This window comes from Eucyclogobius newberryi, unplaced genomic scaffold (genome assembly GCF_026437365.1).
Source record: "Eucyclogobius newberryi isolate DKJ021-1_F unplaced genomic scaffold, fEucNew1.0.hap1 SCAF_107, whole genome shotgun sequence".
NCBI classification, from domain to species: domain Eukaryota; kingdom Metazoa; phylum Chordata; class Actinopteri; order Gobiiformes; family Gobiidae; genus Eucyclogobius; species Eucyclogobius newberryi.
In genome coordinates this window covers 11201-81756 of record NW_027315732.1, presented here as the reverse complement: position 1 = coordinate 81756, position 70556 = coordinate 11201, and the positions used below count along the sequence as shown (strand labels likewise).

The following is a 70556-nucleotide window of genomic DNA, read 5'->3' as shown; positions in this document are numbered from 1 at the left end:
AGAGCTTTATACCACCCTGAGGTGTGTCTTTAGAACTTTATACCTCTCTGAGGTGTGTCTTTAGTGCTTTATAAACTCTGAGGTGTGTCTTTAGAGCTCTATTACACTCTGAGGTGTGTCTTTAGAGCTTTATACACTCTGAGGTGTGTCTTTAGAGCTTTATGCCACTCTGAGGTGTGTCTTTAGAGCTTTATATACTCTGAGGTGTGTCTTTAGAGCTTTATACCACTCTGAGGTGTATCTTTAGAGCTTTATACACTCTGAGGTGTGTCTTTAGAGCTTTATACACTCTGAGGTGTGTCTTTAGAGCTCTAATACACTCTGAGGTGTGTCTTTAGAGCTTTATACACTCTGAGGTGTGTCTTTAGAGCTTTATACCACTCTGAGGTGTGTCTTTAGAGCTTTATAACACTCTGAGGTGTGTCTTTAGAGCTTTATTACACTCTGAAGTGTGTCTTTATGGCTTTATTCCACACTGAGGTGTGTCTTATAGAGCTTTATTACACTCTGAGGTGTGTCTTTAGAGCTTTATTACTCTCTGAGGTGTGTCTTTAGAGCTTTATATACTCTGAGGTGTGTCTTTAGAGCTTTATACCACTCTGAGGTGTGTCTTTAGAGCTTTATACCACTCTGAGGTGTGTCTTTAGAGCTTTATACCACCCTGAGGTGTGTCTTTAGAGCTTTATAACACTCTGAGGTGTGTCTTTAGAGCTTCATACCACTCTGAGGTGTGTCTTTAGAGCTTTATAACACTCTGAGGTGTGTCTTTAGAGCTTTATTACACTCTGAAGTGTGTCTTTATGGCTTTATTCCACACTGAGGTGTGTCTTTAGAGCTTTATTACACTCTGAGGTGTGTCTTTAGAGCTTTATTACTCTCTGAGGTGTGTCTTTAGAGCTTTATATACTCTGAGGTGTGTCTTTAGAGCTTTATACCACTCTGAGGTGTGTCTTTAGAGCTTTATACCACTCTGAGGTGTGTCTTTAGAGCTTTATACCACCCTGAGGTGTGTCTTTAGAGCTTTATAACTCTCTGAGGTGTGTCTTTAGAGCTTTATATTACTCTTAGGTGTGTCATTAGAGCTTTATGACACTCTTAGGTGTGTCTTTAGAGCTTTATACTCTCTGAGGTGTGTCTTTGGAGCTGTATACACTCTGAGGTGTATCTTTAGAGCTTTATTACTCTCTGAGACGTGTCTTTAGAGCTTTATATACTCTGAGGTGTGTCTTTAGAGCTTTATACCACTCTGAGGTGTGTCTTTAGAGCTTTATACCACCCTGAGATGTGTCTTTAGAGCTTTATACCACTCTGAGGTGTGTCTTTAGAGCTTTATACCACTCTGATGTGTGTCTTTAGAGCTTTATATCACTCTTAGGTGTGTCTTTAGAGCTTTATACCACCCTGAGGTGTGTCTTTAGAGCTTTATACCACTCTGAGGTGTGTCTTTAGAGCTTTATAATACTCTGATGTGTGTCTTTAGAGCTTTATATCACTCTTAGGTGTGTCTTTAGAGCTTTATGACACTCTTAGGTGTGTTTTTAGACCTTTATACTCTCTGAGGTGTGTCTTTGGAGCTGTATACACTCTGAGGTGTGTCTTTAGAGCTTTATTACACTCTGAGGTGTGTATTTAGAGCTTTATACCACTCTGAGGTGTGTCTTTAGAGCTTTATACACACTGAGGTTTGTCTTTAGAGCTTTATACCACTCTGAGGTGTGTCTTTAGAGCTTTATACACTCTGAGGTGTGTCTTTAGAGCTTTATTACACTCAGAGGTGTGTCTTTAGAGCTTTATACCACTCTGAGGTGTGTCTTTAGAGCTTTATACCACTCTGAGGTGTGTCTTTAGAGCTTTATACACTCTGAGGTGTGTCTTTAGAGCTTTATTACACTCGGAGGTGTGTCTTTAGAGCTCTGTTACACTCTGAGGTGTGTCTTTAGAGCTTTATACACTCTGAGGTGTGTCTTTAGAGCTTCATACCACTCTGAGGTGTGTCTTTAGAGCTTTATACACTCTGAGGTGTGTCTTTAGAGCTTTATACACTCTGAAGTGTGTCTTTAGAGCTTTATACACTCTGAGGTGTGTGTTCAGAGCTTTATTACACTCTGAGGTGTGTCTTTAGAGCTTTATACACTCTGAGGTGTGTCTTTAGAGCTTTATTACACTCGGAGGTGTGTCTTTAGAGCTCTGTTACACTCTGAGGTGTGTCTTTAGAGCTTTATACACTCTGAGGTGTGTCTTTAGAGCTTCATACCACTCTGAGGTGTGTCTTTAGAGCTTTATACACTCTGAGGTGTGTCTTTAGAGCTTTATACACTCTGAAGTGTGTCTTTAGAGCTTTATACACTCTGAGGTGTGTGTTCAGAGCTTTATTACACTCTGAGGTGTGTCTTTAGAGCTTTATACACTCTGAGGTGTGTCTTTAGAGCTTCATACCACTCTGAGGTGTGTCTTTAGAGCTTTATACACTCTGAGGTGTGTCTTTAGAGCTTTATATCACTCTTAGGTGTGTCTTTAGAGCTTTATACACTCTGAGGTGTGTCTTTAGAGCTTTATATCACTCTTAGGTGTGTCTTTAGAGCTTTATGACACTCTGAGGTGTGTCTTTAGAGCTTTATACACTCTGAGGTGTGTCTTTAGAGCTTTATGCCACTCTGAGGTGTGTCTTTAGAGCTTTATACCACTCTGAGGTGTATCTTTAGAGCTTTATACACTCTGAGGTGTGTCTTTAGAGCTTTATTACACTCTGAGGTGTGTCTTTAGAGCTCTATTACACTCTGAGGTGTGTCTTTAGAGCTTTATACACTCTGAGGTGTGTCTTTAGAGCTTTATACCACTCTGAGGTGTGTCTTTAGAGCTTTATTACTCTCTGAGGTGTGTCTTTAGAGCTTTATACACTCTGAGGTGTGTCTTTAGAGCTTTATTCCACTCTGAGGTGAGTCTTTAGAGCTTTATACACTCTGAGGTGTGTCTTTAGAGCTTTATACACTCTGAGGTGTGTCTTTAGAGCTTTATACACTCTGAGGTGTGTCTTTAGAGCTTTATTACACTCTGAGGTGTGTCTTTAGAGCTTTATACAATCTGAAGTGTGTCTTTAGAGCTTTATACACTCTGAGGTGTGTGTTTAGAGCTTTATACACTCTGAGGTTTGTCTTTAGAGCTTTATTCCACTCTGAGGTGAGTCTTTAGAGCTTTATACACTCTGAGGTGTGTCTTTAGAGCTTTATACACTCTGAGGTGTGTCTTTAGAGCTTTATTACACTCTGAGGTGTGTCTTTAGAGCTTTATACCACTCTGAGGTGTGTCTTTAGAGCTTTATACACTCTGAGGTTTGTCTTTAGAGCTTTATACACTCTTAGGTGTGTATTTAGAGCTTTAAACCACTCTGAGGTGTGTCTTTAGAGCTTTATACACTCTGAGGTGTGTCTTTAGAGCATTATACACTCTAAGGTGTGTCTTTAGAGCTTTATATACTCTGAGGTGTGTCTTTAGAGCTTTATACACTCTAAGGTGTGTCTTTAGAGCTTTATATACTCTGAGGTGTGTGTTTAGAGCTTTATACACTCTGAGGTGTGTCTTTAGAGCTCTATTACACTCTGAGGTGTGTCTTTAGAGCTTTATACACTCTGAAGTGTGTCTTTAGAGCTTTATACACTCTGAGGTGTGTGTTCAGAGCTTTAGTACACTCTGAGGTGTGTCTTTACAGCTTTATACACTCTGAGGTGTGTCTTTCGAGCTCTAATACACTCTGAGGTGTGTCTTTAGAGCTTTATACACTCTGAGGTGTGTGTTTAGAGCTTTATACACTCTGAGGTGTGTCTTTAGAGCTTTATACCACCCTGAGGTGTGTCTTTAGAACTTTATACCTCTCTGAGGTGTGTCTTTAGTGCTTTATAAACTCTGAGGTGTGTCTTTAGAGCTCTATTACACTCTGAGGTGTGTCTTTAGAGCTTTATACACTCTGAGGTGTGTCTTTAGAGCTTTATGCCACTCTGAGGTGTGTCTTTAGAGCTTTATATACTCTGAGGTGTGTCTTTAGAGCTTTATACCACTCTGAGGTGTATCTTTAGAGCTTTATACACTCTGAGGTGTGTCTTTAGAGCTTTATACACTCTGAGGTGTGTCTTTAGAGCTCTAATACACTCTGAGGTGTGTCTTTAGAGCTTTATACACTCTGAGGTGTGTCTTTAGAGCTTTATACCACTCTGAGGTGTGTCTTTAGAGCTTTATAACACTCTGAGGTGTGTCTTTAGAGCTTTATTACACTCTGAAGTGTGTCTTTATGGCTTTATTCCACACTGAGGTGTGTCTTATAGAGCTTTATTACACTCTGAGGTGTGTCTTTAGAGCTTTATTACTCTCTGAGGTGTGTCTTTAGAGCTTTATATACTCTGAGGTGTGTCTTTAGAGCTTTATACCACTCTGAGGTGTGTCTTTAGAGCTTTATACCACTCTGAGGTGTGTCTTTAGAGCTTTATACCACCCTGAGGTGTGTCTTTAGAGCTTTATAACACTCTGAGGTGTGTCTTTAGAGCTTCATACCACTCTGAGGTGTGTCTTTAGAGCTTTATAACACTCTGAGGTGTGTCTTTAGAGCTTTATTACACTCTGAAGTGTGTCTTTATGGCTTTATTCCACACTGAGGTGTGTCTTTAGAGCTTTATTACACTCTGAGGTGTGTCTTTAGAGCTTTATTACTCTCTGAGGTGTGTCTTTAGAGCTTTATATACTCTGAGGTGTGTCTTTAGAGCTTTATACCACTCTGAGGTGTGTCTTTAGAGCTTTATACCACTCTGAGGTGTGTCTTTAGAGCTTTATACCACCCTGAGGTGTGTCTTTAGAGCTTTATAACTCTCTGAGGTGTGTCTTTAGAGCTTTATATTACTCTTAGGTGTGTCATTAGAGCTTTATGACACTCTTAGGTGTGTCTTTAGAGCTTTATACTCTCTGAGGTGTGTCTTTGGAGCTGTATACACTCTGAGGTGTATCTTTAGAGCTTTATTACTCTCTGAGACGTGTCTTTAGAGCTTTATATACTCTGAGGTGTGTCTTTAGAGCTTTATACCACTCTGAGGTGTGTCTTTAGAGCTTTATACCACCCTGAGATGTGTCTTTAGAGCTTTATACCACTCTGAGGTGTGTCTTTAGAGCTTTATACCACTCTGATGTGTGTCTTTAGAGCTTTATATCACTCTTAGGTGTGTCTTTAGAGCTTTATACCACCCTGAGGTGTGTCTTTAGAGCTTTATACCACTCTGAGGTGTGTCTTTAGAGCTTTATAATACTCTGATGTGTGTCTTTAGAGCTTTATATCACTCTTAGGTGTGTCTTTAGAGCTTTATGACACTCTTAGGTGTGTTTTTAGACCTTTATACTCTCTGAGGTGTGTCTTTGGAGCTGTATACACTCTGAGGTGTGTCTTTAGAGCTTTATTACACTCTGAGGTGTGTATTTAGAGCTTTATACCACTCTGAGGTGTGTCTTTAGAGCTTTATACACACTGAGGTTTGTCTTTAGAGCTTTATACCACTCTGAGGTGTGTCTTTAGAGCTTTATACACTCTGAGGTGTGTCTTTAGAGCTTTATTACACTCAGAGGTGTGTCTTTAGAGCTTTATACCACTCTGAGGTGTGTCTTTAGAGCTTTATACCACTCTGAGGTGTGTCTTTAGAGCTTTATACACTCTGAGGTGTGTCTTTAGAGCTTTATTACACTCGGAGGTGTGTCTTTAGAGCTCTGTTACACTCTGAGGTGTGTCTTTAGAGCTTTATACACTCTGAGGTGTGTCTTTAGAGCTTCATACCACTCTGAGGTGTGTCTTTAGAGCTTTATACACTCTGAGGTGTGTCTTTAGAGCTTTATACACTCTGAAGTGTGTCTTTAGAGCTTTATACACTCTGAGGTGTGTGTTCAGAGCTTTATTACACTCTGAGGTGTGTCTTTAGAGCTTTATACACTCTGAGGTGTGTCTTTAGAGCTTCATACCACTCTGAGGTGTATCTTTAGAGCTTTATACACTCTGAGGTGTGTCTTTAGAGCTTTATTACACTCTGAGGTGTGTCTTTAGAGCTCTATTACACTCTGAGGTGTGTCTTTAGAGCTTTATACACTCTGAGGTGTGTCTTTAGAGCTTTATACCACTCTGAGGTGTGTCTTTAGAGCTTTATTACTCTCTGAGGTGTGTCTTTAGAGCTTTATACACTCTGAGGTGTGTCTTTAGAGCTTTATTCCACTCTGAGGTGAGTCTTTAGAGCTTTATACACTCTGAGGTGTGTCTTTAGAGCTTTATACACTCTGAGGTGTGTCTTTAGAGCTTTATACACTCTGAGGTGTGTCTTTAGAGCTTTATTACACTCTGAGGTGTGTCTTTAGAGCTTTATACAATCTGAAGTGTGTCTTTAGAGCTTTATACACTCTGAGGTGTGTGTTTAGAGCTTTATACACTCTGAGGTTTGTCTTTAGAGCTTTATTCCACTCTGAGGTGAGTCTTTAGAGCTTTATACACTCTGAGGTGTGTCTTTAGAGCTTTATACACTCTGAGGTGTGTCTTTAGAGCTTTATTACACTCTGAGGTGTGTCTTTAGAGCTTTATACCACTCTGAGGTGTGTCTTTAGAGCTTTATACACTCTGAGGTTTGTCTTTAGAGCTTTATACACTCTTAGGTGTGTATTTAGAGCTTTAAACCACTCTGAGGTGTGTCTTTAGAGCTTTATACACTCTGAGGTGTGTCTTTAGAGCATTATACCACTCTGAGGTGTGTCTTTAGAGCTTGATACATCTCTGAGGTGTGTCTTTAGAGCTTTATACACTCTAAGGTGTGTCTTTAGAGCTTTATATACTCTGAGGTGTGTGTTTAGAGCTTTATACACTCTGAGGTGTGTCTTTAGAGCTTTATACACTCTGAGGTGTGTCTTTAGAGCTTTATACCACTCTGAGGTGTGTCTTTAGAGCTTTATACAATCTGAGGTGTGTCTTTATGGCTTTATTCCACTCTGAGGTGTGTCTTTAGAGCTTGATACACTCTGAGGTGTGTCTTTAGAGCTTTATACACTCTAAGGTGTGTCTTTAGAGCTTTATATACTCTGAGGTGTGTGTTTAGAGCTTTATACACTCTGAGGTGTGTCTTTAGAGCTTTATAAACTCTGAGGTGTGTCTTTAGAGCTTTATACACTCTGAGGTGTGTATTTAGAGCTTTATACACTCTGAGGTGTGTGTTTAGAGCTTTATTACACTCTGAGGTGTGTCTTTACAGCTTTATTCCACTCTGAGGTGTGTCTTTAGAGCTTTATACACTCTGAGGTGTGTCTTTAGAGCTTTATATACTCTGAGGTGTGTCTTTAGAGCTTTATACACTCTGAGGTGTGTCTTTAGAGCTTTAGTACACTCTGAGGTGTGTCTTTAGAGCTTCATACACTCTGAGGTGTGTGTTTAGAGCTTTATTACACTCTGAGGTGTGTCTTTAGAGCTTTATATACTCTGAGGTGTGTCTTTAGAGCTCTATTGGACTCTGAGGTGTGTCTTTAGAGCTTTATACACTCTGAGGTGTGTCTTTAGAGCTTTATACCACTCTGAGGTGTGTCTTTAGAGCTTTATACACTCTGAGGTGTGTCTTTAGAGCTGTATACCACTCTGAGGTGTGTCTTTAGAGCTTTATACACTCTGAGGTGTGTCTTTAGAGCTCTATTACACTCTGAGGTGTGTCTTTAGAGCTTTATACCACTCTGAGGTGTGTCTTTAGAGCTCTATTACACTCTGAGGTGTGTCTTTAGAGCTTTATACACTCTGAGGTTTGTCTTTAGAGCTTTATTACACTCTGAGGTGTGTCTTTAGAGCTCTATTACACTCTGAGGTGTGTCTTTAGAGCTTTATACACTCTGAGGTGTGTCTTTAGAGCTTTATAACACTCTGAGGTGTGTCTTTAGAGCTTTATTACACTCTGAGGTGTGTCTTTATGGCTTTATTCCACTCTGAGGTGTGTCTTTAGAGCTTTATATACTCTGAGGTGTGTCTTTAGAGCTTTATACACTCTGAGGTGTGTCTTTAGAGCTTTATACACTCTGAGGTGTGTATTTAGAGCTTTATAACACTCTGAGGTGTGTCTTTAGAGCTTTATACCACTCTGAGGTGTGTATTTAGAGCTTTATATACTCTGAGGTGTGTCTTTAGAGCTGTATACCACTCTGAGGTGTGTCTTTAGAGCTTTATTACACTCTGAGGTGTGTATTTAGAGCTCTATTACACTCTGAGGTGTGTCTTTAGAGCTTTATACACTCTGAGGTGTGTCTTTAGAGCTGTATACCACTCTGAGGTGTGTCTTTAGAGCTTTATACACTCTGAGGTTTGTCTTTAGAGCTTTATACACTCTTAGGTGTGTATTTAGAGCTTTAAACCACTCTGAGGTGTGTCTTTAGAGCTTTATACACTCTGAGGTGTGTCTTTAGAGCATTATACCACTCTGAGGTGTGTCTTTAGAGCTTGATACATCTCTGAGGTGTGTCTTTAGAGCTTTATACACTCTAAGGTGTGTGTTTAGAGCTTTATTACACTCTGAGGTGTGTCTTTATGGCTTTATTCCACTCTGAGGTGTGTCTTTAGAGCTTTATACACTCTGAGGTGTGTCTTTAGAGCTTTATACACTCTGAGGTGTGTATTTAGAGCTTTATACACTCTGAGGTGTGTGTTTAGAGCTTTATTACACTCTGAGGTGTGTCTTTAGAGCTTTATTCCACTCTGAGGTGTGTCTTTAGAGCTTTATACACTCTGAGGTGTGTCTTTAGAGCTTTATATACTCTGAGGTGTGTCTTTAGAGCTTTATACACTCTGAGGTGTGTCTTTAGAGCTTTAGTACACTCTGAGGTGTGTCTTTAGAGCTTCATACACTCTGAGGTGTGTGTTTAGAGCTTTATTACACTCTGAGGTGTGTCTTTAGAGCTTTATATACTCTGAGGTGTGTCTTTAGAGCTCTATTGGACTCTGAGGTGTGTCTTTAGAGCTTTATACACTCTGAGGTGTGTCTTTAGAGCTTTATACCACTCTGAGGTGTGTCTTTAGAGCTTTATACACTCTGAGGTGTGTCTTTAGAGCTGTATACCACTCTGAGGTGTGTCTTTAGAGCTTTATACACTCTGAGGTGTGTCTTTAGAGCTCTATTACACTCTGAGGTGTGTCTTTAGAGCTTTATACCACTCTGAGGTGTGTCTTTAGAGCTCTATTACACTCTGAGGTGTGTCTTTAGAGCTTTATACACTCTGAGGTTTGTCTTTAGAGCTTTATTACACTCTGAGGTGTGTCTTTAGAGCTCTATTACACTCTGAGGTGTGTCTTTAGAGCTTTATACACTCTGAGGTGTGTCTTTAGAGCTTTATAACACTCTGAGGTGTGTCTTTAGAGCTTTATTACACTCTGAGGTGTGTCTTTATGGCTTTATTCCACTCTGAGGTGTGTCTTTAGAGCTTTATATACTCTGAGGTGTGTCTTTAGAGCTTTATACACTCTGAGGTGTGTCTTTAGAGCTTTATACACTCTGAGGTGTGTATTTAGAGCTTTATAACACTCTGAGGTGTGTCTTTAGAGCTTTATACCACTCTGAGGTGTGTATTTAGAGCTTTATATACTCTGAGGTGTGTCTTTAGAGCTGTATACCACTCTGAGGTGTGTCTTTAGAGCTTTATTACACTCTGAGGTGTGTATTTAGAGCTCTATTACACTCTGAGGTGTGTCTTTAGAGCTTTATACACTCTGAGGTGTGTCTTTAGAGCTGTATACCACTCTGAGGTGTGTCTTTAGAGCTTTATACACTCTGAGGTGTGTCTTTATTGATTTATACACTCTGAGGTGTGTCTTTAGAGCTTTATATACTCTGAGGTGTGTCTTTAGAGCTTTATACCACTCTGAGGTGTATCTTTAGAGCTTTATGACACTCTGAGGTGTGTCTTTAGAGCTTTATATACTCTGAGGTGTGACTTTAGAGCTTTACACACTCTGAGGTGTGTCTTATAGAGCTTTATTACACTCTGAGGTGTGTCTTTAGAGCTTTATTACTCTCTGAGGTGTGTCTTTAGAGCTTTATATACTCTGAGGTGTGTCTTTAGAGCTTTATACCACCCTGAGGTGTGTCTTTAGAGCTTTATAACACTCTGAGGTGTGTCTTTAGAGCTTTATATTACTCTTAGGTGTGTCTTTAGAGCTTTATGACACTCTTAGGTGTGTCTTTAGAGCTTTATACTCTCTGAGGTGTGTCTTTGGAGCTGTATACACTCTGAGGTGTGTCTTTAGAGCTTTATATACTCTGAGGTGTGTCTTTAGAGCTTTATACCACTCTGAGGTGTGTCTTTAGAGCTTTATACACTCGGAGGTGTGTATTTAGAGCTTTATAACACTCTGAGGTGTGTCTTTAGAGCTTTATACCACTCTGAGGTCTGTATTTAGAGCTTTATATACTCTGAGGTGTGTCTTTAGAGCTTTATACCACTCTGAGGTGTGTCTTTAGAGCTTTATACACTCTGAGGTGTGTCTTTAGAGCTGTATACCTCTCTGAGGTGTGTCTTTAGAGCTTTATTACACTCTGAGGTGTGTCTTTAGAGCTTTATACACTCTGAGGTGTGTCTTTAGAGCTTTATACACTCTGAGGTGTGTATTTAGAGCTTTATACACTCTGAGGTGTGTCTTTAGAGCTGTATACCACTCTGAGGTGTGTCTTTAGAGCTTTATACACTCTGAGGTGTGTCTTTAGAGCTTTATACACTCTGAGGTGTGTCTTTAGCGCTGTATACCACTCTGAGGTGTGTCTTTAGAGCTTTATAAACTCTGAGGTGTGTCTTTAGAGCTTTATACACTCTGAGGTGTGTCTTTATGGCTTTATACACTCTGAGGTGTGTCTTTAGAGCTTTATATACTCTGAGGTGTGTCTTTAGAGCTTTATACCACTCTGAGGTGTATCTTTAGAGCTTTATACCACTCTGAGGTGTGTATTTAGAGCTTCATGACACTCTGAGGTGTGTCTTTAGAGCTTTATGACACTCTTAGGTGTGTCTTTAGAGCTTTATACTCTCTGAGGTGTGTCTTTAGAGCTTTATTACACTCTGAGGTGTGTCTTTAGAGCTTTATATACTCTGAGGTGTGTCTTTAGAGCTTTATACCACTCTGAGGTGTGTCTTTAGAGCTTTATACCACTCTGAGGTGTGTCTTTAGAGCTTTATACCACCCTAAGGTGTGTCTTTAGAGCGTTATACCACCCTAAGGTGTGTCTTTAGAGCTTTATACACTCTGAGGTGTGTCTTTAGAGCTTTATGACACTCTTAGGTGTGTCTTTAGAGCTTTATACTCTCTGAGGTGTGTCTTTGGAGCTGTATACACTCTGAGGTGTGTCTTTAGAGCTTTATTACACTCTGAGGTGTGTCTTTAGAGCTTTATACCACTCTGAGGTGTGTCTTTAGAGCTTTATAACACTCTGATGTGTGTCTTTAGAGCTTTATACCACTCTGAGGTGTGTCTTTAGAGCTTTATGACACTCTTAGGTGTGTCTTTAGAGCTTTATACTCTCTGAGGTGTGTCTTTGGAGCTGTATACACTCTGAGGTGTGTCTTTAGAGCTTTATACCACTCTGAGGTGTGTCTTTAGAGCTTTATACACACTGAGGTTTGTCTTTAGAGCTTTATACACTCTGAGGTGTGTCTTTAGAGTTTTATACCACTCTGAGGTGTGTCTTTAGAGCTTAATACACTCTGAGGTGTGTCTTTAGAGCTTTATTACACTCGGAGGTGTGTCTTTAGAGCTCTGTTACACTCTGAGGTGTGTCTTTAGAGCTTTATACACTCTGAGGTGTGTCTTTAGAGCTTTATACCACTCTGAGGTGTATCTTTAGAGCTTTATACCACTCTGAGGTGTGTATTTAGAGCTTTATGACACTCTGAGGTGTGTCTTTAGAGCTTTATATACTCTGAGGTGTGTCTTTAGAGCTTTATATACTCTGAGGTGTGTCTTTAGAGCTTTATACAACTCTGAGGTGTGTCTTATAGAGCGTTATTACACTCTGAGGTGTGTCTTTAGAGCTTTATTACTCTCTGAGGTGTGTCTTTAGAGCTTTATATACTCTGAGGTGTGTCTTTAGAGCTTTATACCACTCTGAGGTGTGTCTTTAGAGCTTTATAACACTCTGAGTTGTGTCTTTAGAGCTTTATATTACTCTTAGGTGTGTCTTTAGAGCTTTATGACACTCTTAGGTGTGTCTTTAGAGCTTTATACTCTGAGGTGTGTCTTTGGAGCTGTATACACTCTGAGGTGTGTCTTTAGAGCTTTATTACACTCTGAGGTGTGTCTTTAGAGCTTTATACCACTCTGAGGTGTGTCTTTAGAGCTTTATAACACTCTGAGGTGTGTCTTTGGAGCTTTATACACTCTGAGGTGTGTATTTAGAGCTTTATACCACTCTGAGGTGTGTCTTTAGAGCTTTATACCACTCTGAGGTGTGTCTTTAGAGCTTTATACACTCTGAGGTGTATCTTTAGAGCTTTATACCACTCTGAGGTGTGTATTTAGAGCTTTATGACACTCTGAGGTGTGTCTTTAGAGCTTTATATACTCTGAGGTGTGTCTTTAGAGCTTTATACCACTCTGAGGTGTGTCTTTAGAGCTTTATATACTCTGAGGTGTGTCTTTAGAGCTTTATACCACTCTGAGGTTTGTCTTATAGAGCTTCATTACACTCTGAGGTGTGTCTTTAGAGCTTTATTACTCTCTGAGGTGTGTCTTTAGAGCTTTATATACTCTGAGGTGTGTCTTTAGAGCTTTATACAACTCTGAGGTGTGTCTTTAGAGCTTTATAACACTCTGAGTTGTGTCTTTAGAGCTTTATATTACTCTTAGGTGTGTCTTTAGAGCTTTATACTCTCTGAGGTGTGTCTTTGGAGCTGTATACACTCTGAGGTGTGTCTTTAGAGCTTTATTACACTCTGAGGTGTGTCTTTAGAGCTTTATATACTCTGAGGTGTGTCTTTAGAGCTTTATACCACTCTGAGGTGTGTCTTTAGAGCTTTATACCACTCTGAGGTGTGTCTTATAGAGCTTTATTGCACTCTGAGGTGTGTCTTTAGAGCTTTATTACTCTCTGAGGTGTGTCTTTAGAGCTTTATACCACTCTGAGGTGTGTCTTTAGAGCTTTATAACACTCTGAGGTGTGTCTTTAGAGCTTTATATTACTCTTAGGTGTGTCTTTAGAGCTTTATGACACTCTTAGGTGTGTCTTTAGAGCTTTATACTCTCTGAGGTGTGTCTTTGGAGCTGTATACACTCTGAGGTGTGTCTTTAGAGCTTTATTACACTCTGAGGTGTGTCTTTAGAGCTTTATATACTCTGAGGTGTGTCTTTAGAGCTTTATACCACCCTGAGGTGTGTCTTTAGAGCTTTATACCACTCTGAGGTGTCTTTAGAGCTTTATACACTCTGATGTGTGTCTTTAGAGCTTTATATCACTCTTAGGTGTGTCTTTAGAGCTTTATACTCTCTGAGGTGTGTCTTTGGAGCTGTATACACTCTGAGGTGTGTCTTTAGAGCTTTATTACACTCTGAGGTGTGTCTTTAGAGCTTTATACCACTCTGAGGTGTGTCTTTAGAGCTTTATACCACTCTGAGGTGTGTCTTTACAGCTTTATACACTCTGAGGTTTGTCTTTAGAGCTCTAATACACTCTGAGGTGTGTCTTTAGAGCTTTATACCACTCTGAGGTGTGTCTTTAGAGCTTTATACACTCTGAGGTGTGTCTTTAGAGCTTTATACACTCTGAGGTGTGTCTTTAGAGCTTTATACCACCCTGAGGTGTGTCTTTAGAGCTTTATACCACTCTGAGGTGTGTCTTTAGAGCTTTATACACTCTGAGGTGTGTCTTTAGAGCTTTATACACTCTGAGGTGTGTCTTTAGAGCTTTATATAACTCTTAGGTGTGTCTTTAGAGCTTTATGACACTCTGAGGTGTGTCTTTTGAGCTTTTTACACTCTGAGGTGTGTCTTTAGAGCTTTATTACACTCTGAGGTGTGTCTTTAGAGCTTCATACACTCTGAGGTGTGTCTTTTCAGCTTCGTTACACTCTGAGGTCTGTCTTTAGAACTTTATAGCTCTCTGAGGTGTGTCTTTAGAGCTTTATAAACTCTGAGGTGTGTCTTTAGAGCTCTATTACACTCTGAGGTGTGTCTTTAGAGCTTTATACACTCTGAGGTGTGTCTTTAGAGCTGTATACCACTCTGAGGTGTGTCTTTAGAGCTTTATACACTCTGAGGTGTGTCTTTAGAGCTTTTTTACACTCTGAGGTGTGTCTTTAGAGCTCTATTACACTCTGAGGTGTGTCTTTAGAGCTTTATACACTCTGAGGTGTGTCTTTAGAGCTTTATACCACTCTGAGGTGTGTCTTTAGAGCTTTATACCACTCTGAGGTGTGTCTTTAGAGCTTTATATACTCTGAGGTGTGTCTTTAGAGCTTTATACACTCTGAGGTGTGTCTTTAGAGCTTTATTACACTCTGAGGTGTGTCTTTAGAGCTCTATTACACTCTGAGGTGTGTCTTTAGAGCTTTATATACTCTGAGGTGTGTCTTTAGAGCTTTATACACTCTGAGGTGTGTCTTTAGAGCTTTATTACACTCTGAGGTGTGTCTTTGGAGCTTTATACCACTCTGAGGTGTGTCTTTAGAGCTTTATATACTCTGAGGTGTGTCTTTAGAGCTTTATACACTCTGAGGTGTGTCTTTAGAGCTTTATTACACTCTGAGGTGTGTCTTTAGAGCTCTATTACACTCTGAGGTGTGTCTTTAGAGCTTTATACCACTCTGAGGTGTGTCTTTAGAGCTTTATACACTCTGAGGTGTGTCTTTAGAGCTCTATTACACTCTGAGGTGTGTCTTTAGAGCTTTATACACTCTGAGGTGTGTCTTTAGAGCTTTATTACACTCTGAGGTGTGTCTTTAGAGCTTTATACCACCCTGAGGTGTGTCTTTAGAGCTTTATACCACTCTGAGGTGTCTTTAGAGCTTTATACACTCTGATGTGTGTCTTTAGAGCTTTATATCACTCTTAGGTGTGTCTTTAGAGCTTTATACTCTCTGAGGTGTGTCTTTGGAGCTGTATACACTCTGAGGTGTGTCTTTAGAGCTTTATTACACTCTGAGGTGTGTCTTTAGAGCTTTATACCACTCTGAGGTGTGTCTTTAGAGCTTTATACCACTCTGAGGTGTGTCTTTACAGCTTTATACACTCTGAGGTTTGTCTTTAGAGCTCTAATACACTCTGAGGTGTGTCTTTAGAGCTTTATACCACTCTGAGGTGTGTCTTTAGAGCTTTATACACTCTGAGGTGTGTCTTTAGAGCTTTATACACTCTGAGGTGTGTCTTTAGAGCTTTATACCACCCTGAGGTGTGTCTTTAGAGCTTTATACCACTCTGAGGTGTGTCTTTAGAGCTTTATACACTCTGAGGTGTGTCTTTAGAGCTTTATACACTCTGAGGTGTGTCTTTAGAGCTTTATATAACTCTTAGGTGTGTCTTTAGAGCTTTATGACACTCTGAGGTGTGTCTTTTGAGCTTTTTACACTCTGAGGTGTGTCTTTAGAGCTTTATTACACTCTGAGGTGTGTCTTTAGAGCTTCATACACTCTGAGGTGTGTCTTTTCAGCTTCGTTACACTCTGAGGTGTGTCTTTAGAGCTTTATACCACCCTGAGGTGTGTCTTTAGAGCTTTATACCACTCTGAGGTGTGTCTTTAGAGCTTTATACACTCTGAGGTGTGTCTTTAGAGCTTTATACACTCTGAGGTGTGTCTTTAGAGCTTTATATAACTCTTAGGTGTGTCTTTAGAGCTTTATACCTCTCTGAGGTGTGTCTTTAGAGCTTTATAAACTCTGAGGTGTGTCTTTAGAGCTCTATTACACTCTGAGGTGTGTCTTTAGAGCTTTATACACTCTGAGGTGTGTCTTTAGAGCTGTATACCACTCTGAGGTGTGTCTTTAGAGCTTTATACACTCTGAGGTGTGTCTTTAGAGCTTTTTTACACTCTGAGGTGTGTCTTTAGAGCTCTATTACACTCTGAGGTGTGTCTTTAGAGCTTTATACACTCTGAGGTGTGTCTTTAGAGCTTTATACCACTCTGAGGTGTGTCTTTAGAGCTTTATACCACTCTGAGGTGTGTCTTTAGAGCTTTATATACTCTGAGGTGTGTCTTTAGAGCTTTATACACTCTGAGGTGTGTCTTTAGAGCTTTATTACACTCTGAGGTGTGTCTTTAGAGCTCTATTACACTCTGAGGTGTGTCTTTAGAGCTTTATACACTCTGAGGTGTGTCTTTAGAGCTGTATACCACTCTGAGGTGTATCTTTAGAGCTTTATACACTCTGAGGTGTGTCTTTAGAGCTTTATTACACTCTGAGGTGTGTCTTTAGAGCTCTATTACACTCTGAGGTGTGTCTTTAGAGCTTTATTAGTCTCTGAGGTGTGTCTTTAGAACTTTATACACTCTGAGGTGTGTCTTTAGAGCTTTATACCACTCTGAGGTGTGTCTTTAGAGCTTTATACCACTCTGAGGTGTGTCTTTAGAGCTTTATACACTCTGAGGTGTGTCTTTAGAGCTTTATTACACTCGGAGGTGTGTCTTTAGAGCTCTGTTACACTCTGAGGTGTGTCTTTAGAGCTTTATACACTCTGAGGTGTGTCTTTAGAGCTTCATACCACTCTGAGGTGTGTCTTTAGAGCTTTATACACTCTGAGGTGTGTCTTTAGAGCTTTATACACTCTGAAGTGTGTCTTTAGAGCTTTATACCACTCTGATGTGTGTCTTTAGAGCTTTATATCACTCTTAGGTGTGTCTTTAGAGCTTTATACCACCCTGAGGTGTGTCTTTAGAGCTTTATACCACTCTGAGGTGTGTCTTTAGAGCTTTATAACACTCTGATGTGTGTCTTTAGAGCTTTATATCACTCTTAGGTGTGTCTTTAGAGCTTTATGACACTCTTAGGTGTGTCTTTAGACCTTTATACTCTCTGAGGTGTGTCTTTAGAGCTTTATTACACTCTGAGGTGTGTCTTTAGAGCTTTATACCACTCTGAGGTGTGTCTTTTGAGCTTTATACACACTGAGGTTTGTCTTTAGAGCTTTATACCACTCTGAGGTGTGTCTTTAGAGCTTTATACACTCTGAGGTGTGTCTTTAGAGCTTTATTACACTCGGAGGTGTGTCTTTAGAGCTCTGTTACACTCTGAGGTGTGTCTTTAGAGCTTTATACACTCTGAGGTGTGTCTTTAGAGCTTTATACCACTCTGAGGTGTGTCTTTAGAGCTTTATACCACTCTGAGGTGTGTCTTTAGAGCTTTATACACTCTGAGGTGTGTCTTTAGAGCTTTATTACACTCGGAGGTGTGTCTTTAGAGCTCTGTTACACTCTGAGGTGTGTCTTTAGAGCTTTATACACTCTGAGGTGTGTCTTTAGAGCTTCATACCACTCTGAGGTGTGTCTTTAGAGCTTTATACACTCTGAGGTGTGTCTTTAGAGCTTTATACCACCCTGAGGTGTGTCTTTAGAGCTTTATACCACTCTGAGGTGTGTCTTTAGAGCTTTATACACACTGAGGTTTGTCTTTAGAGCTTTATACCACCCTGAGGTGTGTCTTTAGAGCTTTATACCACTCTGAGGTGTGTCTTTAGAGCTTTATATCACTCTTAGGTGTGTCTTTAGAGCTTTATGACACTCTGAGGTGTGTCTTTTGAGCTTTATACACTCTGAGGTGTGTCTTTAGAGCTTTATTACACTCTGAGGTGTGTCTCTGAGGTGTGTCTTTAGTGCTTTATAAACTCTGAGGTGTGTCTTTAGAGCTCTATTACACTCTGAGGTGTGTCTTTAGAGCTTTATACACTCTGAGGTGTGTCTTTAGAGCTTTATACCACTCTGAGGTGTATCTTTAGAGCTTTATACACTCTGAGGTGTGTCTTTAGAGCTTTATACACTCTGAGGTGTGTCTTTAGAGCTTTATTCCACTCTGAGGTGAGTCTTTAGAGCTTTATTACACTCTGAGGTGTGTCTTTAGAGCTTTATTAACTCTGAGGTGTGTCTTTAGAGCTTTATACACTCTGAGGTGAGGTGTGTGTGTGTGTGTGTGTGTATGTGTGTGTGTGTGTGTGTGTGTGTGTGTGTGTGTGTGTATGTGTGTGTGCATGTATGTATGTATGTATGTATGTGTGTGTGTGTGTGTGTGTATGTGTGTGTGTGTGTGTGTGTGTGTGTATGTGTGTGTGCATGTATGTATGTATGTGTGTGTGTGTGTGTGTGTGTGTATGTGTGTGTGCATGTATGTATGTATGTATGTATGTGTGTGTGTGTGTATGTGTGTGTGTGTGTGTGTGTGTGTGTGTGTATGTATGTATGTATGTGTGTGTGTATGTATGTGTGTATGTGTGTGTGTGTTTGTGTGTGTGTGTGTGTTTGTGTGTGTGTGTGTGTTAATGTATGTATATATAACCCTAACCTTGGTGGGAACCGCGCCAAGGTCCTCTGAGACTTCCAGATACAGACAGAATGGTAATGGAACCAACCGGACATAGTGATGGTCTCAAGGGTCAGAGGAAAGCTGTGGTGGTCTCAAGGGGGTGGGAAGAGGCGGTTCTCCTCCTGAAGTGCCGGTTCTCCTCCTGAGTGTGTCTCTTCTTCATGTGGATCTCCTCCAGGTTTATACTTTTTCCCAAAGAGGTTTTTTTAGTTTTTCCTGCAGAAGGAGGAGCTAAGAACAGAAGGAGGAGCTAAGGACAGAAGGAGGGGCTAAGAACAGAAGGAGGAGCTAAGGACAGAAGGAGGGGCTAAGAACAGAAGGAGGAGCTAAGGACAGAAGGAGGGGCTAAGAAAAGAAGGAGGGGCTAAGAACAGAAGGAGGAGCTAAGGACAGAAGGAGGGGCTAAGAACAGAAGGAGGAGCTAAGGACAGAAGGAGGGGCTAAGAAAAGAAGGAGGGACTAAGGACAGAGGACTCTTGGACGTCGTCCCTCGTCCCTTTGGACATTGGATTATCTTTTTTTCAAGACAACTGCTGTTGTGATTTTGGGCTTTACAAAAATAAATGGAATTGAAATAAACATTGATATTAAGCTGGTCTTATAGAGTTCATGCCTGCGGCATGGACTCTCACGTACAGGACGATGCCAGGAGGGTTTTTGGAGGAATGCAGCGCTTCGCGCTGCTGTTGTCAACAATGAGTGAATGGGCTACGCCCATTCACTCATTGTTGGCTATTTCTGTCATAGCAGGAGTAAGTATGCATGATCCATGCCTTCGGCATGGGCTAGTTCACTGTACTTGCCAGGGGCGACGGGGTACCAAACATGCGGGCTGCGCCCGCATGTTTGGTCAGACAGTTGCAACGCTGCCGAAGGCAGCGTTGCAACTTTGCAGCGTTGCAACGGGAGCAATAGGCCCTCCGCCCTGCTGGGGCTCGGGCCTAATAATATTCCGATGCGAAAACAATGTTTCCCATTTTTCAAATATCATAAACTATACATTTTCGGAAAGCGCTCGCGCTTTCCTACCTCATGGTGTGGGTCCCTGGTCACTGACGGGTACTTTCGTTAATTTTGAGTGGGCTCCGCCCACTTTGTGTTTTTGGCCCTCTATACAGTAATAATGTTCAATTTTTGCATTACATGCTTATATGCACGGAACATGCAAGAGATGGGGAACGTATTCGTGAGCTACTTAGCGCAAATGAGTGCTTTATATGGGGATGACGACCGCTTCGTCGTCATCTCAATGTAAAGTGCTCGTTTAGTGCGCACTTTTGCACGGGCTTCGCCCGTTTACAACGGTAATGTTCCATTTTCCTACTACTAATTAGTATGCACGGGGCGTGCATGAGTGAAGGAGTGCTTTAGTGAGTGTTTGGACGTGGGCGAGCGCTTCGCGCTCGATTTCGTGCGCACTATGTGCGCACTTTCGCAGCCGTGCTTCGCACGGCCTTACGAGATTAATAGGCCTCTCGCCAGCTTGTGGCGCTCGGGCCTAATAATATCTTTTATTTATATAGCGCTTTTCAGTGACCCAAAGACGCTGAACATATATACATATAAACAGATATAAACAGATACAGGTCATAAGAAGTTGAAGCAGGTTATTAACCCTTTACACTCACTTCTGCACCGGTCACTGTCCCATAGTCACTTTAGTGAAGGATCAATCAGAGACAGAACATAACAAACTTGTCCTTTTTAAAAGAAAAGACAATAACATTTGTTATTTGAAGAAGAGGGTGTGGTTTCAGAACGAGCCTGTGACTCACCTGAACCAGGTGGGGGCGGGGCTCAGGATGTGGGTGGGGCTTGTGCACAGGTGCAGTAGATTAAGTCAAACCCAAGATTGACCGTCTTTGGTCCAGACAAATCTGAGACATGGACGCTGTTCACACACTGTGGAGCTGGGCCAGGTAAGAGGACTAAACCAAGACTAAACCAAGACTGAACCAAGACTAAACCAAGACTAAACCAAGACTAAACCAAGACTAAACCAAGACTTTTCTTTGGAGTGTTATTATGATGAAACACATTTTCTGTCCAAACCCAAAGCTGTGACGTTCTGTGACTCAGAGGTGGATCCTCGGGTTGATCTGGGCGTGGCCTTTTCTGAAGCATGTCGTCCGTTTGGTTTGTTTGTGTCCAAGTCGCCTTCTTAAAGGTGCGTTCACACCAGAACCCGAGCTAAGTTAAAGGTGCGTTCACACCAGAACCCGAGCCATGTTAATGAATTCAGCACAGGATCCAAACTGGGACCAGACCGGGACCAAGTGTGAACACAGCCATGAGACTTATTACCCATGGTGCACCATGATCATTTGGGTTACAAATAACTAGACTAAACTGTGATATCACACTGCACAAACACCGGCGACGGTGTAAAGCTCTAGATGACGGTCACGTGGGCGATGGAGGTCATGTGGGCGATGGAGGTCACGTGGGCGATGGTCATTTAGGTGATGGAGGTCATGTGGGCGATTGAGGTCACGTGGGCGATGGAGGTCACGTGGGCGATGGCTGTCACGTGGACAATGGGCGATGGCGGTCACGTGGGCGATGGTCATTTAGGTGATGGAGGTCATGTGGGCGATGGAGGTCATGTGGGCGATGGTCATTTAGGTGATGGAGGTCATGTGGGCGATGGAGGTCATGTGGGCGATGGAGGTCATGTGGGCGATGGAGGTCACGTGGGCAATGGAGGTCATGTGGGTGATGGTGGTCACGTGGGCGATGGAGGTCATGTGGGTGATGGTCATGTGGGCGATGGAGGTCATGTGGGCGATGGAGGTCACGTGGGCGATGGAGGTCATGTGGGCGATGGAGGTCACGTGGGCGATGGAGGTCACGTGGGTGATGGTCATGTGGGCGATGGTGGTCACGTGGGCGATGGAGGTCATATGGGCGATGGAGGTCATGTGGGCAATGGAGGTCACGTGGGCGATGGAGGTCATGTGGGCGATGGTCATGTGGGCGATGGAGGTCACATGGGCGATGGAGGTCACGTGGGCGATGGAGGTCATGTGGGTGATGGTCATGTGGGTGATGGTGGTCACGTGGGCGATGGAGGTCACGTGGGCGATGGAGGTCACGTGGGCGATGGCTGTCACGTGGACGATGGCTGTCACGTGGGCGATGGAGGTCACGTGGGCGATGGAGGTCACATGGGCGATGGTCATGTGGGCGATGGTCATGTGGGCGATGGCTGTCACGTGGACGATGGCTGTCACGTGGACAATGGGCGATGGCGGTCACGTGGGCGATGGTCATTTAGGTGATGGAGGTCATGTGGGCGATGGAGGTCATGTGGGCGATGGTCATGTGGGCGATGGAGGTCATGTGGGCGATGGAGGTCACGTGGGCGATGGAGGTCACGTGGGCGATGGCGGTTTCGTGGGCGATGGCGGTCATGTGGGCGATGGCTGTCACGTGGACGATGGCTGTCACGTGGACAATGGGCGATGGCGGTCACGTGGGCGATGGTCATTTAGGTGATGGAGGTCATGTGGGCGATGGTGGTCATGTGGGCGATGGAGGTCATGTGGGCGATGGTCATGTGGGCGATGGAGGTCATGTGGGCGATGGAGGTCACGTGGGCGATGGAGGTCACGTGGGCGATGGCGGTTTCGTGGGCGATGGCGGTCATGTGGGCGATGGAGGTCATGTGGGCGATGGAGGTCATGTGGACGATGGTCATGTGGACGATGGTCACGTGGGCCATGGAGGTCACGTGGGCGATGGAGGTCTCGTGGGCGACGGAGGTCATGTGTGCGATGGAGGTCATGTGGGCGATGGAGGTCACGTGGGCGATGGAGGTCATGTGGGCGATGGGCGATGGAGGTCATGTGGGCGATGGAGGTCACGTGGGCGATGGAGGTCACGTGGGCGATGGAGGTCACGTGGGTGATGGTCATGTGGGCGATGGTGGTCACGTGGGCGATGGAGGTCATATGGGCGATGGAGGTCATGTGGGCAATGGAGGTCACGTGGGCGATGGAGGTCATGTGGGCGATGGTCATGTGGGCGATGGAGGTCACATGGGCGATGGAGGTCACGTGGGCGATGGAGGTCATGTGGGTGATGGTCATGTGGGTGATGGTGGTCACGTGGGCGATGGAGGTCACGTGGGCGATGGAGGTCACGTGGGCGATGGCTGTCACGTGGACGATGGCTGTCACGTGGGCGATGGAGGTCACGTGGGCGATGGAGGTCACATGGGCGATGGTCATGTGGGCGATGGTCATGTGGGCGATGGCTGTCACGTGGACGATGGCTGTCACGTGGACAATGGGCGATGGCGGTCACGTGGGCGATGGTCATTTAGGTGATGGAGGTCATGTGGGCGATGGAGGTCATGTGGGCGATGGTCATGTGGGCGATGGAGGTCATGTGGGCGATGGAGGTCACGTGGGCGATGGAGGTCACGTGGGCGATGGCGGTTTCGTGGGCGATGGCGGTCATGTGGGCGATGGCTGTCACGTGGACGATGGCTGTCACGTGGACAATGGGCGATGGCGGTCACGTGGGCGATGGTCATTTAGGTGATGGAGGTCATGTGGGCGATGGTGGTCATGTGGGCGATGGAGGTCATGTGGGCGATGGTCATGTGGGCGATGGAGGTCATGTGGGCGATGGAGGTCACGTGGGCGATGGAGGTCACGTGGGCGATGGCGGTTTCGTGGGCGATGGCGGTCATGTGGGCGATGGAGGTCATGTGGGCGATGGAGGTCATGTGGACGATGGTCATGTGGACGATGGTCACGTGGGCCATGGAGGTCACGTGGGCGATGGAGGTCTCGTGGGCGACGGAGGTCATGTGTGCGATGGAGGTCATGTGGGCGATGGAGGTCACGTGGGCGATGGAGGTCATGTGGGCGATGGGCGATGGAGGTCATGTGGGCGATGGAGGTCACGTGGGCGATGGAGGTCACGTGGGCGATGGAGGTCATGTGGGCGATGGGCGATGGAGGTCATGTGGGCGATGGAGGTCACGTGGGCGATGGTGGTCACGTGGGCGATGGAGGTCATGTGGGCGATGGGCGATGGAGGTCATGTGGGCGATGGAGGTCACGTGGGCGATGGAGGTCATGTGGGCGATGGAGGTCACGTGGGCGATGGAGGTCACGTGGGCGATGGAGGTCATGTGGGCGATGGGCGATGGAGGTCATGTGGGCGATGGAGGTCACGTGGGCGATGGAGGTCACGTGGGTGATGGTCATGTGGGTGATGGTGGTCACGTGGGCGATGGAGGTCATGTGGGCGATGGTCATGTGGGTGATGGTGGTCACGTGGGCGATGGAGGTCATATGGGCGATGGAGGTCATGTGGGCAATGGAGGTCACGTGGACGATGGCTGTCACGTGGACAATGGGACAATGGCGGTCACGTGGGCGATGGTCATTTAGGTGATGGAGGTCATGTGGGCGATGGTGGTCATGTGGGCGATGGTCATGTGGGCGATGGAGGTCATGTGGGCGATGGTCATGTGGGCGATGGAGGTCATGTGGGCGATGGTCATGTGGGCGATGGAGGTCATGTGGGCGATGGAGGTCACGTGGGCGATGGAGGTCACGTGGGCGATGGCGGTTTCGTGGGCGATGGCGGTCATGTGGGCGATGGCTGTCACGTGGACGATGGCTGTCACGTGGACAATGGGCAATGGCGGTCACGTGGGCGATGGTCATTTAGGTGATGGAGGTCATGTGGGCGATGGTGGTTATGTGGGCGATGGAGGTCATGTGGGCGATGGTCATGTGGGCGATGGAGGTCATGTGGGCGATGGTCATGTGGGCGATGGAGGTCATGTGGGCGATGGAGGTCACGTGGGCGATGGAGGTCACGTGGGTGATGGTCATGTGGGTGATGGTGGTCACGTGGGCGATGGAGGTCATGTGGGCGATGGTCATGTGGGTGATGGTGGTCACGTGGGCGATGGAGGTCATTTGGGCAATGGAGGTCACGTGGGCGATGGAGGTCATGTGGGCGATGGTCATGTGGGCGATGGAGGTCACGTGGGCGATGGAGGTCACATGGGCGATGGAGGTCATGTGGGCGATGGAGGTCATGTGGGCGATGGAGGTCACGTGGGCGATGGAGGTCACATGGGCGATGGAGGTCACGTGGGCGATGGAGGTCATGTGGGCGATGGTCATGTGGGTGATGGTGGTCACGTGGGCGATGGAGGTCACGTGGGCGATGGAGGTCACGTGGGCGATGGAGGTCATGTGGGCGATGGAGGTCACGTGGGCGATGGAGGTCATGTGGGCGATGGAGGTCACGTGGGCGATGGAGGTCATGTGGGCGATGGAGGTCATGTGGGCGATGGTCATGTGGGTGATGGTGGTCACGTGGGCGATGGAGGTCATGTGGGCGATGGAGGTCACGTGGGCGATGGAGGTCATGTGGGCGATGGTCATGTGGGCGATGGAGGTCACGTGGGCGATGGAGGTCATGTGGGCGATGGTCATGTGGGCGATGGAGGTCATGTGGGCGATGGTCATGTGGGCGATGGAGGTCACGTGGGCGATGGAGGTCACATGGGCGATGGAGGTCATGTGGGCGATGGTCATGTGGGCGATGGAGGTCACGTGGGCGATGGAGGTCACATGGGCGATGGAGGTCATGTCCCATGCTTGCGTCTGAACTGCTGTTGGCTCAGATTCAGCAGCAGGTTTAAAACCGTACACATTCTTCTGCTTCTTTCACAGAAGATCTTATCTTCTGTTGTTCCTCGCTCCGGGCGACAGAACATGTGACTGAAACCAGTTCTAGACAGTGGGCGGAGTCTCCCCTGCAGCAGAGGACGTACCGGCCTCGGGGCCCCCAGTGCTGTGTCTGACAGTTAGACTTAATTTACAGCTTGAGAGGGTTTTTGTGAGTTTTGACTTAATTTGGAGGAATAAACACTTTTTAAATATAGTTTAACATCAATTGTCAGTTTGTGAAGAAAAGAAAGTTTAGTTCTGTCTTTTTCTGATCCAAGAAATATTTAACACGTTGATATTTTTATTTGTAACATAAGACTTTGGGACGTTAGTTGAGCCCAGACAGGTGAAGAGACAGGTGAAGAGACAGGTGAAGAGACAGGTGAAGGGACAGGTGAAGGGACAGGTGAAGGGACAGGTGAAGGGACAAGTGAAGAGACAGGTGAAGAGACAGGTGAAGGGACAGGGCCTTCGACAGGCAAAAGGCTCATGTTCAGCCGTTACAGGAACATGTTGAGACTGAAGTCATCAGCTTGAGCAGCGTATGGATCCTATAGCTTCACATGGTTTATATTAGGACATGTCCCCTCCTCTTGGGGGCGGGGACATGTCCAATACTGCAAAAACGGAGTGTTGCAAACGTGCGTATGTTGAAATAAACCTCCCTGGGGAGGGACACGGGCCGGGCCGCAGGGACATGGGCCGGGCCGCAGGGACACGGGCCGGGCCGCAGGCACACGGGCCGGGCTGCAGGGACACGAGCTGGGCCGCAGGGACACTACGGGCCGGGAGGCTGGGACACTACGGGCCGGGCTGGAGGGACACGGGCCGGGACGCAGGGACACGGGCCGGGCCGCAAGGACACTACGGGCCGGGCCGCAGGGAGACTACGGGCCGGGCCGCAGGGACACGGGCCGGGACACAGGGACACGGGCCGGGCCGCTGGGACACGGGCCGGGCCGCAGGGACACGGGCCGGGCCGCAGGGACACGGGCCGGGCCGCAGGGACACTGTAAAAGACACGTGTGGATGTGCATGTTATAACGTTCTTAGTAAAGAACTTTTTTTCCGGAGTGAGGAAGTTGGAAGTAGTTGGTTTTGTTGTTGTTGTTGGGCCGCTGTAAAACATTGTTGCTAGGTAACAGTACATTGTTGCTAGGTAACAGTACATTGTTGCTAGGTAACAGTACATTGTTGCTAGGTAACAGTACATTTTTGCTAGGTAACAGTACATTGTTGCTAGGTAATAGTACATTGTTGCTAGGTAACAGTACATTGTTGCTAGGTAATAGTACATTGTTGCTAGGTAACAGTACATTGTTGCTAGGTAACAGTACATCTTTGCTAGGTAACAGTACATTGTTGCTAGGTAACAGTACATTTTTGCTAGGTAACAGTACATTGTTGCTAGGTAATAGTACATTGTTGCTAGGTAACAGTACATTGTTGCTAGGTAATAGTACATTGTTGCTAGGTAACAGTACATTGTTGCTAGGTAACAGTACATTTTTGCTAGGTAACAGTACATTGTTGCTAGGTAATAGTACATTGTTGCTAAGTAACAGTACATTGTTGCTAGGTAATAGTACATTGTTGCTAGGTAACAGTACATTGTTGCTAGGTAATAGTACATTGTTGCTAGGTAACAGTACATTGTTGCTAGGTAACAGTACATTTTTGCTAGGTAACAGTACATTGTTGCTAGGTAATAGTACATTTTTGCTAGGTAACAGTACATTGTTGCTAGGTAACAGTACATTGTTGCTAGGTAATAGTACACTGTTGCTAGGTAACAGTACATTGTTGCTAGGTAACAGTACATTGTTGCTAGGTAATAGTACATTTTTGCTAGGTAACAGTACATTGTTGCTAGGTAACAGTACATTGTTGCTAGGTAACAGTACATTGTTGCTAGGTAATAGTACATTTTTGCTAGGTAACAGTACATTGTTGCTAGGTAACAGTACATTGTTGCTAGGTAACAGTACATTGTTGCTAGGTAACAGTACATTTTTGCTAGGTAACAGTACATTGTTGCTAGGTAATAGTACATTGTTGCTAGGTAACAGTACATTGTTGCTAGGTAATAGTACATTGTTGCTAGGTAATAGTACATTGTTGCTAGGTAACAGTACATTGTTGCTAGGTAACAGTACATTTTTGCTAGGTAACAGTACATTGTTGCTAGGTAATAGTACATTGTTGCTAGGTAACAGTACATTGTTGCTAGGTAATAGTACATTGTTGCTAGGTAACAGTACATTGTTGCTAGGTAACAGTACATTTTTGCTAGGTAATAGTACATTGTTGCTAGGTAACAGTACATTGTTGCTAGGTAACAGTACATTGTTGCTAGGTAACAGTACATTGTTGCTAGGTAATAGTACATTGTTGCTAGGTAACAGTACATTGTTGCTAGGTAACAGTACATTGTTGCTAGGTAACAGTACATTGTTGCTAGGTAATAGTACATTGTTGCTAGGTAACAGTACATTGTTGCTAGGTAACAGTACATTGTTGCTAGGTAACAGTACATTGTTGCTAGGTAACAGTACATTTTTGCTAGGTAACAGTACATTGTTGCTAGGTAACAGTACATTGTTGCTAGGTAATAGTACATTTTTGCTAGGTAATAGTACACTGTTGCTAGGTAACAGTACATTGTTGCTAGGTAACAGTACATTGTTGCTAGGTAATAGTACATTGTTGCTAGGTAATAGTACATTGTTGCTAGGTAATAGTACATTGTTGCTAGGTAACAGTACATTGTTGCTAGGTAACAGTACATTTTTGCTAGGTAACAGTACATTGTTGCTAGGTAATAGTACATTGTTGCTAGGTAACAGTACATTGTTGCTAGGTAATAGTACATTGTTGCTAGGTAACAGTACATTGTTGCTAGGTAACAGTACATTTTTGCTAGGTAACAGTACATTGTTGCTAGGTAATAGTACATTGTTGCTAGGTAACAGTACATTGTTGCTAGGTAATAGTACATTGTTGCTAGGTAATAGTACATTGTTGCTAGGTAACAGTACATTGTTGCTAGGTAACAGTACATTGTTGCTAGGTAACAGTACATTGTTGCTAGGTAACAGTACATTTTTGCTAGGTAACAGTACATTGTTGCTAGGTAACAGTACATTGTTGCTAGGTAATAGTACATTTTTGCTAGGTAACAGTACATTGTTGCTAGGTAATAGTACACTGTTGCTAGGTAACAGTACATTGTTGCTAGGCAACAGTACATTGTTGCTAGGTAATAGTACATTTTTGCTAGGTAACAGTACATTGTTGCTAGGTAATAGTACACTGTTGCTAGGTAACAGTACATTGTTGCTAGGTAACAGTACATTGTTGCTAGGTAATAGTACATTTTTGCTAGGTAACAGTACATTGTTGCTAGGTAACAGTACATTGTTGCTAGGTAATAGTACACTGTTGCTAGGTAACAGTACATTGTTGCTAGGTAATAGTACATTGTTGCTAGGTAACAGTACATTGTTGCTAGGTAACAGTCAGAAATGTCCCAGTGTGATGTGATGTCACGATTTTCAACCAGGAAGTAAAAGGATCGACATGAAAATGGGACGGAAGTGTTTTAGTCAAATGAGTCGTTCGGGTCGTTTGGAAAACAAGTTAGAATTATAATTTATGGACAAACGACCTACAGTCCTAACGACCTACTGTCCTACAAACGACCTACAGTCCTAACGACCTACTGTCCTACAAACGACCTACAGTCCTAACGACCTACTGTCCTACAAACGACCTACAGTCCTAACGACCTACTGTCCTACAAACGACCTACTGTCCTACAAACGACCAGAGAACATGGCAATTAAAAACACTGTCAAATACTCTGTGGTCCTCCGGAGGGTGACGCGCTCCTGTGGAGGGTGACGCGCTCCTGTGGTCCTCCGGAGGGTGACGCGCTCCTGTGGTCCTCCAGAGGGTGACGCGCTCCTGTGGTCCTCCGGAGGGTGACGCGCTCCTGTGGTCCTCCGGAGGGTGACGCGCTCCTGTGGTCCTCCGGAGGGTGACGCGCTGAAGTGTCTGAATAAAAGTACGATTAGTCAATGGAACGAGCTTAAAGAGAAAACGGCTTTTTCTTATTTGAAATGAACACATTTCTTGTTCCAACGGTTTATTTTAAGGTTTTCATTTCATTTGAGTATTTTTTTCACTTTATCACTTAATCAACATATTCACGAATCTTTTCATTACAATTGTCAATTTGTCCAGTTCCAGACCCAATAAATACAAATATGTTCAACATGAAGCAGGACAAACATCTGCATTTTGAAGAATGAAACTGTTAAAATGACGGAGACATTTGTGACTGAAGCAGAGTTAAAGCTCCTCCTCCTTTCCGCGGACTCCGCCCTCGTTCTCTCAAACCGGTTTTCAAGAGCGATAATCTGCAAGACCCGAGTGTTCAGGTTCAGACCAGGTCCCAGACCAGGTCCCAGACCAGGTCCCAGACCAGGTTCAGACCAGGTTCCAGACCTGGTCCCAGACCAGGTCCCAGACCAGGTCCCAGACCAGGTTCAGACCAGGTTCCAGACCTGGTCCCAGACCAGGTCCCAGACCAGGTCCCAGACCAGGTCCCAGACCAGGTTCAGACCAGGTCCCAGACCAGGTCCCAGACCAGGTCCCAGACCAGGTCCCAGACCAGGTTCAGACCAGGTCCCAGACCTGGTCCCAGACCAGGTCCCAGACCAGGTTCAGACCAGGTCCCAGACCAGGTCCCAGACCAGGTCCCAGACCAGGTCCCAGACCAGGTCCCAGACCAGGTCCCAGACCAGGTTCAGACCAGGTTCCAGACCTGGTCCCAGACCAGGTCCCAGACCAGGTCCCAGACCAGGTTCAGACCAGGTTCAGACCAGGTTCAGACCAGGTTCAGACCAGGTTCCAGACCAGGTCCCAGACCAGGTTCAGACCAGGTTCAGACCAGGTTCCAGACCTGGTCCCAGACCAGGTCCCAGACCAGGTCCCAGACCAGGTTCAGACCAGGTCCCAGACCAGGTCCCAGACCAGGTTCAGACCAGGTTCCAGACCTGGTCCCAGACCAGGTCCCAGACCAGGTCCCAGACCAGGTCCCAGACCAGGTTCAGACCAGGTCCCAGACCAGGTCCCAGACCAGGTCCCAGACCAGGTCCCAGACCAGGTCCCAGACCAGGTTCAGACCAGGTCCCAGACCTGGTCCCAGACCAGGTCCCAGACCAGGTCCCAGACCAGGTCCCAGACCAGGTCCCAGACCAGGTTCAGACCAGGTTCCAGACCTGGTCCCAGACCAGGTCCCAGACCAGGTCCCAGACCAGGTTCAGACCAGGTTCAGACCAGGTTCAGACCAGGTTCAGACCAGGTTCCAGACCAGGTCCCAGACCAGGTTCAGACCAGGTTCAGACCAGGTTCCAGACCAGGTCCCAGACCAGGTTCAGACCAGGTTCAGACCAGGTTCAGACCAGGTTCAGACCAGGTTCAGACTCAGTTCTCCAGACTAACCTTGTCCTCCTGCAGACACATGGCGTTGCCGTTCCGTCACCGGTGAGTCACGTTACATCTGAAATATGACTTCTAATTCCTGTTTAATGAAAGTTTGTTTGCTTTGTTCCAGGAGCAAAGATCCAAACGTTTCTCCTTTTTACGTGAGTATTTTCACTTTTCACATCTTGTATTTGTGCGTCGAGCGGTTTTTAGTTTTCACTTCAATCTGTGCAAAACCTCTCAAATGATGACCACGGTTTGGCTTTTATATTTCTATTTAGGACATTTATGTATTGAGATTTGCGGAAACTGAATCTCTGTCCGAGGGTTTGGTCCTGGTCCTGGTCCTGGTCCTGGTCCTGGTCCTGGTCCTGGTCCTGGTCCTGGTCCTGGTCCAGGTCCTGGTCCTGGTCCTGGTCCTGGTCCTGGTCCTGGTCCTGGTCCTGGTCCTGGTCCTGGTCCTGACCTCTTGAATTTAGCTCAAATCCTGTTTCTGTTTCAGGTGGAGTCGGTTTCATACTGGACTCTGAACGTCACTGTTCTGAGAGCGACGACACAGACCAGCGAAGACTACTGTGAGTCTGGTCCTGGTCCTGGTCCTGGTCCTGGTCCTGGTCCTGGTCCTGGTCCAGGTCCAGATCTAAGTCTAGCTTTTTCTCAGGGTCAGCGTCGGACCTGTATGTGACACTGACGTTACCGACGGCAACTGCTACCTCCAGAAGAACCAGAACCATCAACAACAACAACTGCCCAGAGTGGAACGAAGGCTTCAACTTCAGAGTCCCAGTCCAGACCAAGGTGAGTCCAGACCGAGACCAGGACCGAGGTGAGTCCAGGACCGAGACCAGGACCGAGGTGAGTCCAGGACCGAGGTGAGACCAGACCGAGACCAGGACCGAGGTGAGTCCAGGACCGAGGTGAGACCAGACCGAGACCAGGACCGAGGTGAGTCCAGGACCGAGACCAGGACCTAGGTGAGTCCAGGACCGAGGTGAGACCAGACCGAGACCAGGACCGAGGTGAGACCAGGACCGAGGTGAGTCCAGGACCGAGGTGAGACCAGACCGAGACCAGGACCGAGGTGAGTCCAGGACCGAGGTGAGACCAGACCGAGAGCAGGACCGAGGTGAGACCAGACTGAGACCAGGACCGAGGTGAGACCAGACCGAGACCAGGACCGAGGTGAGTCCAGACTGAGACCAGGACCGAGGTGAGTCCAGGACCGAGACCAGGACCGAGGTGAGTCCAGGACCGAGACCAGGACCGAAGTGAGTCCAGGACCGAGGTGAGACCAGACCGAGACCAGGACCTAGGTGAGTCCAGGACCGAGGTGAGACCAGACCGAGACCAGGACCGAGGTGAGACCAGGACCGAGGTGAGTCCAGGACCGAGGTGAGACCAGACCGAGACCAGGACCGAGGTGAGACCAGGACCGAGGTGAGTCCAGGACCGAGGTGAGACCAGACCGAGACCAGGACCGAGGTGAGACCAGGACCGAGGTGAGACCAGGACCGAGGTGAGACCAGACCGAGACCAGGACCGAGGTGAGTCCAGACTGAGACCAGGACCGAGGTGAGACCAGACCGAGAACCTGGTTCAGACCTGGTTCAGACCTGGTTTAGACCTGGTTCAGACCTGGTTCAGACCTGGTTCAGACCTGGTTTAGACCTGGTTTAGACCTGGTTCAGACTTGGTTCAGACCTGGTTCAGACCTGGTTTAGACCTGGTTCAGACCTGGTTCAGACCTGGTTCAGACCTGGTTTAGACCTGGTTCAGACCTGGTTCAGACCTGGTTCAGACCTGGTTCAGACCTGGTTCAGACCTGGTTTAGACCTGGTTTAGACCTGGTTCAGACTTGGTTCAGACCTGGTTCAGACCTGGTTTAGACCTGGTTCAGACCTGGTTCAGACCTGGTTCAGACCTGGTTTAGACCTGGTTTAGACCTGGTTCAGACCTGGTTCAGACCTGGTTCAGACCTGGTTCAGACCTGGTTTAGACCTGGTTCAGACCTGGTTTAGACCTGGTTCAGACCTGGTTCAGACCTGGTTTAGACCTGGTTCAGACCTGGTTCAGACCTGGTTTAGACCTGGTTCAGACCTGGTTCAGACCTGGTTCAGACCTGGTTCAGGCCTGGTTTAGACCTGGTTTAGACCTGGTTTAGACCTGGTTCAGACCTGGTTTAGACCTGGTTTAGACCTGGTTTAGACCTGGTTCAGACCTGGTTCAGACCTGGTTCTCTTGTAGAACATCTTGGAGATCCGCCTGTATGATGAAGACCTCCTCAGCAGAGATGACCTGGTGTCCACAGTCCTGCTGGACCTGAGCACTCTGGAGCTGGACACCAAGCTGAGTAAATCCTTCATCATCGGACCAGAGGTCAGACTCCTGTGACTTTCACCTGTGCTTTAACTTTCACCTGTGCTTTAACTTTCACCTGTGCTTTAACTTTCACCTGTGCTTTAACTTTCACCTGTGAAAGGCAAAGTTCGTTCTGGAGCTGGAGTTTGAGCTGAAGAGCAGGTGAAATATCAAATATTTATAAAGTATATTTATTACATTTATTTTACAATAAGTCCCTTATTTGTGCCACAGTGAAGAGCCGCGCCGAGAGTATCCGTCCAATGGAATCCTGATGGTGAGAGACTCAGGAGGTTGACCCACAGGAGGTTTGAGTATCTCCATCAGATCTGGGTCCACTCTGTTCTTCTGTACATCCTGTAGATCCTATAGATCCTTCAGCTCCTGTAGATCCTGTAGATCATTCAGCTCCTGTATATCCTGTAGATCCTGTAGATCCTATAGATCCTTCAGCTCCTGTAGATCCTGTCGATCATTCAGCTCCTGTAGATCCTTCAGCTCCTGTAGATCCTTCAGCTCCTGTAGATCCTGTAGCTCCTGTAGATCATTCAGCTCCTGTAGATCCTTTAGATCCTGTAGATCCTGTAGATCTTGTAGATCCTGTAGATCCTATAGATCCTTCAGCTCCTGTAGATCCTTCAGCTCCTGTAGATCCTGTAGATCATTCAGCTCCTGTATATCCTGCAGATCCTTCAGATCTTGTAGATCCTGTCGATCATTCAGCTCCTGTAGATCCTTCAGCTCCTGTACATCCTGTAGCTCCTGTAGATCCTTTAGATCCTGTAGATCCTGTAGATCTTGTAGATCCTTCAGCTCCTGTAGATCCTTTAGATCCTGGAGACCCTGTAGATCCTTCAGCTCCTGTAGATCTTGTAGATCCTTCAGCTCCTGTAGATCCTTTAGATCCTGGAGACCCTGTAGATCCTTCAGCTCCTGTACATCCTTTAGATCCTGTAGATCCTTCAGCTCCTGTAGATCCTTCAGCTCCTGTAGATCCTGTAGCTCCTGTAGATCCTTTAGATCCTGTAGATCCTGTAGATCTTGTAGATCCTTCAGCTCCTGTAGATCCTTTAGATCCTGGAGACCCTGTAGATCCTTCAGCTCCTGTAGATCTTGTAGATCCTTCAGCTCCTGTAGATCCTTTAGATCCTGGAGACCCTGTAGATCCTTCAGCTCCTGTGCATCCTTTAGATCCTGTAGATCCTTCAGCTCCTGTAGATCCTTCAGCTCCTGTAGATCCTTTAGATCCTGTAGATCCTGTAGCTCCTGTAGATCATTCAGCTCCTGTAGATCCTGTAGATCTTGTAGATCCTGTAGATCCTATATATCCTTCAGCTCCTGTAGATCCTATAAATCCTTCAGCTCCTGTAGATCCTGTAGATCATTCAGCTCCTGTATATCCTGTAGATCCTTCAGATCTTGTATATCCTGTAGAGCCTGTAGATCCTGTAGATCTTGTAGATCCTTCAGCTCCTGTAGATCCTTTAGATTCTGTAGATCCTGTAGATCATTCAGCTCCTGTATATCCTGCAGATCCTTCAGATCTTGTAGATCCTGTCGATCATTCAGCTCCTGTAGATCCTTCTGCTCCTGTAGATCCTGTAGCTCCTGTAGATCCTTCAGCTCCTGTAGATCCTGTAGATCCTGTCGATCATTCAGCTCCTGTAGATCCTTCAGCTCCTGTAGCTCCTGTAGCTCCTGTAGATCCTTTAGATCCTGTAGATCCTGTAGATCTTGTAGATCCTTCAGCTCCTGTAGATCCTTTAGATCCTGGAGACCCTGTAGATCCTTCAGCTCCTGTAGATCTTGTAGATCCTTCAGCTCCTGTAGATCCTTTAGATCCTGGAGACCCTGTAGATCCTTCAGCTCCTGTACATCCTTTAGATCCTGTAGATCCTTCAGCTCTTGTAGATCCTTCAGCTCCTGTAGATCCTGTAGCTCCTGTAGATCATTCAGCTCCTGTAGATCCTTTAGATCCTGTAGATCCTGTAGATCTTGTAGATCCTGTAGATCCTATAGATCCTTCAGCTCCTGTAGATCCTATAGATCCTTCAGCTCCTGTAGATCCTGTAGATCATTCAGCTCCTGTATATCATGTAGATCCTTCAGATCTTGTATATCCTGTAGATCCTGTAGATCTTGTAGATCCTTCAGCTCCTGTAGATCCTTTAGATCCTGTAGATCCTGTAGATCATTTAGCTCCTGTATATCCTGCAGATCATTCAGCTCCTGTAGATCCTGTAGATCATTCAGCTCCTGTAGATCCTATAGATCCTTCAGCTCCTGTAGATCCTGTAGATCATTCAGCTCCTTTATATCATGTAGATCCTTCAGATCTTGTATATCCTGTAGATCCTGTAGATCTTGTAGATCCTTCAGCTCCTGTAGATCCTTTAGATCCTGTAGATCCTGTAGATCATTCAGCTCCTGTATATCCTGCAGATCCTTCAGATCTTGTAGATCCTTTCGATCATTCAGCTTGTGGTGGCTGGATCAATGCTCGTTTGGGGCGTCGGGTGTAGACAAAGGATTCACGCTGACAAAGCTCTGCAAACTTTTTAAGGTAGTTTATTTACAGAGAAAGCAGTGTCAAATACAGGACAGCAGAAAACAGCGCCCTGGGTCCGCTGGTGATCAGGAAGACGAACCCCCTCTCTGGGCGTACCTCGCCTTTATACACTGAAACCGCACAAAGACCGATAAACAATATCTGACAGTTATGATATCACACATGTAAAGGCCGGTTAGCCAATAAGAGATCAGATGTAAAGAATATCCATATTTGGGTAGGATGAGGACCGAAAAGCCCTCCTCTCTAAACTGGAGAACTTACAGACATGAGATCATGAGAAAACACAGATGTACACAAGGCATCTCAAGGCCTCGCAGCCAATGGAGACATCTCCCATTCGGTAGTTAATCAGATGTGGGCCCCTTACATTCCGTGGAATAGACATTTCTGTAGAAACACACATATTCCTAAAAGCCAGTCTTAGAATGAGGCCTAACTTTGCATGGACCTAGTTTTAATACACTTCAAGCTCCTGTAGATCCTTCAGCTCCTGTAGATCCTTCAGCTCCTGTAGATCCTGTAGCTCCTGTAGATCCTTCAGCTCCTGTAGATCCTGTAGATCCTGTAGATCTTGTAGATCCTTCAGCTCCTGTAGATCCTTTAGATCCTGGAGACCCTGTAGATCCTTCAGCTCCTGTACATCCTTTAGATCCTGTAGATCCTTCAGCTCCTGTAGATCCTTCAGCTCCTGTAGATCCTGTAGCTCCTGTAGATCCTTTAGATCCTGTAGATCCTGTAGATCTTGTAGATCCTTCAGCTCCTGTAGATCCTTTAGATACTGGAGACCCTGTAGATCCTTCAGCTCCTGTAGATCTTGTAGATCCTTCAGCTCCTGTAGATCCTTTAGATCCTGGAGACCCTGTAGATCCTTCAGCTCCTGTACATCCTTTAGATCCTGTAGATCCTTCAGCTCCTGTAGATCCTTCAGCTCCTGTAGATCCTTTAGATCCTGTAGATCCTGCAGATCCTGTAGATCCTTCAGCTCCTGTAGAGCCTGTAAATCCTTTAGATCCTGTAGATCCTTCAGCTCCTGCAGATCCTGTAGATCCTTCAGCTCCTGTAGATCTTGTAGATCCTTCAGCTCCTGTAGATCCTGTAGATCCTTCAGCTCCTGTAGATCCTTTAGTTCTTTTAGATCCTGTAGATCCTTTATCTCCTGTAGATCCTGCAGATCTTTTAGATCCTTCAGCTCCTGTAGATCTTGTAGATTCTTCAGCTCCTGTAGATCTTGTAGATCCTTTAGCTCCTGTAGATCTTGTAGATCCTTCAGCTCCTGTAGATCCTTCAGCTCCTTTAGATCCTGTAGATCCTTCATCTCCTGTAGATCCTGCAGATCTTGTAGATCATTCAGCTCCTATAGATCTTGCAGATCCTTCAGCTCCCGTAGGTCATTTAGATCCTGTAGATCTTTTAGATGCTTCAGCTCCTGTACATCCTTTAGATCTTGTGGATCCTGTAGATCCTTCAGATCTTTTAGATCCTTCAGCTCCTGTAGATCCTGTAGATCTTGTAGATCCTTCAGCTCCTGTGGATCCTGTAGATCCTGTAGATCTTTTAGATCCTTCAGCTCCTGTAGATCCTGTAGATCTTGTAGATCCTTCAGCTCCTGTGGATCCTGTAGATCCTGTGTGTTGTTTCCAGGCGGCTCCTCTGTCCGTGCTGAGCGTCAAAGTGCAGAAGCTCCGGGAGACTCACTGTAAGAGCTCAACATGTGGAAAAAGAGTGTGAACACGTTTCAGACGTGTCGTGTTCTCTCAGATATGAACAGTTCTCCGATGCTAAACCTGAGCGGAGCCTACGAAGGAACTCAGACCCTGGACCCGGAGAAGGACCGACTGAAGTTCCACATGAACCGGGAACTGGAGACGGCGCTGGGACTCACGGTGAGTCCTGTTCCTCAGCTTCAGGTCCATCACCAGCTGCAGGAGTTCGACCGCACGTTCAGTTCGACCGCACGTTCAGTTCGACCGCACGTTCAGTTCGACCGCACGTTCAGTTCGACCGCACGTTCAGTTCGACCGCACGTTCAGTTCGACCGCACGTTCAGTTCGACCGCACGTTCAGTTCGACCGCACGTTCAGTTCGACCGCACGTTCAGTTCGACCGCACGTTCAGTTCGACCGCACGTTCAGTTCGACCGCACGTTCAGTTCGACCGCACGCGAGTTCGATGGCACCTTCCATCGCACGGTCAATCGTCAATCGCACGGCAGGGCTCAGATTAAGGATTTTCTCTTGTGCAGCAGCAGCTGCTCAACAATCCGTTATTTTTTTCGAAATTTGTATTTGTAAATTTGTATTTGAGAATTGCACAGCAAAACACGAAAGTGACTAACAATCAATATTTTCCATTGATATAACACGATTATTTATTTAAATTCTATTTAAGAAAACTCTTAACAAATTAACTTTTAAACACTTTTTAAACATTTTTTCTTTAAATAAAACTTGTAAATAAAATGAATTGTTGAACAAATGAATCAACACAAAGTCAGACGGCCTCATTTACAACTTTCTTCCACATCATCATCACATGACTATTCTCAGGAGTCTCATTTACATATTCATTGTCTTTACACTCGGAAACATAAATGTTGCTGTTGTGTTATTCACATTGTACCGCTCTGTCTGACCTTCCATTTTTTGTTTTGTTATTTGATGACGGTCCCTAAAGTACTCTCTTCTCGGCTCAGAGTTATTGACCTCTGACCTCAGTTTGAATCCGACACTAACTTTACCTGTGGCTCCTCCCACTTTCAGACTCGCTCTGAGACAGCAGCGGGACTCATGTCCACACAGCGTCCTACATGTGTCGTGTCCACACAGCGTCCTACATGTGTCGTGTCCACACAGCGTCCTACATGTGTCGTGTCCACGCAGCGTCCTACATGTGTCGTGTCCACGCAGCGTCCTACATGTGTCGTGTCCACACAGCGTCCTACATGCGTCATGTCCACACAGCGTCCTACATGTGTCATGTCCACACAGCGTCCTACATGTGTCGTGTCCACACAGCGTCCTACATGTGTCGTGTCCACGCAGCGTCCTACATGTGTCGTGTCCACGCAGCGTCCTACATGTGTCGTGTCCACACAGCGTCCTACATGCGTCATGTCCACACAGCGTCCTACATGTGTCGTGTCCACACAGCGTCCTACATGCGTCATGTCCACACAGCGTCCTACATGTGTCATGTCCACACAGCGTCCTACATGTGTCGTGTCCACACAGCGTCCTACATGTGTCGTGTCCACGCAGCGTCCTACATGTGTCGTGTCCACGCAGCGTCCTACATGTGTCGTGTCCACGCAGCGTCCTACATGTGTCATGTCCACACAGCGTCCTACATGTGTCGTGTCCACACAGCGTCCTACATGCGTCGTGTCCACACAGCGTCCTACATGTGTCGTGTCCACGCAGCGTCCTACATGCGTCGTGTCCACGGAGCGTCCTACATTTGTCATGTCCACACAGCGTCCTACATGTGTCATGTCCACACAGCGTCCTACATGCGTCGTGTCCACACAGCGTTCTACATGCGTCGTGTCCACGCAGCGTCCTACATGTGTCATGTCCACACAGTGTCCTACATGTGTCATGTCCACACAGCGTCCTACATGTGTCGTGTTCACACAGCGTCCTACATGTGTCATGTCCACACAGCGTCCTACATGTGTCGTGTTCACACAGCGTCCTACATGTGTCGTGTCCACACAGCGTCCTACATGTGTCGTGTCCACACAGCGTCCTACATGCGTCGTGTCCACGCAGCGTCCTACATGTGTCGTGTCCACGCAGCGTCCTACATGCGTCGTGTCCACGGAGCGTCCTACATTTGTCATGTCCACACAGCGTCCTACATGTGTCGTGTCCACACAGCGTCCTACATGTGTCATGTCCACACAGCGTCCTACATGTGTCATGTCCACACAGCGTCCTACATGCGTCGTGTCCACGCAGCGTCCTACATGTGTCATGTCCACACAGCGTTCTACATGCGTCGTGTCCACGCAGCGTCCTACATGTGTCATGTCCACACAGCGTCCTACATGTGTCGTGTCCACACAGCGTCCTACATGTGTCATGTCCACACAGCGTCCTACATGTGTCATGTCCACACAGCGTCCTACATGCGTCATGTCCACGCAGCGTCCTACATGTGTCGTGTCCACGCAGCGTCCTACATGTGTCGTGTCCACGCAGCGTCCTACATGTGTCGTGTCCACACAGCGTCCTACATGTGTCGTGTCCACACAGCGTCCTACATGTGTCATGTCCACACAGCGTCCTACATGCGTCGTGTCCACGCAGCGTCCTACATGTGTCGTGTCCACGCAGCGTCCTACATGTGTCGTGTCCACACAGCTTCCTATTTGCGTCGTGTCCACACAGCGTCCTACATGTGTCATGTCCACGCAGCGTCCTACATGTGTCATGTCCACACAGCGTCCTACATGTGTCATGTCCACACAGCGTCCTACATGTGTCGTGTCCACACAGCGTCCTACATGTGTCATGTCCACACAGCGTTCTACATGCGTCGTGTCCACACAGCGTCCTACATGTGTCATGTCCACACAGCGTCCTACATGTGTCGTGTCGTCATGACGATGGATTGACAGTGATCAGTACTTTTAGGAGCTTTGGTTACACAATTGAACACATTTTTGTATTGCAAAAGCTGCGATAAAAACACTTTTTTTTCTGACGAATGCATCGCATTTGAGAGAAATTGCGTTGCATTTTGCGATACGTTTATTCTGAACCCTGCACAGTCAATCGCACGTTCAATCAGTCTGAAGTCTCTGCTCAGAACAGGCTCAGACTCACCCAGGAATCTGCTTCTTTTTCACCTCCGGGCGTTTCCCGTCCTCTGGCTTCAGACAATACAACTGAAGCAGGCCCTGACTCTGGCACCAGCAGGAGGCCGCTCCATGTTTAGTCCTGACTCTGGCACCAGCAGGAGGCCGGTCCATGTTTAGTCCTGACTCTGGCACCAGCAGGAGGCCGCTCCATGTTTAGTCCTGACTCTGGCACCAGCAGGAGGCCGGTCCATGTTTAGTCCTGACTCTGGCACCAGCAGGAGGCCGCTCCATGTTTAGTCCTGACTCTGGCACCAGCAGGAGGCCGGTCCATGTTTAGTCCTGACTCTGGCACCAGCAGGAGGCCGCTCCATGTTTAGTCCTGACTCTGGCACCAGCAGGAGGCCGCTCCATGTTTAGTCCTGACTCTGGCACCAGCAGGAGGCCGGTCCATGTTTAGTCCTGACTCTGGCACCAGCAGGAGGCCGCTCCATGTTTAGTCCTGACTCTGGCACCAGCAGGAGGCCGGTCCATGTTTAGTCCTGACTCTGGCACCAGCAGGAGGCCGCTCCATGTTTAGTCCTGACTCTGGCACCAGCAGGAGGCCGCTCCATGTTTAGTCCTGACTCTGGCACCAGCAGGAGGCCGGTCCATGTTTAGTCCTGACTCTGGCACCAGCAGGAGGCCGCTCCATGTTTAGTCCTGACTCTGGCACCAGCAGGAGGCCGGTCCATGTTTAGTCCTGACTCTGGCACCAGCAGGAGGCCGCTCCATGTTTAGTCCTGACTCTGGCACCAGCAGGAGGCCGGACCATGTTTAGTCCTGACTCTGGCACCAGCAGGAGGCCTGTCCATGTTTAGTCCTGACTCTGGCACCAGCAGGAGGCCGCTCCATGTTTAGTCCTGACTCTGGCACCAGCAGGAGGCCGCTCCATGTTTAGTCCTGACTCTGGCACCAGCAGGAGGCCGGTCCATGTTTAGTCCTGACTCTGGCACCAGCAGGAGGCCGGTCCATGTTTAGTCCTGACTCTGGCACCAGCAGGAGGCCGCTCCATGTTTAGTCCTGACTCTGGCACCAGCAGGAGGCCGGTCCATGTTTAGTCCTGACTCTGGCACCAGCAGGAGGCCGGTCCATGTGTAGTCCTGACTCTGGCACCAGCAGGAGGCCGGTCCATGTTTAGTCCTGACTCTGGCACCAGCAGGAGGCCTGTCCATGTTTAGTCCTGACTCTGGCACCAGCAGGAGGCCGGTCCATGTTTAGTCCTGACTCTGGCACCAGCAGGAGGCCGGTCCATGTGTAGTCCTGACTCTGGCACCAGCAGGAGGCCGGTCCATGTTTAGTCCTGACTCTGGCACCAGCAGGAGGCCGGTCCATGTTTAGTCCTGACTCTGGCACCAGCAGGAGGCCGCTCCATGTTTAGTCCTGACTCTGGCACCAGCAGGAGGCCGGTCCATGTTTAGTCCTGACTCTGGCACCAGCAGGAGGCCGGTCCATGTTTAGTCCTGACTCTGGCACCAGCAGGAGGCCGGTCCATGTTTAGTCCTGACTCTGGCACCTTTCAGTTTGTACTTTGTTACTTTCCACCAAATACACAGAATACTCTGATTTCCTGAACAGTTTGAAAAAATAGCCTCTGAATCCTTTGAATAAAACAAACGCTTGTCAATATCGCTGATTGTTTGTCCGTGTATATTTATCCTTTGTTTGTTTGTTGTTCAGGAGATGAAAGTGTGTGACGAGGATGAAGAGCTGGAACAACAGGAAGTGCTTCTGTCGTCTGTTCCTCTGAAGCCCCTCCCACCTCAGCACTCTGCACACGTCTCTCTCACTCTGGAGGAGGTAGTAGTAGTAGTAGTAGTAGTAGTGGTAGTAGTAGTGGTAGTAGTAGTAGTAGTAGTAGTGGTAGTAGTAGTAGTAGTGGTAGTAGTAGTGGTAGTAGTAGTGGTAGTAGTAGTAGTAGTAGTGGTAGTAGTAGTAGTAGTAGTAGTGGTGGTAGTGGTGGTAGTAGTAGTAGTAGTGGTAGTAGTAGTAGTAGTAGTAGTAGTAGTAGTAGTAGTAGTAGTAGTGTAGTAGTAGTAGTAGTAGTAGTAGTAGTAGTAGTAGTAGTGGTAGTAGTAGTAGTAGTGGTAGTAGTAGTGGTAGTGGTAGTAGTAGTAGTAGTAGTGGTAGTGGTAGTAGTAGTAGTAGTAGTGGTAGTAGTAGTAGTAGTGGTAGTAGTAGTGGTAGTAGTAGTAGTAGTAGTAGTGGTAGTAGTAGTAGTAGTAGTAGTGGTGGTAGTGGTGGTAGTAGTAGTGGTAGTAGTAGTAGTAGTAGTAGTAGTAGTGGTAGTAGTAGTAGTAGTAGTGGTAGTAGTAGTAGTAGTAGTGGTGGTAGTAGTAGTGGTAGTGGTAGTAGTGGTAGTAGTAGTAGTAGTAGTAGTGGTGGTAGTGGTGGTAGTAGTAGTAGTAGTGGTAGTAGTAGTAGTAGTAGTAGTAGTAGTAGTAGTAGTAGTAGTAGTAGTAGTGGTGGTAGTGGTAGTAGTAGTAGTAGTAGTAGTAGTAGTAGTGGTGGTAGTGGTGGTAGTAGTAGTAGTGGTGGTAGTGGTAGTAGTAGTAGTAGTAGTAGTAGTAGTAGTAGTAGTGGTGGTAGTGGTGGTAGTAGTAGTAGTAGTAGTGGTAGTAGTAGTAGTAGTAGTAGTAGTGGTAGTAGTAGTAGTAGTGGTAGTAGTAGTAGTGGTAGTAGTAGTAGTAGTAGTAGTGGTGGTAGTGGTGGTAGTAGTAGTAGTAGTGGTAGTAGTAGTAGTAGTAGTAGTAGTAGTAGTAGTAGTAGTAGTAGTAGTAGTAGTAGTAGTAGTAGTAGTAGTAGTAGTAGTAGTAGTAGTAGTAGTGGTGGTAGTGGTAGTAGTAGTAGTAGTAGTAGTAGTAGTAGTGGTGGTAGTGGTGGTAGTAGTAGTAGTAGTAGTGGTAGTAGTAGTAGTAGTAGTAGTAGTGGTAGTAGTAGTAGTAGTGGTAGTAGTAGTAGTAGTAGTGGTAGTAGTAGTAGTAGTAGTAGTGGTAGTAGTAGTAGTAGTAGTAGTGGTGGTAGTGGTGGTAGTAGTAGTGGTAGTAGTAGTAGTAGTAGTGGTAGTAGTAGTAGTAGTAGTAGTAGTGGTAGTAGTAGTAGTAGTGGTAGTAGTAGTAGTAGTAGTGGTAGTAGTAGTAGTAGTGGTAGTAGTAGTGGTAGTAGTAGTAGTAGTAGTGGTAGTAGTAGTAGTAGTAGTAGTAGTGGTAGTAGTAGTAGTAGTGGTAGTAGTAGTAGTAGTAGTGGTAGTAGTAGTAGTAGTGGTAGTAGTAGTGGTAGTAGTAGTAGTAGTAGTGGTAGTAGTAGTAGTAGTAGTAGTGGTGGTAGTGGTGGTAGTAGTAGTGGTAGTAGTAGTAGTAGTGGTAGTAGTGGTAGTAGTAGTAGTAGTAGTAGTGGTGGTAGTGGTGGTAGTAGTAGTAGTAGTGGTAGTAGTAGTAGTAGTAGTAGTAGTAGTAGTAGTAGTAGTAGTAGTAGTAGTAGTAGTAGTAGTAGTAGTGGTGGTAGTGGTAGTAGTAGTAGTAGTAGTGGTGGTAGTGGTGGTAGTAGTAGTAGTAGTGGTAGTAGTAGTAGTAGTAGTAGTAGTGGTAGTGGTAGTGGTAGTGGTAGTGGTAGTAGTAGTAGTAGTAGTAGTGGTAGTAGTGGTAGTAGTAGTAGTAGTAGTGGTAGTAGTGGTAGTAGTAGTAGTAGTAGTGGTAGTAGTAGTAGTAGTAGTGGTAGTAGTGGTAGTAGTAGTAGTAGTAGTGGTAGTAGTAGTAGAGAGAGAAGGGAAGACATGCAGTAAATTGTTGGGATTTGAACTCGCGACTCTGCGGCCGGCTGCACTTTGAGCCTGGCATACGTGTGCTGTGCTTTAACCACTCTGCCACCGGGGGCAGCACCTGTAAGACCAGAACATCCTGAAAGAGAATGTTCATCTGTTTCTTTCTGTGGGCGGGGCAGACGGTCACATGGGTCACACTCTGAACATCTGAAGCAAACATGGAGCATTTAGCATGTAGGCTTCAAGGTGGAGCCTACATTGTGTGTTTCCCTTGTGTTTCCTGTTTGTTTCCCGTGTGTTTCCTGTGTGTTTCCTGTGTGTTTCCCGTGTGTTTCCCGTGTGTTTCCCGTGTGTTTCCCGTGTGTTTCCCGTGTGTTTCCTGTTTGTTTCCCGTGTGTTTCCCGTGTGTTTCCCGTGTGTTTCCCGTGTGTTTCCTGTGTGTTTCCTGTGTGTTTCCCGTGTGTTTCCCTTGTGATTCCTGTTTGTTTCCCGTGTGTTTCCTGTGTGTTTCCCGTGTGTTTCCTGTGTGTTTCCCGTGTGTTTCCCTTGTGTTTCCTGTTTGTTTCCCGTGTGTTTCCCGTGTGTTTCCCGTGTGTTTCCTGTGTGTTTCCCGTGTGTTTCCCGTGTGTTTCCCGTGTGTTTCCCGTGTGTTTCCCGTGTGTTTCCCGTGTGTTTCCCGTGTGTTTCCCGTGTGTTTCCTGTGTGTTTCCCGTGTGTTTCCCGTTTGTTTCCCGTGTGTTTCCTGTGTGTTTCCTGTTTTTTTCCCGTGTGTTTCCCGTGTGTTTCCCGTGTGTTTCCCGTGTGTTTCCCGTGTGTTTCCCGTGTGTTTCCTGTGTGTTTCCCGTGTGTTTCCCGTGTGTTTCCCGTGTGTTTCCTGTGTGTTTCCTGTTTGTTTCCCGTGTGTTTCCCGTGTGTTTCCTGTGTGTTTCCCGTGTGTTTCCTGTGTGTTTCCTGTTTGTTTCCCGTGTGTTTCCCGTGTGTTTCCCGTGTGTTTCCCGTGTGTTTCCCGTGTGTTTCCCGTGTGTTTCCCGTGTGTTTCCCGTGTGTTTCCCGTGTGTTTCCTGTGTGTTTCCCGTGTGTTTCCCGTTTGTTTCCCGTGTGTTTCCTGTGTGTTTCCTGTTTGTTTCCCGTGTGTTTCCCGTGTGTTTCCTGTTTGTTTCCCATGTGTTTCCCGTGTGTTTCCCGTGTGTTTCCCGTGTGTTTCCTGTTTGTTTCCCGTGTGTTTCCCGTGTGTTTCCTGTTTGTTTCCCGTGTGTTTCCCGTGTGTTTCCTGTGTGTTTCCTGTTTGTTTCCCGTGTGTTTCCCGTGTGTTTCCCGTGTGTTTCCCGTGTGTTTCCCGTGTGTTTCCCGTGTGTTTCCCGTGTGTTTCCCGTGTGTTTCCCGTGTGTTTCCCGTGTGTTTCCCGTGTGTTTCCCGTGTGTTTCCCGTGTGTTTCCCGTGTGTTTCCCGTGTGTTTCCTGTGTGTTTCCTGTGTGTTTCCCGTGTGTTTCCTGTGTGTTTCCCGTGTGTTTCCTGTGTGTTTCCTGTTTGTTTCCCGTGTGTTTCCCGTGTGTTTCCTGTGTGTTTCCCGTGTGTTTCCCTTGTGTTTCCTGTTTGTTTCCCGTGTGTTTCCCGTGTGTTTCCCGTGTGTTTCCCGTGTGTTTCCTGTGTGTTTCCCGTGTGTTTCCCGTGTGTTTCCCGTGTTTCCTGTCCTCCACATGTCAAAGTAAAGTCTTTCTTCTTCCAGGACACTGTGGATTTGCACCTGGAAGTGAGAGAGAAGTACGTTTATTTTATGTTGAAAATTTCAGTCCATTTTGATATTTCGTGACCATCGGATTGTTTCTTTTCCATCGAGTTTGGCGTTTAACACGTGATAATACGACACACATTTCGTTTGATGCTTGTGATACTTTTGCCGGTGCCACGCCTCTTTGGCCACGCCTCTTTGAGTCGACATATCGGTGTCTCTGGAGGACACACCTCGCCTGTCCTCACCTTGTCTTCCTCCGTCAGGTCTAAGGAGAAGCTGAGAGTGCGTCTCTCTCTGGACGTTCCCGCTCAGGAGAAGGAGTTCCTGCTGAAGCGGAGGAAGGGCGTGGCCCGAGCGCTTCAGGCTCTGCTCGGGCTGGACTCCGCCCCCTCAGATAAACAGGTCTGTGCGCTGGACTTAAAACACCAGCAGGAGGCGCTGTCGAGGAGGCGCTGTTGAATCATGTGCCGGAGGCTGCAGGGTTTCCAGATGTAAAACGTCAAAGGCTTCGATACGACCGCATCTGACTTTTGTGCTCTCCTGCTCCTCACACTTGCTCTCCTGCTCCTCACACTTGCTCTCCTGCTCCTCACACTTGCTCTCCTGCTCCTCACACTTGCTCCTCTGCTCCTCACACTTGCTCCTCTGCTCCTCACACTTGCTCCTCTGCTCCTCACACTTGCTCCTCTGCTCCTCACACTTGCTCCTCTGCTCCTCACACTTGCTCTCCTGCTCCTCACACTTGCTCTCCTGCTCCTCACACTTGCTCCTCTGCTCCTCACACTTGCTCCTCTGCTCCTCACACTTGCTCCTCTGCTCCTCACACTTGCTCCTCTGCTCCTCACACTTGCTCCTCTGCTCCTCACACTTGCTCTTCTGCTCCTCACACTTGCTCCTCTGCTCCTCACACTTGCTCCTCTGCTCCTCACACTTGCTCCTCTGCTCCTCACACTTGCTCCTCTGCTCCTCACACTTGCTCTCCTGCTCCTCACACTTGCTCCTCTGCTCCTCACACTTGCTCCTCTGCTCCTCACACTTGCTCCTCTGCTCCTCACACTTGCTCTTCTGCTCCTCACACTTGCTCTTCTGCTCCTCACACTTGCTCCTCTGCTCCTCACACTTGCTCTTCTGCTCCTCACACTTGCTCTTCTGCTCCTCACACTTGCTCCTCTGCTCCTCACTCTTGCTCCTCTGCTCCTCACACTTGCTCCTCTGCTCCTCACACTTGCTCTTCTGCTCCTCCAGGTGCCGACCATCGCTCTGGTGGCCTCAGGAGGCGGGGCCAGAGCCTGCACTGGCTCTCTGGGTTTTCTGAAGGGTCTGAAGGAGATCGGAGTCCTGGACACCGCCACTTATGTCACAGGAGTGTCTGGGTCCACCTGGTCAGAGACGCTTTATCTTCACCGTCCTCCTCTGCTCCTCCCCTTCCTCTGCTCCTCCCCTTCCTCTGCTCCTCCTCTTCCTCTGCTCCTCCTCTTCCTCTGCTCCTTCTCTTCCTCTTCTCTTCTAAATAACTCTGTGTCTTCAGGGCGATGTCCACTCTTTGCCAGGACGAAAACTGGTCCCAGAACCTGGAAACCATCATCTCAAAAAACAAAACACAAATGACCAAATCCAGCCTGAGTGCGTTCAGCCTGGAGAAGATGATGTACTACCACCATGAGATGGAGGAGAAGGAGAAACAGGGCCACCTAGTGTCCTACATCGACATGGTTGGACTCATTCTGGAACACCTCGTCTTTGAACAGGTTTTCCCCAAATACCTCCTCTGCTCCATCTTCTGCTCCATCTTCTGCTCCATCTTCTGCTCCATCTTCTGCTCCATCTTCTGCTCCATCCTCTGCTCCATCTTCTGCTCCATCTTCTGCTCCATCTTCTGCTCCATCTTCTGCTCCATCTTCTGCTCCATCCTCTGCTCCATCCTCTGCTCCATCTTCTGCTCCATCTTCTGCTCCATCTTCTGCTCCATCTTCTGCTCCATCCTCTGCTCCATCTTCTGCTCCATCCTCTGCTCCATCCTCTGCTCCATCTTCTGCTCCATCTTCTGCTCCATCTTCTGCTCCATCTTCTGCTCCATCTTCTGCTCCATCTTCTGCTTCTCTCAGACGTTGTTTCTTGTCCTTCCAGAAACACAACAGCACTCTGTCTGATCAGCAGAAGACGGTGAAGAACGGTCAGAACCCTCTCCCCATTTACACGGCGGTCAATGTGAAGGAGGCCATCAATGGACACGAGGCTGAAGCCGGTATGTGACATTCTGCTCCAGGGTTCATCTAACGAAAACAGAAAAAAACAAAAACCATGAGAAGCACACAAACTAAACGTGGCTCCATCACATCAGATGTTTCTCCTCCTCAGAGTGGTTCTTTATGGTCACGTCAGATGTTTCTCCTCCTCAGAGTGGTTCTTTATGGTCACGTCAGATGTTTCTCCTCCTCAGTGGTTCTTTATGATCATGTCAGATGTTTCTCCTCCTCAAAGTGGTTCTTTATGGTCACAGCAGATGTTTCTCCTCCTCAGAGTGGTTCTTTATGGTCATGTCAGATGTTTCTCCTCCTCAAAGTGGTTCTTTATGGTCACGTCAGATGTTTCTCCTCAGAGTGGTTCTTTATGGTCACGTCAGATGTTTCTCCTCCTCAGAGTGGTTCTTTATGGTCACGTCAGATGTTTCTCCTCCTCAGAGTGGTTCTTTATGGTCACGTCAGATGTTTCTCCTCCTCAGAGTGGTTCTTTATGGTCACAGCAGATGTTTCTCCTCCTCAGAGTGGTTCTTTATGGTCACGTCAGATGTTTCTCCTCCTCAAAGTGGTTCTTTATGGTCACAGCAGATGTTTCTCCTCCTCAGAGTGGTTCTTTATGGTCATGTCAGATGTTTCTCCTCCTCAAAGTGGTTCTTTATGGTCACGTCAGATGTTTCTCCTCAGAGTGGTTCTTTATGGTCACGTCAGATGTTTCTCCTCCTCAGAGTGGTTCTTTATGGTCACGTCAGATGTTTCTCCTCCTCAGAGTGGTTCTTTATGGTCACGTCAGATGTTTCTCCTCCTCAGAGTGGTTCTTTATGGTCACAGCAGATGTTTCTCCTCCTCAGAGTGGTTCTTTATGGTCACGTCAGATGTTTCTCCTCCTCAAAGTGGTTCTTTATGGTCACAGCAGATGTTTCTCCTCCTCAGAGTGGTTCTTTATGGTCATGTCAGATGTTTCTCCTCCTCAAAGTGGTTCTTTATGGTCACAGCAGATGTTTCTCCTCCTCAGAGTGGTTCTTTATGGTCATGTCAGATGTTTCTCCTCCTCAAAGTGGTTCTTTATGGTCACGTCAGATGTTTCTCCTCCTCAGAGTGGTTCTTTATGGTCACGTCAGATGTTTCTCCTCCTCAGAGTGGTTCTTTATGGTCACGTCAGATGTTTCTCCTCCTCAGAGTGGTTCTTTATGGTCACGTCAGATGTTTCTCCTCCTCAGAGTGGTTCTTTATGGTCATGTCAGATGTTTCTCTTCCTCAGAGTGGGTGGAGTTCACTCCGTTCGAGGTGGGTCTGCAGAAATACGGAGCCTTTATCAGAGCTGAGGACTTCGGCTCAGAGTTTTTCCTGGGACATTTGATCAAGAAGCTCCCGGAGATGAGGCTGCCCTTCCTCATGGGTAAGCGACGCTGCTTCAAACTTTCGCACCTGATTTTAGCTGTTCAAAATGTATCAAATGTAAATGAACATTATCCTCTCGGGACTAAAGGAATCACAAGCGATGTGAAGGTTCTCCAGCAGGGGGTAGAGTGAGGCTGCTCGGCTACAAATGTTTTCCAAATCAAATCTATTTTAAGCTAAATCCTCCTGATACTTTCTAACCCTGAGGTCGATCTGAGCGAGTCACTAAAAGACGTCTAGTAATCCCAGTGTGTGTGTGAGGGGCGTGGCTATAGCTAGTGTGTGTGTGTGTGTGAGGGGCGTGGCTAAAGCTAGTGTGTGTGTGAGGGGCGTGGCTAAAGTTAGTGTGTGTGAGGGGCGTGGCTATAGCTAGTGTGTGTGTGTGAGGGGCGTGGCTAAAGTTAGTGTGTGTGAGGGGCGTGGCTATAGCTAGTGTGTGTGTGTGTGAGGGGCGTGGCTATAGCTAGTGTGTGTGTGTGAGGGGCGTGGCTATAGCTAGTGTGTGTGTGTGTGAGGGGCGTGGCTAAAGCTAGTGTGTGTGAGGGGCGTGGCTAAAGCTAGCGCGCGTGTGAGGGGCGTGGCTAAAGCTAGCGCGTGTGAGGGGCGTGGCTATAGCTAGCGCGTGTGAGGGGTGTGGCTAAAGCTAGCGCGCGTGTGAGGGGCGTGGCTAAAGCTAGCGCGCGTGTCTAAAGCTAGCGCGCGTGTGAGGGGCGTGGCTAAAGCTAGCGCTCGTGTGAGGGGCGTGGCTAAAGCTATTGTGTGTGAGGGGCGTGGCTATAGCTAGCGCGTGTGAGGGGCGTGGCTAAAGCGCGTGTGAGGGGCGTGGCTAAAGCTAGCGCGCGTGTGAGGGGCGTGGCTAAAGCTAGCGCGTGTGAGGGGCGTGGCTAAAGCTAGTGTGTGTGAGGGGCGCAGCTAAAGCTAGTGTGTGTGAGGGGCGTGGCTAAAGCTAGTGTGTGTGAGGGGCGTGGCTAAAGCTAGTGTGTGTGTGAGGGGCGTGGCTAAAGCTAGTGTGTGTGAGGGGCGTGGCTAAAGCTAGTGTGTGAGGGGTGTGGCTATAGCTAGCGCGTGTGAGGGGCGTGGCTAAAGCGCGTGTGAGGGGCGTGGCTAAAGCTAGCGCTCGTGTGAGGGGCGTGGCTAAAGCTAGCGCGCGTGTCTAAAGCTAGCGCGCGTGTGAGGGGCGTGGCTAAAGCTAGCGCGTGTGAGGGGCGTGGCTAAAGCTAGTGTGTGTGAGGGGTGCGGCTAAAGCTAGTGTGTGAGGGGCGTGGCTAAAGCTAGTGTGTGTGAGGGGCGTGGCTAAAGCTAGTGTATGTGAGGGGCGTGGCTAAAGCTAGTGTGTGCGAGGGGCGTGGCTAAAGCTAGTGTTTGTGAGGGGCGTGGCTAAAGCTAGTGTGTGTGAGGGGCGTGGCTAAAGCTAGTGTGTTTGAGGGGCGTGGCTAAAGCTAGCGCGCGTGGGAGGGGTGTGGCTAAAGCTAGTGCGCGTGTGAGGGGCGTGGCTAAAGCTAGCGCGCGTGTGAGGGGCGTGGCTAAAGCTAGCGCTCGTGTGAGGGGCGTGGCTAAAGCTAGCGTGTGTGAGGGGCGTGGCTATAGCTAGCGCGTGTGAGGGGCGTGGCTAAAGCTAGCGCGCGTGTCTAAAGCTAGCGCGCGTGTGAGGGGCGTGGCTAAAGCTAGCGCTCGTGTGAGGGGCGTGGCTAAAGCTAGCGTGTGTGAGGGGCGTGGCTATAGCTAGCGCGTGTGAGGGGCGTGGCTAAAGCGCGTGTGAGGGGCGTGGCTAAAGCTAGCGCGTGTCTAAAGCTAGCGCGCTTGTGAGGGGCGTGGCTAAAGCTAGCGCGTGTGAGGGGCGTGGCTAAAGCTAGTGTGTGTGAGGGGCGCGGCTAAAGCTAGTGTGTGTGAGGGGCGTGGCTAAAGCTAGTGTGTGTGTGAGGGGCGTGGCTAAAGCTAGTGTGTGTGAGGGGCGTGGCTAAAGCTAGTGTGTGAGGGGTGTGGCTATAGCTAGCGCGTGTGAGGGGCGTGGCTAAAGCGCATGTGAGGGGCGTGGCTAAAGCTAGCGCGCGTGTGAGGGGCGTGGCTAAAGCTAGCGCGCGTGTGAGGGGCGTGGCTAAAGCTAGCGCGTGTGAGGGGCGTGGCTAAAGCTAGTGTGTGTGAGGGGTGCGGCTAAAGCTAGTGTGTGAGGGGCGTGGCTAAAGCTAGTGTGTGTGAGGGGCGTGGCTAAAGCTAGTGTATGTGAGGGGCGTGGCTAAAGCTAGTGTGTGTGAGGGGCGTGGCTAAAGCTAGTGTATGTGAGGGGCGTGGCTAAAGCTAGTGTGTGTGAGGGGCGTGGCTAAAGCTAGTGTATGTGAGGGACGTGATGTTTGAACTTCTCTTTATGTCTTTGGCTTTGGATCATGTCAGACGCTTTATGACCTGGAAATATCAGATTGTTGCTCTTGACAAAGCGAGTGCCATAAACAGGAAACAGCTGTTGCTAACGCACTTTGCTAGCTTTGTGTTGCTAACGTGCTTTACTAGCTTTGTGTTGCTAAGGCGCCACACAGTCGTTAGCATCAGTGGAAACGCGGCGCTTTAGCTCGAGATCAAGTCAGAGTTTGGAGACAAATGATTCTTTTGTATTTCTTTTTGCCTCTTGTTTTGGCCTGAGTCTGTGTTCTCTCTCGTCCAATCATCTGGCTGTGCTGTGGAGGCTCCTCCCCCTGAGCCAGAACCTCTCAGGACCAGAGACTTCAGACTGAGACACTTTAGGACTGAAGCAAACGTGTGTTTTGTGGCACAGGCATCTGGAGCAGCGTCTTCTCCTTGAACCTGACCGCTTTGTGGCAGGCGGTGACCGGGAGCGTCCCCAGCTGGACTCCAGAGCACACGGACGTGGACAACATCGGTAACACTCTCTCACACGACGGTTTTCTAAATGTGAATGACCCAAGACCGTGTCTCGTCCATCTCAGGGCGAGACGAGCACCCTTCCACTCTGGACACACTCCGCCTCAGTCCAGAATCCGGCCTCGGCGCCTTCTTCGGTGGATTCTTCAAAAACCGACCAATCATCAACAAGACCTTCAACTTCACCAGAGGACTGTGTCTGCACCAGAACTATAGCAAGAACAGCAACTTCCTGGCATGGAAAGGTGATGTCCTTAAACACAGAATGCACGTCCTTCAGGTCCTTCTGTTCCTTCTGTTCCTTCAGGTCTCTTCGGGTCTCTTCGGGTCTCTTTGGGTCTCTTCGGGTCTCTTCAGTCCTTCAGGTCTCTTCGGGTCTCTTCAGCCCTCCTCAGGTCTCTTCAGTCCTTCAGGTCTCTTCAGGTCTCTTCAGTCCTTCAGGTCTCTTCAGTCCTCTTCAGGTCTCTTCAGTCCTTCAGGTCTCTTCAGTCCTTCAGGTCTCTTCAGTCCTTCAGGTCTCTTCAGTCCTCTTCAGGTCTCTTCGGGTCTCTTCAGGTCTCTTCAGGTCTCTTCAGTCCTTCAGGTCTCTTCGGGTCTCTTCAGTCCTCTTCAGGTCTCTTCAGGTCTCTTCAGTCCTTCAGGTCTCTTCAGTCCTCTTCAGGTCTCTTCAGGTCTCTTCAGTCCTTCAGTCCTTCAGGTCTCTTCGGGTCTCTTCAGTCCTCATCAGGTCTCTTCAGTCCTCATCAGGTCTCTTCAGTCCTCTTCAGGTCTCTTCAGGTCTCTTCAGTCCTTCTGGTCCTTCAGGTGGAGAGTCTCTGAATGTCTCTTGTGTTGCAGAGTCTCACCCGGATGCCTTCCCAAACCAGTTGACCCCGTCTGACCCCACTCTTCAGCTCATCGACGCTGGACACGCCATAAACATTGGTTGTCCTCCGGTGCTTCGTCCAGAGAGACAAGTGGACGTCATCATCGTCCTGAGCTGCTCCTGGGACCCTCAGAACATCTTCAAAGTGAGTCATGCAGTACAAAAGTACTGTTCTTCACACTGGATCATTTTCTTTTCTTATGGTTTGATAATAATAATAATAATAACTTTTATTTATATAGCGCTTTTCAGTGACCCAAAGACACTGAACATAATAAAAAAAGGGGGGGGTATTTACAGACAGGGGGGACAACACCCTTGAGGTCATTTTTTCACATTCATGTCGATATTCTGAAGCCCCAGCTTTAAAAAATACATATACATGTATGTATGTATGTATATACATATATATATATATATATATATATATTAATAATAATAATCTCCCCAACTCACAAAGATCTGAACAAATTGGTGTGAAATACTTTTGACTTTTAAACTTTAGTTTTCTCCTGCTTCTCACGTCCAGAACCTTCTGAGTCGATCGGTTTGAGCCTTTTTTACCTTTTCGTTTACTACGTTTAGATTCAACAGCAGAGAAACCTTCATCTTTCCTGCTCTGCTCATCGATTATCCATCTCCCTTATGTCATTATTTTATCCCCTGGCCACGCCCCCTGGCCACGCCCCCTCCTGGCTGCTGCTTGTTGTGTCCCATGTGGCTCCACACATTGTGCAGGCGTCGCCTTCTGTTCATTTGTATTTGTTGGAATCTTGGTTGATCATAACTTCTGTCCACGTCGTCTTCTGTCTCAGGTTCTGGAGAAGACGAGTCAGTTCTGTGAGGAGCACCGAGTGTCCTTCCCTTCTGCAGAGTACGGACACTTACACACACAGCCACAGAGAGAAGTCTACGTGTTTGAGGCCCCAGAGGAGCCCACGGCCCCCATCGTACTGCTCCTGCCCCTGGTCAACGCCTCCTACAGAGAGTACAAGGCCCCAGGTGAGAGGGTGAGAGGGCCCCTAGGGCCAAGGTGGGAGTGCCCCTATGGCAAAGGTGAGAGTGGGCCCCTAGGGCCAGAGAGGGGGGCCCAGGGCTCAGGTGAGAGCAACAGTAGTAGTTGTAGTAATATGGCCATGTGTCCTCTGGTTCTTTAGTTCCATCCAAACATGTGTCAGTCTGAAGTCTCTGGTCTGTTTCTTGGATCCAGAGTGGCCCCTGAGAGTGTGGCCCCTGAGAGTGTGGCCCCTGAGAGTGTGGCCCCTGAGAGTGTGGCCCCTGAGAGTGGTGGCCCCTGAGAGTGTGGCCCATGAGAGTGTGGCCCCTGAGGGTGGTGGCCCCTGAGAGTGGCGGCCCTGAGAGTGGCCCCTGAGAGTGGTGGCCCCTGAGAGTGTGGCCCCTGAGAGTGTGGCCCCTGAGAGTGGCCCCTGAGAGTGTGGCCCCTGAGAGTGTGGCCCCTGAGAGTGGTGGCCCCTGAGAGTGTGGCCCATGAGAGTGTGGCCCCTGAGGGTGGTGGCCCCTGAGGGTGGTGGCCCCTGAGAGTGGTGGCCCCTGAGAGTGTGGCCCATGAGAGTGGTGGCCCCTGAGAGTGTGGCCCATGAGAGTGGTGGCCCCTGAGAGTGTGGCCCATGAGAGTGTGGCCCCTGAGGGTGGTGGCCCCTGAGGGTGGTGGCCCCTGAGAGTGGCGGCCCTGAGAGTGGCCCCTGAGAGTGTGGCCCCTGAGAGTGTGGCCCCTGAGAGTGTGGCCCCTGAGAGTGTGGCCCCTGAGGGTGGTGGCCCCTGAGAGTGGCGGCCCTGAGAGTGGCCCCTGAGAGTGGTGGCCCCTGAGAGTGTGGCCCCTGAGAGTGTGGCCCCTGAGGGTGGTGGCCCCTGAGAGTGGCGGCCCTGAGAGTGGCCCCTGAGAATGGTGGCCCCTGAGAGTGTGGCCCCTGAGAGTGTGGCCCCTGAGGGTGGTGGCCCCTGAGAGTGGCGGCCCTGAGAGTGGCCCCTGAGGGTGGTGGCCCCTGAGAGTGGCGGCCCTGAGAGTGGCCCCTGAGGGTGGTGGCCCCTGAGAGTGGCGGCCCTGAGAGTGGCCCCTGAGAGTGGTGGCCCCTGAGAGTGTGGCCCCTGAGAGTGTGGCCCCTGAGAGTGTGGCCCCTGAGAGTGGTGGCCCCTGAGAGTGTGGCCCCTGAGAGTGTGGCCCCTGAGGGTGGTGGCCCCTGAGAGTGGCCCCTGAGAGTGGTGGCCCCTGAGAGTGTGGCCCCTGAGAGTGTGGCCCCTGAGAGTGGCCCCTGAGAGTGGTGGCCCCTGAGAGTGTGGCCCCTGAGAGTGTGGCCCCTGAGAGTGTGGCCCCTGAGAGTGGTGGCCCCTGAGAGTGTGGCCCCTGAGAGTGTGGCCCCTGAGAGTGGCGGCCCTGAGAGTGGCCCCTGAGAGTGTGGCCCCTGAGAGTGGCCCCTGAGAGTGTGGCCCCTGAGAGTGTGGCCCCTGAGAGTGGCGGCCCTGAGAGTGGCGGCCCTGAGAGTGGCCCCTGAGAGTGTGGCCCCTGAGAGAGTGGCCCCTGAGGGTGGTGGCCCCTGAGAGTGGCCCCTGAGAGTGTGGCCCCTGAGAGTGGCGGCCCTGAGAGTGGCCCCTGAGAGTGTGGCCCCTGAGAGTGGCCCCTGAGAGTGTGGCCCCTGAGAGTGTGGCCCCTGAGAGTGGCGGCCCTGAGAGTGGCGGCCCTGAGAGTGGCCCCTGAGAGTGTGGCCCCTGAGAGTGTGGCCCCTGAGAGTGTGGCCCCTGAGAGTGGTGGCCCCTGAGAGTGTGGCCCCTGAGAGTGTGGCCCCTGAGAGTGTGGCCCCTGAGAGTGTGGCCCCTGAGAGTGGCGGCCCTGAGTGTGGCCCCTGAGAGTGTGGCCCCTGAGAGTGGTGGCCCCTGAGAGTGTGGCCCTTGAGAGTGTGGCCCCTGAGAGTGGCCCCTGAGAGTGTGGCCCCTGAGAGTGTGGCCCCTGAGAGTGGCGGCCCTGAGAGTGGCGGCCCTGAGAGTGGCCCCTGAGAGTGTGGCCCCTGAGAGTGGCGGCCCTGAGAGTGGCCCCTGAGAGTGTGGCCCCTGAGAGTGGTGGCCCCTGAGAGTGTGGCCCTTGAGAGTGTGGCCCCTGAGGGTGGTGGCCCCTGAGAGTGGCGGCCCTGAGAGTGGCCCCTGAGGGTGGTGGCCCCTGAGAGTGGCCCCTGACATGGACAGGTGTTGTGTGTTGCAGGTGTGCGGCGTGAGACGCAGCAGGAGGTGGCAGCAGGTCAGGTGGACGTGAGCTCCTCAGACTCTCCTTTTACCACTGATCACATGACCTACTCTGAGGCCGACTACGACGCTCTGATCGACCTCACGTCCTACAACGTCCTCCAGAGCAGAGACACCATCCTGTCTGCGCTGTCCAGAGCCATGAGCAGGGGCCGAAAGTGAAGGGCCCGGAGCCTCTGCGTCCAGTCAGGTTCATTCACTTCAGCAAGGAATCAGAACCAAAACTCATTTAGTCAATGAAACCTCTTCAGATTTGTCTTATTCTTTATACAAACTGAAGAGAGTTCACAAGAAATGAGAGAAATATTTGTGTTTACGTTGAGCTTGAGAGAACTCCTGAGATTGTTACTCACGAAACAGAAATATTGTGAGCGGCTCAATAATCCCTCGTCCAGAGCGTTTGATGGAGCAGAAGGTGCTTCATCCGGACACTTCAATCGGACTGAAAATGAGTCTTTTGGAAGTAAAAACATTGATTTCAAAAACATTTCTACTCAATGTCAAGTCAAAGTCTTTATCACTGGTGTATTTTAGAGTCATTTAAAAGCTTCTGGGTTTGTAAAGAACTGTAAAGACACTTATGTTTCTACAATGTATTTAAATGTTAAAAATTGAACACGTGTTACCTTATTTAGAGCTTTTAGAGCTTCTGTATCTGCAAACTATAAAACCTGTAGGACTACTGATATATATATATATATCAGTTATATATATATATATATATATATATATATATAACTGATATATATATATCAGTTAATATATATATATATATATATATATATATATATAACTGATATATATATATCAGTTAATATATATCTCAAGGTTTTTTAAAGTGTTGTAAAGTTTTTATATTTTCTGTGTGAAATAAAAACACTAAAGAGTTTAATTCTGGTGTGATTTATTTGGCAGGAGTTTTCTTCTTCTTCTTCTTCTTCTTCTTCTGGTTTGTTGGGTCTAGAAAAGAGCTCGAGGTCTTAACCAACAGTCACTGGGTTAAAAGTGGACCCCGTGTTGGCCCCTGTTGTCCGAGCGTTTCACCGAGGTGGCACTGCAGAGGAGGTGCAGAGGAGGTGCAGAGGAGGTGCAGAGGAGGTGCAGAGGAGAGCAGGTGCAGAGGTGGTGCAGAGGAGAGGAGCTGCAGAGGTGGTGCAGAGGAGAGGAGGTGCAGAGGTGGTGCAGAGGAGAGGTGGTGCAGAGGTGGTGCAGAGGAGAGGAGGTGCAGAGGTGGTGCAGAGGAGAGGTGGTGCAGAGGTGGTGGAGAGGAGAGGTGGTGCAGAGGTGGTGGAGAGGAGGTGCAGAGGTGGTGCAGAGGAGAGGAGGTGCACAGGTGGTGCAGAGGAGAGGTGGTGCAGAGGTGGTGCAGAGGAGAGGAGGTGGAGAGGTGGTGCAGAGGTGGTGCAGAGGAGAGGAGGTGCAGAGGTGGTGCAGAGGAGAGGAGGTGCAGAGGTGGTGCAGGGGAGAGCAGGTGCAGAGGTGGTGCAGAGGAGAGCAGGTGCAGAGGTGGTGCAGAGGAGAGCAGGTGCAGAGGTGGTGCAGAGGAGAGGAGCTGCAGAGGTGGTGCAGAGGAGAGGAGGTGCAGAGGAGAGGAGGTGCAGAGGTGGTGCAGAGGAGAGGTGGTGCAGAGGTGGTGCAGAGGAGAGGAGGTGCAGAGGTGGTGCAGAGGAGAGCAGGTGCAGAGGTGGTGCAGAGGAGAGGAGGTGCAGAGGTGGTGCAGAGGAGAGGAGGTGCAGAGGTGGTGCAGGGGAGAGCAGGTGCAGAGGTGGTGCAGAGGAGAGGAGGTGCAGAGGTGGTGCAGAGGTGGTGCAGAGGAGAGCAGGTGCAGAGGTGGTGCAGAGGAGAGGAGGTGCAGAGGTGGTGCAGAGGAGAGGAGGTGCAGAGGTGGTGCAGAGGTGGTGCAGAGGTGGTGCAGAGGAGAGGTGGTGCAGAGGAGAGGAGGTGCAGAGGTGGGGCAGAGGAGAGGTGGTGCAGAGGAGAGGAGGTGCAGAGGTGGGGCAGAGGAGAGGAGGTGCAGAGGTGGTGCAGAGGAGAGGTGGTGCAGAGGAGAGGTGGTGCAGAGGAGGTGCAGAGGTGGCGCCTCCGCTCTGGTTCTCCATGTGAGACTGATGTGGCGCAGCTTTTTTTTAGTAGAACTGCTCCAAGTCTCATCTGCAAACGCCTCATCTGGAAGGAACTAAAAACATGTTTGGAAAATACATACAATATATTCAGAATACTAGCTCGCCGTTAGCTCACTGCTAGCTCGCCGTTAGCTCACTGCTAGCTCGCCGTTTGCTCACTGCTAGCTCGCCGTTAGCTCACTGCTAGCTCGCCGTTAGCTCACTGCTAGCTCACTTTAAGGAGTTGCATTAAAATGTATTTATTTATTAACCTTTATTTAACCAAAACCCGAGATGGAGACTTGTGCACACAACTCACACACAACTCACACACAACTCACACACAACTCGCACACAACTCACACACAACTCGCACACAACACGCACACAACTCGCACACAACTCGCACGCAACTCACACGCAACTCGCACACAACTCACACACAACTCCCACACAACTCACACACAACTCACACACAACTCACACACAACACGCACACAACTCACACACAACTCGCACACAACACGCACACAACTCGCACACAACTCGCACACAACTCACACACAACTCGCACACAACTCACACACAACTCGCACACAACACGCACACAACTCGCACACAACTCGCACACAACTCGCACGCAACTCACACGCAACTCGCACACAACTCACACACAACTCCCACACAACTCCCACACAACTCACACACAACTCACACAAAACACGCACACAACTCACACACAACTCGCACACAACTCACACGCAACTCGCACACAACTCGCACACAACACGCACACAACTCGCACACAACTCGCACACAACTCGCACGCAACTCGCACACAACTCACACGCAACTCGCACACAACTCGCACACAACACGCACACAACACGCACACAACACGCACACAACTCGCACACAACTCGCACACAACTCGCACACAACTCACACACAACTCGCACACAACTCGCACACAACACGCACACAACACGCACACAACACGCACACAACTCGCACACAACTCGCACACAACTCGCACACAACTCGCACACAACTCGCACACAACTCGCACACAACACGCACACAACTCGCACACAACTCGCACACAACTCACACACACAACACACACACACAACACACACACAACTCACACACAACTCCCACACAACTCGCACACAACTCCCACACAACTCGCACACAACTCGCACACAACTCCCACACAACTCACACACAACTCACACACAACACACACACACGACTCACACACGACTCACACACGACTCGCACACAACTCGCACACAACTCCCACACAACTCACACACAACACACACACAACACACACACACGACTCACACACGACTCACACACGACTCGCACACAACACACACACAACTCGCACACAACACACACACGACTCGCACACAACACACACACAACTCGCACACAACACACACACAACTCACAACCGACTCACACACAACTCACACACGACCCGCACACAACACACACACAACACACACACAACTCGCACACGACTCACACACAACTCACACACGACTCACACACGACTCGCACACAACACGCACACTTACAACACGCACACAACTCGCACACAACTCATACACGACCCGCACACAACACACACACAACACACACACAACTCACACACGACTCACACACGAATCGCACACAACTCGCACACTTACAACACGCACACAACTCGCACACAACTCATACACTACCCGCACACAACTCACACACAACTCATACACTACCCGCACACAACTCACACACAACTCGCACACAACTCGCACACAACACGCACACAACACGCACACAACCCACACACAACTCATACACGACCCGCACACAACTCATACACTTACAACTCACACACAACTCACACACAACTCACACACAACTCACACACAACTCGGACACTTACAACACGCACACAACTCGCACACAACTCATACACGACCCGCACACGACACACACACGACTCGCACACACATTTACACAATTAAGAGACTTGTATAACATTCAAAATAAAACACTAAAGGCTGAGAGCGTGAAGAGTCGAGGAGACAAAATCAATATAACACGGAGCAGGCGATGGTTTAACGGTCTTTATAGTACAAACAGTAAATCTAAGGTCACAAGGGGAGGTCCTTCCAGCAGTGCTCAGGTCCAGCATACAGCCGTGTCAGCAGTGCTCAGGTCCAGCATACAGCCGTGTCAGCAGTGCTCAGGTCCAGCATACAGCCGTGTCAGCAGTGCTCAGGTCCAGCATACAGCCGTGTCAGCAGTGCTCAGGTCCAGCATACAGCCGAGTCAGCAGTGCTCAGGTCCAGCATACAGCCGTGTCAGCAGTGCTCAGGTCCAGCATACAGCCGAGTCAGCATTGCTCAGGTCCAGCATACAGCCGTGTCAGCAGTGCTCAGGTCCAGCATACAGCCGAGTCAGCAGTGCTCAGGTCCAGCATACAGCCGTGTCAGCAGTGCTCAGGTCCAGCATACAGCCGTGTCAGCAGTGCTCAGGTCCAGCATACAGCCGTGTCAGCAGTGCTCAGGTCCAGCATACAGCCGTGTCAGCATTGCTCAGGTCCAGCATACAGCCGTGTCAGCAGTGCTCAGGTCCAGCATACAGCCGTGTCAGCAGTGCTCAGGTCCAGCATACAGCCGAGTCAGCAGTGCTCAGGTCCAGCATACAGCCGTGTCAGCATTGCTCAGGTCCAGCATACAGCCGTGTCAGCAGTGCTCAGGTCCAGCATACAGCCGAGTCAGCAGTGCTCAGGTCCAGCATACAGCCGTGTCAGCATTGCTCAGGTCCAGCATACAGCCGTGTCAGCAGTGCTCAGGTCCAGCATACAGCCGAGTCAGCAGTGCTCAGGTCCAGCATACAGCCGTGTCAGCATTGCTCAGGTCCAGCATACAGCCGTGTCAGCAGTGCTCAGGTCCAGCATACAGCCGAGTCAGCAGTGCTCAGGTCCAGCATACAGCCGTGTCAGCATTGCTCAGGTCCAGCATACAGCCGTGTCAGCAGTGCTCAGGTCCAGCATACAGCCGTGTCAGCAGTGCTCAGGTCCAGCATACAGCCGAGTCAGCAGTGCTCAGGTCCAGCATACAGCCGTGTCAGCAGTGCTCAGGTCCAGCATACAGCCGTGTCAGAGAGCAGCCGAGAGTCGGAGTCATAAATCCTTTCCAGGTTCGGCACACGGGCAAACGGCAATATCAGGGATCAGGCAGAAGGGAGTCACAAGACTGTCCAAGGTCCAAACGGGACGAGGAGCAGGCGGGAATCACGAGGAGCAGACGGAATCACGAGGAGCAGACGGGAATCACAAGGAGCAGACGGAATCACGAGGAGCAGACGGGAATCACGAGGAGCAGACGGAATCACGAGGAGCAGACGGGAATCACGAGGAGCAGACGGGAATCACGAGGAGCAGACGAGCAGACGGGAATCACGAGGAGCAGACGGGAATCACGAGGAGTAGACGTAATCACGAGGAGCAGACGGGAATCACGAGGAGCAGACGGTAATCACGAGGAGCAGACGGGAATCACGAGGAGCAGACGAGCAGACGGGAATCACGAGGAGCAGACGGGAATCACGAGGAGTAGACGTAATCACGAGGAGCAGACGGGAATCACGAGGAGCATACGGGAATCACGAGGAGCAGACGAGAATCACGAGGCGCATACGGGAATCACGAGGAGCAGACGTAATCACGAGGAGCAGACGGGAATCACGAGGAGCAGACGAGAATCGTGAGGAGCAGACGTAATCACGAGGAGCAGACGGGAATCACGAGGAGCAGACGTAATCACGAGGAGCAGACGGGAATCACGAGGAGCAGACGGTAATCACGAGGGGCAGACGGGAATCGTGAGGAGCATACGGGAATCACGAGGAGCAGACGAGAATCGTGAGGAGCATACGGGAATCACGAGGAGCAGACGAGAATCACGAGGCGCATACGGGAATCACGAGGAGCATACAGGAATCACGAGGAGCAGACGAGAATCGTGAGGAGCAGACGGGAATCACGAGGAGCAGACAGGAATCACGAGGAGCAGACGGGAATCACGAGGAGCAGACGGGAATCACGAGGAGCAGGCAGGAGTCACGAGGAGCAGACGAGAATCACGAGGCGCATACGGGAATCACGAGGAGCAGACGAGAATCGTGAGGAGCATACGGGAATCACGAGGAGCAGACGAGAATCACGAGGAGCAGACAGGAATCACGAGGAGCAGACGGGAATCACGAGGAGCAGACGGGAATCACAAGGAGCATACGGGAATCAAGAAGAGCAGACGGGAATCACGAGGAGCAGGCAGGAGTCAGAGTCAAAAATAGGAATCAGAATCAAAACGCTCGACTGCTGGGGCTAACAGGGCAACGCAGACAATCTCGCACTGAACAAAGGAAAACCAACACCTAAAATACTACAGTGATTCACAATAAGCTACAGCTGTGATGAGCAGAGACAAAAGGGGCAGTTATCCAGAGGGAGAACCAGAAGAGAGGAGGAAACCAAGAGGAGCAGAGACAGAACACATGACCAGAGAGTGAAACATGACCAAACATAACATCCGATCAGATCATGACTCAGACTGAAGTCATCTACAAATAAAACAATTGCGTTTATTTGATATTCTACATTTTATTAAAGTTAGTTTGTCTTTTTATTCATGCATAAAACTACAGACGCTTCATTTGTCTGAGAATAAAGAGATTAAACTCATGAACTTTCTGACTATGTGTCGTCTGTAGTACCTCTTTCCTCCAGCAGGGCCCCCATGTGTCGTCTGTAGTACCTCTTTCCTCCAGCAGGGCCCCCATGTGTCGTCTGTAGTACCTCTTTCCTCCAGCAGGGCGCCCTTGTGTCGTCTGTAGTACCTCTTTCCTCCAGCAGGGCCCCCATGTGTCGTCTGTAGTACCTCTTTCCTCCAGCAGGGCCCCCATGTGTCGTCTGTAGTACCTCTTTCCTCCAGCAGGGCCCCCCTGTGTCGTCTGTAGTACCTCTTTCCTCCAGCTGGGCGCCCCTGTGTCGTCTGTAGTACCTCTTTCCTCCAGCAGGGCCCCCATGTGTCGTCTGTAGTACCTCTTTCCTCCAGCAGGGCGCCCCTCTGTCGTCTGTAGTACCTCTTTCCTCCAGCAGGGCGCCCTTGTGTCGTCTGTAGTACCTCTTTCCTCCAGCAGGGCGCCCATGTGTCGTCTGTAGTACCTCTTTCCTCCAGCAGGGCCCCCATGTGTCATCTGTAGTACCTCTTTCCTCCAGCAGGGCGCCCTTATGTCGTCTGTAGTACCTCTTTCCTCCAGCAGGGCCCCCATGTGTCGTCTGTAGTACCGCTTTCCTCCAGCAGGGCGCCCCGTGTCGTCTGTAGTACCTCTTTCCTCCAGCAGGGCCCCCATGTGTCGTCTGTAGTACCTCTTTCCTCCAGCAGGGCGCCGCTCTGTCGTCTGTAGTACCTCTTTCCTCCAGCTGGGCGCCCCTGTGTCGTCTGTAGTACCTCTTTCCTCCAGCAGGGCCCCCATGTGTCGTCTGTAGTACCTCTTTCCTCCAGCAGGGCCCCCATGTGTCGTCTGTAGTACCTCTTTCCTCCAGCAGGGCCCCCATGTGTAGTCTGTAGTACCTCTTTCCTCCAGCAGGGCCCCCATGTGTCGTCTGTAGTACCTCTTTCCTCCAGCAGGGCCCCCATGTGTCATCTGTAGTACCTCTTTCCTCCAGCAGGGCCCCCATGTGTCGTCTGTAGTACCGCTTTCCTCCAGCAGGGCGCCCCGTGTCGTCTGTAGTACCTCTTTCCTCCAGCAGGGCCCCCATGTGTCGTCTGTAGTACCTCTTTCCTCCAGCAGGGCGCCCCTCTGTCGTCTGTAGTACCTCTTTCCTCCAGCTGGGCGCCCCTGTGTCGTCTGTAGTACCTCTTTCCTCCAGCAGGGCCCCCATGTGTCGTCTGTAGTACCTCTTTCCTCCAGCAGGGCCCCCATGTGTCGTCTGTAGTACCTCTTTCCTCCAGCAGGGCCCCCCTGTGTCGTCTGTAGTACCTCTTTCCTCCAGCTGGGCGCCCCTGTGTCGTCTGTAGTACCTCTTTCCTCCAGCAGGGCCCCCATGTGTCGTCTGTAGTACCTCTTTCCTCCAGCAGGGCGCCCCTGTGTCGTCTGTAGTACCTCTTTCCTCCAGCAGGGCGCCCTTGTGTCGTCTGTAGTACCTCTTTCCTCCAGCAGGGCCCCCATGTGTCGTCTGTAGTACCTCTTTCCTCCAGCAGGGCGCCCTTATGTCATCTGTAGTACCTCTTTCCTCCAGCAGGGCCCCCATGTGTCGTCTGTAGTACCTCTTTCCTCCAGCAGGGCGCCCTTGTGTCGTCTTTAGTACCTCTTTCCTCCAGCAGGGCACCCATGTGTCGTCTGTAGTACCTCTTTCCTCCAGCAGGGCCCGCATGTGTCATCTGTAGTACCTCTTTCCTCCAGCAGGGCACCCATGTGTCGTCTGTAGTACCTCTTTCCTCCAGCAGGGCCCCCATGTGTCATCTGTAGTACCTCTTTACTCCAGCAGGGCGCCCTTATGTCGTCTGTAGTACCGCTTTCCTCCAGCAGGGCGCCCCGTGTCGTCTGTAGTACCTCTTTCCTCCAGCAGGGCGCCGCTCTGTCGTCTGTAGTACCTCTTTCCTCCAGCAGGGCCCCCATGTGTCGTCTGTAGTACCTCTTTCCTCCAGCAGGGCCCCCATGTGTCATCTGTAGTACCTCTTTCCTCCAGCAGGGCACCCATGTGTCATCTGTAGTACCTCTTTCCTCCAGCAGGGCGCCCTTATGTCGTCTGTAGTACCGCTTTCCTCCAGCAGGGCCCCCCTGTGTCGTCTGTAGTACCTCTTTCCTCCAGCAGGGCCCCCATGTGTCGTCTGTAGTACCTCTTTCCTCCAGCAGGGCCCCCATGTGTCGTCTGTAGTACCTCTTTCCTCCAGCTGGGCGCCCTTATGTCGTCTGTAGTACCTCTTTCCTCCAGCAGGGCCCCCATGTGTCATCTGTAGTACCTCTTTCCTCCAGCAGGGCACCCATGTGTCATCTGTAGTACCTCTTTCCTCCAGCAGGGCGCCCTTATGTCGTCTGTAGTACCGCTTTCCTCCAGCAGGGCCCCCCTGTGTCGTCTGTAGTACCTCTTTCCTCCAGCAGGGCGCCCCTGTGTCGTCTGTAGTACCTCTTTCCTCCAGCAGGGCGCCCCTGTGTCGTCTGTAGTACCTCTTTCCTCCAGCAGGGCCCCCATGTGTCGTCTGTAGTACCTCTTTCCTCCAGCAGGGCCCCCATGTGTCGTCTGTAGTACCTCTTTCCTCCAGCAGGGCCCCCATGTGTCGTCTGTAGTACCTCTTTCCTCCAGCAGGGCCCCCATGTGTCGTCTGTAGTACCTCTTTCCTCCAGCAGGGCCCCCATGTGTCGTCTGTAGTACCTCTTTCCTCCAGCAGGGCCCCCATGTGTCATCTGTAGTACCTCTTTCCTCCAGCAGGGCCCCCATGTGTCGTCTGTAGTACCTCTTTCCTCCAGCAGGGCCCCCATGTGTCGTCTGTAGTACCTCTTTCCTCCAGCAGGGCCCCCATGTGTCGTCTGTAGTACCTCTTTCCTCCAGCAGGGCGCCCTTATGTCGTCTGTAGTACCTCTTTCCTCCAGCAGGGCGCCCCTGTGTCGTCTGTAGTACCTCTTTCCTCCAGCAGGGCCCCCATGTGTCGTCAGATTCCATAGAAACATCAGGAAAAGAAGCTCCACATTTCTCAAGCTTTAGGTCTTTTTACGAAGGTCATTGTTCTTTATGAAAAAGAAATCATCTTTATTATTTGTTTCATTCTCAACATGCTAAAGCCACGATCCATCCACAGACCCACAGGCCCCGCCCACAGGCCAACAGGCCCACACGCCCCGACCACAGGCCCACACGCCCCGACCACAGGCCCCACCCACAAACCAACAGGCCCACACGCCCCGCCCACAGGCCCACACGCCCCACCCACAGGCCCCACCCACAAACCAACAGGCCCACACGCCCCGACCACAGGCCCCACCCACAAACCAACAGGCCCACACGCCCCACCCACAGGCCCACACGCCCCACCCACAGGCCCCACCCACAAACCAACAGGCCCACACGCCCCGTCCACAGGCCCCACCCACAAACCAACAGGCCCACACGCCCCGTCCACAGGCCCCACCCACAAACCAACAGGCCCACACGCCCCGTCCACAGGCCCCGCCCACAGGACGCAGCCAAATAATACAACCAAATACAAGTTTAATTTGTAAAAATCTTTCTATTGGTTTGTTTAAAGATTGATCTGAACTTGAGAGATGCTTAAACTGAGTAATGTAACTGTGTAATGTAACTGTTCTGAGTAATGTAACTGTGAGTAATGTAACTGTGAGTAATGTAACTGTTCTGAGTAATGTAACTGTGAGTATTGTAACTGTTCTGAGTAATGTAACTGAGTAATGTAACTGTTCTGAATAATGTAACTGTGAGTAATGTAACTGAGTAATGTAACTGTTCTGAGTAATGTAACTGTTCTGAGTAATGTAACTGTGAGTATTGTAACTGTTCTGAGTAATGTAACTGAGTAATGTAACTGTTCTGAATAATGTAACTGTGAGTAATGTAACTGAGTAATGTAACTGTTCTGAGTAATGTAACTGTGAGTAATGTAACTGTGAGTAATGTAACTGTTCTGAGTAATGTAACTGTGAGTAATGTAACTGTTCTGAGTAATGTAACTGAGTAATGTAACTGTGTAATGTAACTGTTCTGAGTAATGTAACTGTGTAATGTAACTGTTCTGAGTAATGTAACTGTTCTGAGTAATGTATCTGAGTAATGTAACTGTTCTGAGTAATGTAACTGTGTAATGTAACTGAGTAATGTAACTGTTCTGAGTAATGTATCTGAGTAATGTAACTGTTCTGAGTAATGTATCTGAGTAATGTAACTGTTCTGAGTAATGTAACTGTGTAATGTAACTGAGTAATGTAACTGTTCTGAGTAATGTAACTGTTCTGTGTAAAGTAACTGTTCTGAGTAATGTAACTGTTCTGAGTAATGTAACTGTTCTGAGTAATGTAACTTGGAAATGTAACTGAGTAAAGTAACTGTTCTGAGTAATGTAACTGTGTAATGTAACTGTTCTGAGTAATGTAACTGTTCTGAGTAATGTAACTGAGTAATGTAACTGTTCTGAGTAATGTAACTGTGTAATGTAACTGTTCTGAGTAATGTTACTGTTCTGAGTAATGTAACTGAGTAATGTAACTGTTCTGAGTAATGTAACTGTGTAATGTAACTTAGTAATGCAACTGAGTGATGTAACTGTTCTGAGTAATGTAACTGTTCTAAGTAATGTAACTTGGTAATGTAACTGAGTAAAGTAACTGTTCTGAGTAATGTAGCTGTGTAATGTAACTGTTCTGAGTAATGTAACTGTTCTGAGTAATGTAACTGAGTAATGTAACTGTTCTGAGTAATGTAACTGTGTAATGTAACTGTTCTGAGTAATGTAACTGTGCTGAGTAATGTAACTGAGTAATGTAACTGTTCTGAGTAATGCAACTGTGTTATGTAACTGAGTAATGTAACTGAGTAATGTAACTGAGTAATGTAACTGAGTAATGTAACAGTTCTGAGTAATGTAACTGTTCTGAGTGATGTAACTGAGTAATGTAACTGTTCTGAGTAATGTAACTGTGCTGAGTAATGTAACTGTGCTGAGTAATGTAACTGAGTAATGTAACTGTTCTGAGTAATGTAACTGTGTAATGTAACTGAGTAATGTAACTGTTCTGAGTAATGTAACTGAGTGATGCAACTGTTCTGAGTAATGTAACTGAGTAATGTAACTGTTCTGAGTAATGTAACTGAGTAATGTAACTGTTCTGAGTAATGTAACTGAGTAATGTAACTGTTCTAAGTAATGTAACTGTTCTGAGTAATGTAACTGATTAATGTAACTGTTCTGAGTAATGTAACTGTTCTGAGTAATGTAACTTGGAAATGTAACTGAGTAATGTAACTGAGTAACTGTTCTGAGTAATGTAACTGAGTAATGTAACTGTTCTGAGTAATGTAACTTGGAAATGTAACTGAGTAATGTAACTGTGTAATGTAACTGTTCTGAGTAATGTAACTGTGTAATGTAACTGTTCTGAGTAATGTAACTGTTCTGAGTAATGTAACTGTTCTGAGTAATGTAACTGTGAGTAATGTAACTGAGTAATGTAACTGTTCTGAGTAATGTAACTGTTCTGAGTAATGTAACTGTGAGTAATGTAACTGAGTAATATAACTGTTCTGAATAATGTAACTGTGAGTAATGTAGCCGAGTAATGTAACTGTTCTGAGTAATGTAACTTGGTAATGTAACTGAGTAAAGTAACTGTTTTGAGTAATGTTACTGTGAGTAATGTAACTGTTAAGAGTAATGTAAATGTTCTGAGTCATGTAACTGAGTAATGTAACTTGGAAATGTAACTGAGTAATGTAACTGTGTAATGTAACTGTTCTGAGTAATGTAACTGTTCTGAGTAATGTTACTGTTCTGAGTAATGTAACTGTTCTGAGTAATGTAACTGTGAGTAATGTAACTGAGTAATGTAACTGTTCTGAGTAATGTAACTGTTCTGAGTAATGTAACTGTGTAATGTAACTGAGTAATGTAACTGTTCTATGTAATGTAACTGAGTGATGTAACTGTTCTGAGTAATGTAACTGAGTAATGTAACTGTTCTGAGTAATATAACTGAGTAATGTAACTGTTCTGAGTAATGTAACTGAGTAATGTAACTGTTCTGAGTAATGTAACTGTTCTGAGTAATGTAACTTGGAAATGTAACTGAGTAATGTAACTGAGTAACTGTTCTGAGTAATGTAACTGAGTAATGTAACTGTTCTGAGTAATGTAACTTGGAAATGTAACTGAGTAATGTAACTGTTCTGAGTAATGTAACTGTGTAATGTAACTGAGTAATATAACTGTTCTGAATAATGTAACTGTGAGTAATGTAAATTGGAAATGTAACTGAGTAATTTAACTGTGTAATGTTACTGTTCTGAGTAATGTAACTTGGTAATGTAACTGGGTAAAGTAACTGTTCTGAGTAATGTTACTGTGAGTAATGTAACTGTTAAGAGTAATGCAAATGTTCTGAGTAATGTAACTGAGTAATGTAACTTGGAAATGTAACTGAGTAATGTAACTGTGTAATGTAACTGTTCTGAGTAATGTAACTGTTCTGAGTAATGTTACTGTTCTGAGTAATGTAACTGTTCTGAGTAATGTGACTGTGAGTAATGTAACTGAGTAATGTAACTGTTCTGAGTAATGTAACTGTTCTGAGTAATGTAACTGTGAGTAATGTAACTGTGAGTAATGTAACTGTGAGTAATGTAACTGTGAGTAATGTAACTGTTCTGAGTAATGTAACTGAGTGATGTAACTGTGTAATGTAACTGTTCTGAGTAATGTAACTGTTCTGAGTAATGTAACTGAGTAATGTAACTGTGTAATGTAACTGAGTAATGTAACTGTTCTGAGTAATGTAACTGTGTAATGTAACAGAGTAATGTAACTGTTCTGAGTAATGTAACTGTGTAATGTAACTGTTCTGAGTAATGTAACTGTGCTGAGTAATGTAACTTAGTAATGTAACTGTTCTGAGTGATGTAACTGTTCTGAATAATGTAACTGTGCTGAGTAATGTAACTGTGCTGAGTAATGTAACTTAGTAATGTAACTGTTCTGAGTAATGTAACTGTTCTGTGTAATGTAACTGAGTAATGTAACTGAGTAATGTAACTGTTCTGAGTAATGTAACTGT

The 70556-nt window shown here is 48.1% G+C and overlaps 1 protein-coding gene across 1 annotated transcript; it reads left to right on the top strand.

The window, feature by feature from the left end:
- Positions 1-30580: 30580 nt before the first annotated feature.
- Positions 30581-57281, top strand: LOC140345285 (cytosolic phospholipase A2 beta-like). The gene is made up of 21 exons (XM_072432248.1): positions 30581-30776; positions 30847-30877; positions 31219-31291; positions 31378-31514; positions 32961-33092; positions 33196-33236; positions 33309-33351; positions 37288-37342; positions 37405-37529; positions 42167-42286; positions 45973-46007; positions 46242-46380; positions 47224-47360; positions 47507-47726; positions 48106-48223; positions 49477-49614; positions 52384-52488; positions 52556-52735; positions 53328-53500; positions 54171-54357; positions 56567-57281. Exons 1-21 carry the CDS (start codon positions 30754-30756, stop codon positions 56767-56769), a joined length of 2415 nt encoding a protein of 804 aa, XP_072288349.1. The 5' UTR covers positions 30581-30753; the 3' UTR covers positions 56770-57281.
- Positions 57282-70556: the final 13275 nt, after the last annotated feature.

Excerpts from the sequence above, each read along its gene's own strand:
- LOC140345285 (XM_072432248.1), top strand. The coding sequence starts at position 30,754 with ATGGCGTTGCCGTTCCGTCACCG. Across the intron at positions 30,878-31,218 it reads CAAACGTTTCTCCTTTTTAC|GTGGAGTCGGTTTCATACTG; the intron begins GTGAGTATTTTC and ends TTTCTGTTTCAG. Across the intron at positions 53,501-54,170 it reads ACCCTCAGAACATCTTCAAA|GTTCTGGAGAAGACGAGTCA; the intron begins GTGAGTCATGCA and ends CTTCTGTCTCAG.